This window comes from Phaseolus vulgaris, chromosome 3 (genome assembly GCF_000499845.2).
Source record: "Phaseolus vulgaris cultivar G19833 chromosome 3, P. vulgaris v2.0, whole genome shotgun sequence".
Lineage (NCBI taxonomy): Eukaryota > Viridiplantae > Streptophyta > Magnoliopsida > Fabales > Fabaceae > Phaseolus > Phaseolus vulgaris.
Window position 1 is genome coordinate 45416180 of NC_023757.2, and position 72089 is coordinate 45488268.

The 72089-nt window shown below is 30.3% G+C and overlaps 6 protein-coding genes and 1 non-coding gene across 7 annotated transcripts in view; 5 read left to right on the forward strand and 2 right to left on the reverse strand.

Annotated features, from left to right (window-relative positions):
- Positions 1-193, forward strand: part of LOC137805668 (protein MAINTENANCE OF MERISTEMS-like) — a 1917-nt gene extending 1724 nt beyond the window's left edge. The window contains exon 4 of the mRNA XM_068605608.1: positions 20-193. Coding sequence (XP_068461709.1) covers positions 20-193 — 174 coding nt within the window. The remainder of the gene's footprint in view (positions 1-19) is intronic.
- Positions 194-28939: 28746 nt separating this feature from the next.
- LOC137808116 (phospholipase A1-Ibeta2, chloroplastic-like) lies at positions 28940-30715 on the forward strand. The gene has a single exon (XM_068609071.1). The coding sequence runs from the start codon at positions 29034-29036 to the stop codon at positions 30681-30683; it is 1650 nt and encodes a 549-aa protein (XP_068465172.1). The 5' UTR covers positions 28940-29033; the 3' UTR covers positions 30684-30715.
- Positions 30716-38044: 7329 nt separating this feature from the next.
- On the forward strand, positions 38045-38117 carry TRNAE-CUC (transfer RNA glutamic acid (anticodon CUC)). The gene has a single exon. It is a non-coding gene; the product is annotated as a tRNA-Glu (tRNA).
- A 59-nt stretch (positions 38118-38176) lies between these two features.
- Positions 38177-41040, forward strand: LOC137808117 (pentatricopeptide repeat-containing protein At4g16835, mitochondrial). Its single transcript, XM_068609072.1, has one exon. The coding sequence runs from the start codon at positions 38227-38229 to the stop codon at positions 40156-40158; it is 1932 nt and encodes a 643-aa protein (XP_068465173.1). The 5' UTR covers positions 38177-38226; the 3' UTR covers positions 40159-41040.
- Positions 41041-43461: 2421 nt separating this feature from the next.
- On the reverse strand, positions 43462-46827 carry LOC137808118 (ras-related protein RABD2c). The gene is made up of 8 exons (XM_068609073.1): positions 46533-46827; positions 45417-45489; positions 45055-45102; positions 44918-44965; positions 44383-44454; positions 44137-44292; positions 43911-44014; positions 43462-43777 (listed from the first exon to the last, which is right to left on the reverse strand). The coding sequence occupies exons 1-8, from the start codon at positions 46544-46546 to the stop codon at positions 43684-43686; spliced, it is 609 nt and encodes a 202-aa protein (XP_068465174.1). The 5' UTR covers positions 46547-46827; the 3' UTR covers positions 43462-43683.
- Positions 46828-52567: 5740 nt separating this feature from the next.
- On the reverse strand, positions 52568-56315 carry LOC137808119 (putative glycerol-3-phosphate transporter 4). Its single transcript, XM_068609074.1, has 3 exons — positions 55310-56315; positions 53803-54339; positions 52568-53216 (listed from the first exon to the last, which is right to left on the reverse strand). The coding sequence occupies exons 1-3, from the start codon at positions 56211-56213 to the stop codon at positions 53188-53190; spliced, it is 1470 nt and encodes a 489-aa protein (XP_068465175.1). The 5' UTR covers positions 56214-56315; the 3' UTR covers positions 52568-53187.
- A 7893-nt stretch (positions 56316-64208) lies between these two features.
- LOC137808120 (bax inhibitor 1-like) lies at positions 64209-66682 on the forward strand. The gene is made up of 6 exons (XM_068609075.1): positions 64209-64565; positions 64680-64823; positions 64904-64995; positions 65843-66029; positions 66141-66296; positions 66402-66682. The coding sequence occupies exons 1-6, from the start codon at positions 64458-64460 to the stop codon at positions 66450-66452; spliced, it is 738 nt and encodes a 245-aa protein (XP_068465176.1). The 5' UTR covers positions 64209-64457; the 3' UTR covers positions 66453-66682.
- The last annotated feature ends 5407 nt before the right edge of the window (positions 66683-72089 follow it).

Here is a 72089-nt window from a genome sequence, read left to right on the forward strand (position 1 = left end):
TATTTTGAATTTGGTGCAGGGTATATTTAGGCGCATTGTTAGTATTCTCCAACGCATGATAGATTGTCGTCAGGTCACTAAAGGCACTGACGCATATGAGAGTACAGAGGCAGCACTGCATTTAGCCCAAAGCGTGACAGATGATGGGGCGGTGTACACTAGACGATCACGTAATGTTCGTGGACGTCGTTGATATTTTGTTTTATTACATGATTGTAATAATAATAACTTTGTATGTGTACAATATGGTTTAATTAATTTATGTTGTAGTGTTTGCTATTTTATTTTTATCTGACATAAACACCAATTCATTATGAATCAGAAATGAAGTAATAAATTATAAATCAAAAGTTAAGTAATAAATTATGAATAAGAACCTCACATTATAAATTATGTCTACATCAATCGTCTCCAAGGTTCACATATGTCGGACTAATACTAATTAATTGGGTAAAAGATTGCATCCTACCAACGTAATATGATGACCATAACCTTGCCTCTGGGTAACAATGTGTACACCATAAAATGTCAGCGGTAGGTATGGGACAATCATCAACCATTTTTACCTGCACAAAGTGTGAATCATATACATGACCAATACATAGTAATCGGTGTAGACCAACATCGGTAGGGGGTGCAGTACGTAATGGGAAAATAGTAATATTTTGTTTCAAAGACAAACAAACTAAGATAATATTGTATCTGCTTGCTATTAAGTATCCCATATCCGGTATTGTCATCCATTTGTCAACACTAGCCTGCAAAATACCATAATGAAATTAGATAGCATACAAGTTCAATTAATCAATGCACATGACTCCTATGAATATACACTTACCACTGACAACTCATCCACTAGTAGGGATCTCTTGATATGTTCTACCCGTTGATGACCACCTAATAATGTTGCATATTCTTCACGCCACTGAGATATTTCTTTGAATAAATCCATTCTGATAAGTGGCCATGACTCTTCACCCATCCCCAACAAGGAGGCAATAGCACGAAACCCACAATGTCCATCTGCTTTAACATCTATTACATCCAAAATATAAGGGTGATATTTCGGATGAAATTGATTAAGCATGGGAATTGCATTGGTGTTGGCCGTCACCTTAACCTTTCCCTTAGGAGTCTTCAAAGATGATGAGCTATCATTTACAATATGGATGCGATCTACATGCTCAAAATATGAAGGGATGCGTTTTGTAGACCTCTGAAATTTGTTTGTTTGACTCTTTTGGGATCCTTTTGTCTTGACTACATTAAGTGGTGCACATAATGTTGTCATGTCTGGGTAGGCAATTTCACGCAACTTATTTTTAATTGTCACTTTGCCACACAGGTCAACCTGTTTGAACCGGGATAGAATGACATCCCATTCTTGTTGAATTGACAACTCAGATGATGAATCACATTCAGATAAATCTGAAAAGCTTAGTCTCGTCCACATAACATGAACTTCACTAAGAGGAATGACACCCATAGCATATCTGGCTAATTGACAAGCACATGGTAATCCGTGAGTCCATCTAAGTACACATCCACAACATTCACTATCAAACCCCACATCATTGACCCGATCAAACTCTTCAGCAATGAGAATCAAAGCATGTTTAGATACAAAGCCAACCAACATCTTGTACAACTGCACATTGAATGTGTGTCCTATCACATGTAGACTCATTTCAAAGGATGCCTTGATTTCATTATGTTGAAGTATAATAACATGCTTGATAACATCCCAACATGAGCACAAGTCTCCCATGCTATTTTGTAATATTCGTTTCAAAGACCAATGAGCTGATTCAACCCTGTATAAGTATAAAACATAAAACAATTAGACGTTATAATGAATTAAACAAAGTAAAGGCATTGATATACCTGTTTGATGTTGTATTTCCCAAATGCATTAATGAATCTGTCCAACACTTTACAAATTTTTCTTTATGCGGAATAATCCATGTGTTCTTCACATATTCAACAAGTAATGGCCACGGTGAACAAATAGTTTCAAAACTTTTAACAAACTCATCAAATTGAGCAATATCTGTACAATCAATGATAGTCCTCCATGAATCCATCACAACTTCCCAAGCCTCGACAGAATCAACCAACATTTTACACTTTGCTTTAACATTCTTATTGATATGAAACCGACAAAGAAGGTTTCTTGCTTTAGGAAACACAATATTGATGGCATTCATCAAAGCAAGATCTCTATCACAAACAATGACTTCAGGCCCCACATGCGATGTCAAAAGTGACCCTCTAAATTTTTGTAGTGCCCATATGAAGTTCTTTTCCTTCTCGCTAGATAAGAATGCAAAACCAGCAGAAAAGGACAAACCTGTACAAGTCACACCAACAATCTCAAGCAAAGGCAGTCGATACTTGTTTGTTTTGTAAGTCGTATCCATCAAGAATACAATGTTAAATGCATTCAAAAGTTTCACAGCATCAGGATGAGTCCAAAAAAATATCACTAACAATATTGGAAGACTCATGACACGTACTCCAGTGAAGATAGTTGTCACGGTCTAACAACATCATTAATTGTTGTAATTCAGTTCGTGGTCCTCTAACTGATCTCTTGTATGAGTATCTTGCATTGTATACTTGCTTTATTGTTGTCATATTATCCTCATTATTCTCCTTCAAAGTACGTAGTATGCTACTCGGTTTAACCATGCTTTTAGTCATATCAACAAGCATGGAATGTTCATTCGCTTTTAATCTGCCCGCATATGGATGACCAACTAATGTATCATACAAATCATGATTATGAGTACCACATATTACCTTAAGTACCCAACCTTGACCCTTTCCAATAGGTTTACCTCGCAATTTAAAGGGACATTGACATTTTCGAGTACCAGTTACAGTAACCTCCAAACCATCCTTATACTTTCTGTAACTACCCCCCCTTTCACAACCTAACAAGACATATGTTTTTCTCCCTTGCTTCCCATTTGCTATGTCAGACCTAATAATGACAATCACAAAACCAAGTCTATAAGCAACCCTACGGACCCATTCAAGTAAGTCTTCTCGCGAAGGAAAAACCTACACAAAGTTATTCCAACAATATTACAAAAACACTTCTTCAAATTATAAAGCAATAAACATAAATAGAATGAAATTTTATTCACCTCATCTGTTGTAAAATGAGTACCATAATCCTCTTCAACTAATTCATGTTGATGCACAGAATTCATTAATTCTTCCATATATATCATTTCTACTTCATCCGATCTTTTTGTAATCAATCCAACCTCCACGTCCATACTTAAACCTTCATTCATAAAACATAAATTTCTATTTTATTCTAATTTTCATAAATTCAAACAAGTATGCAAAATAAAAACAACATTCAATTACCCTTCCGGATAGTGTAATCCATAAGTAAAATAGTACCTTCCAGATTAGATAATCCGTAATGCATTTCACAACTTCAAAGTGACTTCCGGATTATTTAATCCATAAGTCAAATTAAAACAGCAAATTGCATTCCGGATTACATAATCCGTAAGTCATATTTAAAGTTCTAAAATGACTTCCGGATTACGTAATCCATAGTTCATTTTAATGTACCGGATTATACAATCCAGAAAAGTGAATATCTTTGTTCTGGATCCGGTTTACCCCAGCTTTAACTAATCCGGAACAATTTAATATTGTCTTACGGATTGTGAAAACATTCCGGATTATAGGGGTGGATTCATTGCACGGATTATACAATCCGGTGATCTAGCGGATTAACCCAATCCGGAGAAATGTGTTTAAAGCACGAAAGACTTACCTGAACGGAAGAGCGCAGGGAAGACCACCCACCACAGCAACAGCACCACCTCCACGGTTACCACCACCACCTCCACAGTTACCACCACAAGCACCACCACAAGCACCACGGGCAAGCACCAAGCACCAAGACCAAACACCTTCGTTCTTCGTTTTCACTATGAGTAGAAAGTAAAACAAATTTTCTATTTTTATCTTTTTTTACTGAAGGACAAATTTGGAATTTTAAAAGTATATGGGGGTGGCTGAAGAAGGGATGGAGGTGCAGGAAGAAGCACCCAACCCAAAAAGGAGGTGAAAATTCGATCACCTGGAACCCAATTTCTACTATGAACGGTGATTGATGCTATTTGGGAAATAAAGTTCCGTGGTCCATTTTGGATTTTTTTTTAAATGTATTATTTATGGAAAAATTTCTAAAATAATACCACAATTATATTTGTGATACTTGTTTTTATGAAAATCAGTTTAAAATGTCACCCCAAACTCATGTTATGCAATGCCTTATCCTAAGGTAGTATGTTCTTTTTGATCAAGAAGTTTATGATGAACACGTGGAAAAATCCTTTTCGAGAATGACTTTTAATGATCTTGATCATTAAATATTGACATATTTTTTTTAGCATAATAATTTTTTTGTCTAAGTACAAAAAAAATTATTCCCTTAGTTGTTTTATTTAAACTTCTGTCAAGTCTGTTAATATGTTAATATGCAGTAAAAAAATGTAGATTTAAAATACATGTAAATAGAGTTGGAATAATTATATTGTTAATTATATATTTTTATTTTAATAAAATAAGCATACATGATAATTACTAAAGATAAAACACATGCTTAATTAGTTTAATGACAGAATTCAAATAAAATTAACAAAACTAAAGTTCTTGTATAAAGACTATTTTTAATACATACATTAATTTTAGTATTATTCTATACATTAATTTTAATATTATGATATTAAATCACTATAAAATATTTTTTAATATATATCATATACATAAATTTTATCTCAAAACACCAACAATAAAATATGTTTTTACTTTTAGAATTAATAGTTATAATATATTAAATTTGTATACAATAAAAAAAATTATTACATTTTTCTTTTTATATCCTTACACAATTTAAAACTAATATAAAATTACTAAATTAAATATTTTTTAGGTTACAATTATTATTCAATATTATTTTAGTATTTATAATTTTTTTGTTAATTTTAAATTGTGTAAAAAAATAAAAATAAAAATAAAATATAAAACACATATTTTTCATCTTTAGGTTGTGTTTGGATTGAGGAGTGGAAGTGTGAGGATATGAGGAGTGTAAGTATGAGGATTTGAAAGGAAAATATGAAGAAAGTTAGTGTGTTTGGTTTGGAATATGTTAGAGTGAATTTGTGATGAAAATTTATTAAAGTTTGTGACTAATGTGATAGTTGGGGGGATATTTTTTTTAAATGTATAAAATGTAAGATTACAAATTTATCATTGTCTTTCAAAAAATAGAATAATCAAATATTGGGTATTTTTATGTAAATTTGGATGAATTAAAACTATTAGTAGTATAATCTGATATAGTTCAATAATTAATTTATGAAAAAAAGAGTTACTTGACAAAAAAATAATTTACATGTAAAATTTTGAATGTATGTAAAATTTGTCAATTGTTATATAGAAATAAATAATTTAAATATTCATAAATTTTAAAATTGTAATTAGAAAATCATTTTGTATTAAATATAAATAGTATTATTATATTTATAATAATAATAATTATATAATTTGTTTATTATAAATAAGTATATATTTTTTGTATTAAAATTTTATTTTATTATTAATTATTATTATTTCATTTTATTAAAATATTTGTGTTGGTTAAATTTATTTAATATGGGTAAATTCGAAAATAACCCCATACTCACATGACTTTTTCCTTTGTTTCTCTTTATTTGAAGGGGAGATGATACTTACTATTCACACTTATATCATCTCATTCTCTTCCGGACAAAATCATGTATCCAAACAATTGATATCCTCTCACATCTTTATTTGTGAACAATACATCCACATAAGCAAACAAGTCCTTAGAGATAAAATTCTTATTTAAAATATATTAGAAAATATATTATTTAACAATCATTCAAGATTAGAATATCAAAATTAATATATAAAAAATAAATTATACATGTTTAAGTAAATTGTAATTATTTTTAATAAAATATTATATCAACAAGTAAATCATTAGTTAAAATAAAAAATATTTACATACTTAAAAATTAATTATTTTTATTTAAAATACTCTATTAATTTAATTATATTTTAACTAATATTTTTTATTTTAGCATTAAATTTATAACATTCTAAAATGCCATATCTAACATGTTGTAAACCTTTGTTAACAAAGGGTTTATACCAGGCATATTAGTATTTTAAAATATACTTATCTTACATAGTTAAAACTTATATAAATACAAAACATTTACGAGACTAAACCAAATACAATGTATAATATTTTAGATGTTGTTGTATATTCTCATGTATATAGGACAATCATCATAGGGTACAAAATAACAAAAAGAACAAGGACAAGTTAATAAAATAAAGTTCTAACATACAAAAGTATAAGTAAAATAAACATTAATGTTTGAAATTCATATACAAGCATAGACATACCACAATGATTTAATTTCATTCCAACACCAATATAAAACAATCATATAGATCACACATGGATTTATACTTCAAAGATATTCAACAAACAAAATATCAACTAACGTCTTCCAGAAGACTCGTATTAAGTAGGTTCTACTAGATATTAACATCTAATTTAATATCCAATACTTAGATTTAAGGGCGAGTATAAGATAAATGATCAGGATAAGTTCAAAACATTTAATACCGCGTGTCTACAATGGGTCACGGGGTGTAATGAATTCTTTCATCAACTTCTCACCACCTGATGTCTTAGCCTATGTGACCTAGACTATCAATGAAACTAGAGAATCTCATTTAAAACATAAGTGTCAATACTTAATACACAAATCAAACAACAATCCATATAGTATCTCAAATGTATGACCTCAATTTCATACAAATCCATCATCCTTATGCAATACATATAATTTAAACATTTCACAAATCAATTGAACACATACATTAATATTTACTTTATATTTTGATAAGTGTTAGATTTACTTATTTTAAACACATAAGTTGCATGAATATAATCAAGTATTGGTCTTAGAAAGTTATGATCATTTATAACTTACAAAATTATAAATTATTAGAAGATTTAATTAAATTTCAAGACCTATAGAAAAGAAACAAAAAGGCAACTAAGCGAAAATAACTAATGTTGAAAAAATGGCTTCAGCTTAGGGAGTTGGCGCTAGGCAGAGGGAGTTGGAGCTTGAGTTCAGGAAGATGCACTAAGTGCAAGGTACTAGCGCCGAGTGCAAGATGCAAAAAGCTAGTGTTGAGTGGATTTGAGGCCAATATCACCCCCAAAAACTGCACCTCAATTCGCTTGAGCACATGGGACTGACGTTGAGTGCACAAAGTTGGTGTTGAGCGCAATTTGGGGTAGAGAGCACTCCAAAAGTGAAAATTTGTCAAAAATCTATAATGTCTTAATTTATATATACTACTCTATCTCATTTAAATCATAATTTGACAATTAAATCCAAGACTTAAGTTTTAAAAATACCCTTTACACTAAACTAAATAGTCAACCTATTTTCAAATTGTTTAAAACTTCAAACCATTTTTATCAAGATTACACTATTTCACTTAACAAAACAAACTCTGCAAGAGAAATTTGGAATAACTTATGACCACATCATCACATATAGATCCTCTAACCTAGGGTACTATTGAAAAGTTAAATTTAGCTTTCCTTACCTAGAATGCTTGAATTTAAAATAATCTCCCAAGTTTAATCAATAATGTTACATAAAACCTGGAGACCTAGAGCAAATTATCCAAATATAGCAGAATTTCAGTATATGATAAAACAAGTTGAGATGATCACTTTTCTCTAACCCCATCAAGATTGATGATAAAAACATACATAGAAAAAGACAGAGAACAAGAAATCTTTAGAGTAAATAGGATCTTACTCGGTTTGAAATTACAATTAGATATATGATTGATCTATGGTTCCTTAGGTATCGTACAAGCAAATTCTGGAATAAATGAGATTTGGAGGAAGAAAAGTTAAAGATGGAAGGAAGAAAGGGTTATTTGAGTGTTTTATTTTATGAGAATTTACAAAATACCATAATTAAAGATAAAATTATAAGAAAGTATAAAAATTAAAATTAACAAATATTCTTATAGGGACTAAAAATAGTCATATTAAAAACATATTTAAAATAATAATAATTTTATAATAATTATAAAGCACATATACTATTTTAGTTTTTATAAAAAACTACAGGAATATTTCAAAACCTAAAAAACCCATTGATGGAAAAAGAGAGTCATCACATGCTTGGTACTCTAAATACCAATTCTGACTTGTTCAGTTGATAATACTCTGAGTCATATGATCTTATTGCACTATTAACCAGAAACTACATATCAAGCCATTTGGCAACGAATCACTTGTATTATTCCTTTTGAAATATATAATAATTAAAATCCATATTATCAATTCCACAGTCTTTAAAGATGAATAAATTGATCAAGTAATGGAAATTACTAGATGTCTTCCTCATACATAGAAATAGTGTAATCTTTAATTTGACCAAAGTATTAAAAAAATATTAATAATCATACTTCATTATCTCTGCACAAGAATATTTTTTTAGACAATGATACTCTTCATTAAAGAAAACGCTATTTGAGTTGAATGGAACTATTATACTTAAACTCACTTAACTCTACACATTCATTAATATTTTATTATGTTTTCAAAGCATATCTAAAGAGTGTGAAAAATTATAAAATGTATAAATGTATGTTCATACTTATCCCTCCTCAATCCAAGGTAGTCTCAGACTTTGTTTAAAATAATGTGCACTCGGTTTCAGAGACTAGGAATCAGTAAAAGATATTATGAGGAATTTTACTTTAGTGGAGATAATTATTTTTAAAACTCAGGATTAAAAATTCCTTTGACATATAAATCAAATTTACGTATAATATAAATCAAGTTCTTATCGTATTTATTTAATTCAGATTAAAAGACATACAGGATTTCTTTAATAGTTATGGGATCATTAAATAATTTTTAATTTTGACTATTTATCATATTTAATTAATATTAAAATAAATGTACATTATTTTACATTAAAAAATATTAAATAAAGATTAACTTTAAAGATAAAAAATAATACTTTCTTTGAAATAGAGATACTTATACAAATCATCTTACATTTTTACCTTTTGAAAGTCAGTAATTAGTGCTGCCGTAATCTTATACTGAAAGGACTTCTTCTAATTTGGCATACGTATTATACACGAGACAGAATTTATACACATACACTTAAAATCATTCTTTTTATTCCTTTCAAACCTACAGTATGTAAAAAAATGTTACTACAAAGTCTCATCCACGGAAAAGTTTTCTATTAATTAATAGTTTAATACATTCTTTGTTTTCTTGATTAAATGTAGTATTAATTTTCTCTTCATATATCTTGTTAATTTGTATTTGTTAAGCTTAAGTTTGAATTGACTTCTTGTTGTAGAGTCAAACCAAAGCTGAGTTTTGCTTGTTTAGAGTTGACTTTTCAGATAATTTTGACAAACACGAATTAGACACGGACGAATCAAATATAGACAATTAATGGTAATTGGAATATGAACTAAAATGAAAAGGAGTTATGTAACATTATATCTTTCATTCATATCTACACTTATGTGACTTTAACTTGACCTTTCAATAACTCACCCCAATAAGAAGGAAAAAAAACTTATAATTAGGTTTATAACAATGATGAAGTTTTGAAATTATAATTAAAATAATACGTCAAATTCACTATATTAACTAAATTAGATATTATTTTAAAAATTAAAAAATTATTAATATAAAAAATGGTTTTTATTATTAATAAAAAATTATAAAATAATTTTTAAATTGATATTTAAATTAACTATAAAAATTTTAATTACTAATATTTTATATTTTAAATTGATTTAAATTAATTTTTTAGAGACTAATTTATGATATAAGATATTAGTGATAAAATTTTAATAACTAATAGTTAAATATTAATTTAAAAATTATTTTATAAATTTTTATTAATAATAAAAACTAATTTAAATATCAATAATTTTTTTAATTTTTAATTTAATTTAATAATAATTAATTATTTTAATTTATAAAATTAGTTGTAATTGAATGATTTTGAGCACAAAATGAAACATTGTGTGACACATGTAGAAACGTGAAAGTGCGATACTCAGCAACGGTGGAAGAAGCTACTTAGAAACTAGAATCGCGTTGTAGGACGCAAAAAGGTGGAATTATTATGCTTTATTCTTCCCTTTTTCGTGTTCTATTATAATTCGGATTCTTCCTCTTTCGGTGCTAACATCAAGTCTTTCACTCAATTTCTGTTATAGTTTCAACTAAGTACCTGAGAATTTTATATTCAATTCATTATTCTTTAGACAAGTCTCCTAATATATAAAAGGTCATGGTCATTCGCGGTCCTTGGCAGCACCTACCATATCCAAAATATATAATAATTTTTTTAAAAAAAATCAACATTGTACCAAAGCTTTCAATTTAAAAATATAAAACAATAATTATTCACTAATTCATTTACTTTACTGATTCGTATAAATGTAAAAATATAAAAATATTGTTATTACTATATCCATGTTTATCACTTTAGTCATTTTATTCCATATTTGATTTCATTTCACGCTTCTGTTATTGCTTGGTTAGTGCCTTGGACCATTGACTTAAAATATATATTGAATAACTTCACTTACACACATATTTGATTGAATTTTTCGTGGATATATATATATATATATATATATATATATATATATAAATAAAGAACTCTCGTTGTTTCTAACATAAAAAATTACAAACTTACACTATTAAATTATACTTAAATAATAAAATAAAGCCTAAATGTGCATAAGTTTTTAAATAATAATATAATTACTAACTAGTATTTAATCTAAACCATCAATCTATAATTTTACAACCCAGATTTACAATTTTCATTTTGGGTGACTATTTTGCCCCTTTTTGATATTTTTTAGGGTTAAGAATTTTATTTTAAATAAAAAAATTTATGTTATGCATTACTATGCAACTTAAGATCTCAATTACGATTACACCTCAAGTAACAACAATCATTTGTCATTACATAAAAAAAATATTATTAAAAAAAAACACGGGAGTATTAAACCAAAATTCATATATTAACAAAAACGATACATAGGTAGACTATATCTATTCAAAAATAATCCTAAGAACGGACAAGAAGAAAGTCTATTATACCTAAAATGTCTATTCTAATGAAAAGATTCTTTATGAATAAATCTTAAATTAACCAACTTTAAAATGTATCATATTCATTATTTTAGTAAACACATAATAATAGATGAATTTTTAGAATATTAACGATTATGTATTTTTTTTAAAAATACTATTTTATTTGTATTTAATTCTTAATCCATTTATTATGAAATAAACTTTAAGCCTAATTCAACCCTGGAAAACCAACTCATGGGGTAAGGTTTACACCCACTTATATACAATGAAGTGGATCTCTAGTCGATGTGGGATCTCCAACACATCCAGAGTAACAATCACTCGCTAGGATAGACTCGAAATGACTCTGATACCATATTACGAAGTGAACTTTAAGTCTAACACAATTCCATAAAACCAGCTCATGGGATGATGTTTGCACCCACTTATATACTATGAAAGACTCTAATTTTTAGTCGATGTGTGATCTCCAACACCATTTTTATTTTACTATTGAAAAAGTAAAATAACGTGATGTTGATCATTAACAAAATACAGTAAAATAAGGAAAGAAGAAATAGATAAAAAAAACTGCATATATATATATATATATATATAAGTATATAACAGTTAAATATATAATTAAATGAATATCTCTATCATGGAGTTCAGTATTGCACATTTTTATTCAAAATTGATAAGCGTGTTCGGAGCCCCTGCGTGTTTTGGGTCACTTTCGTTTTCCACGTTAATGGCTGGTCGGTGGTCTCTCATACTAAATGGAAAATTATATTTCAAAATCAAATCAAATATACTGAAATAAACTTCGAAAAGTATGCAGGTCACACTTTATTCGACTTTCACTAATATAATGTGATTCATATGGTATACTCTTTACTAGATCTTACAATATATTTTGACTTTAATCAAAATAATAATAATTTATAGTAGTACTGATTAAACAATGAAGAGTGTTGATATACGAGTGCATTTCACATGAGAAATGAGAAATGAGAAATGGATGCAAAAGAAAGAAAAGAAAGGAGTGAAGTAAAGTGATAATGGTCTAGATATAAATATATTTTATAATATATAATTTAGTGTAAATTTTACTTATAGGTAATAGGTAATGTTAAGTTAATTTAAAATTTATTTCTTAATATTACATGTGGACTAAAGATAAGAAAATATTATATATTATTTAAATAATGATAAATCTTGAACTAATTTTATAAAGTTAAATTAAATTTAAAGTTCACTTCCTAAAGTTAGGAGTTGAACAAAAGCACATTAGAAACTTTAGATGTCAACATTTATCCATTCAAAAGGATTAATTGATGCATCACATTTTAGATGGATTGAAGGAGAAGTAAAAAAATATAGATTTTAAAAACAATTTATAGATATGATATATAATGTGATGTAATCCAAAACATAAGAAAAGATACCAAAAAAAATGAGATGGAAGTGCATATTATTACTCATTAAAAATTAACTTATAGTGAATTTTAAACATTTAATAAACATTTTAATAAATTTATTTTAATATATAAAAATTATAAATCTAAATAACATTATACAATTTCAATATCAAGAATAACCAACAATAATTTAGGGGAGACATTCATGCATTGTTGTAATTGAACTCCCAAAAACAATCAATCAATTTAAAAAACAAATGAGAGATTTATACCATTAATCACCTTGAAGCACGAAAACTCAATCCAATCGGATAGAAACAATCAATACACAAAATCAATCACAAGGAACCAATGAAGCAAGTGAGCTAATCAATATGGAAGCCTTCACAGCCTCATCACAACTATCACTGGAGTAAAAACGAGATAGAAGAAGTGAAAGTATTATTTTACTATAGAAGAAGTGAAGAAGAAGAGGTTTGCATCAAGAATATAAACAATTTTACATCAAATCCTACGTGATCCAAAATAAAAAATTTCGATCTATTTTTAAAATTTTCATTGTGCTTATTTTACTTCGTGACTAGAAAAGTCTGTCGTAAAAATAAATAACCTTTTTTTTCACTAGTATTTGTAGTGATTAAATGTATTATCTTTGTTTTGTTAATATTATAGCGATAATCAACATATAATGTGAGCTTTTACATGTGGATGGGGTATACTCATAAGTGACACTAAAGAATTGAACTACATTGTTTCTAAAATTAGGATATAATTGTATTTTTACATCACTACAATTACATTAGTTTAATAAGTGACATTATTTTGCTAAAATAACTAAAGTAAAAAATATTATTTTACACTATTGTCTGACATTATTTTGCCATTACTAAACCTTGAAAATACTATCTTACACTAGCTAGTGTTCTCAATGTTTCAATCGTTGTGACAACACTCTCTTGTCACCATCCCTCCCTTGCGACCACCCTAATATTAAGCCCTTTTCTTCTTATTTTGTAAATATGAGGCTTTTTCAAATTAGTGTTTTGGCTACTTGTTTATTTGAAAGTTGGTTTGACCATTTCTTAAGGGGTGGTAGTATATCTCATTAATGTTTTAAGTTGAGGAAGGTGAAACTCTAGACCTATTTGTATGTAATAAAATGGGTAAGTTCATTAAGAAATGAACTTTTAAGTTTAACTCAACTTTAAAATCGACTTGTAAAGTGAAATTTGCACCTACTTATATACTTTCAAATGTTCTTATTTATGTAGGAACTAATTGAAGGAAATAAGAGAAGATAAAAGATTATAGCAACTGATTGAACGTAATTGCACAGAATTATCTTATTCATTTTGATTCACTCAATCATATATATAATAATTACAATTAGTGGAAGCTATAAACTAGAATACTAACAGGCCTGTAAATTGACCATTAATGCAATATAACGGTAAAATAGTTTAAGGTAATAAAATCTGAATTAATAATAATAAAATCTGAATTAATAACCAACATCCTCCCTTAATTCTAATTTGGAACAATCTTCCCAATTTGAGTCATGATATTGTTTTTCTCAATTGCCATCAATTCTTCATTCATAGCCTTTTGCCATTTGGGGTGTTGAATGGCATCGGCAAGTCTCACAGGTTCTGATTCTGCAAGAAAAGCAAAGTGAACAAAATCTCCATTGTCATCAACTTCATCATCAAGATTTACTTCTCAATCTTGAAGATATACATGTTGTCGTTGTTTCCTTCTTGGTCGCTCCATCATAGTTGCAATTGGAGTTGCAACTTCAGGTTGAATTACAACTTCAGGTTGAACTACAGGTGCTTCAAGAGTGACTCTATCTTCCACATCATCGTTCAAAACGTAAATATATCATTTTTTTGAATCCATTTCAGTTGTTGCATTCCATTGCCATTCCTCATCTTCGGCAAATGTAACATCACGACTAACAATCACCTTCTTTGTCATTGGATTGTACAATTTGTATCCCATATGGTTATATCCAATGAAAATGGTCTTCACTGCCTTATCATCCAACTTTGATCTTGTTGCATTGGGAACATGAGCATAAGTAATTGACCAAATACCTTCAAGTGTTGCACATTGGGTTTGAATCCACTCCATGCCTCAATCGGAGTTGTGTTAGGAACACTCCGAGTGAGTGATCTGTTTATCAAATATACCGCACACGTTACGACCTCAACCCAAAAATAATTTGGCATACCTTTCGCTTTAAGTATGCTCCTCGCCATGTCCATGATTGTTCTATTCTTTCTCTCAGCAACTCCGTTGTGTTGAGGTGTGTAGGGGCAAGTTATGTTATGTTGCAACCCAAGTTCTTCACAGTGCCTCTTGAATTCATTAGACTTGTACTCACTTCCTCCATCACTACGCACCATCTTAATATGTCTGTCACTCTCTCTTTCAACAAATGCTTTAAATATTTATAAGCAGTGGAATACCTCATCCTTGCTTTTCAATACATAAATCTAGGTTTTCCTTGAAAAATCATCAATAAAGGTTAAAAAATACTTATTACCTCCAACTGATGATATGTTCATCGGGCCACAAACATCTGTATGAACAAGCTCCAAAGGAAATTTTGCACGCCAAGGATCCTTAACAAATTGTGTCCTGTTATTCTTTCCAAAAATGCAAGCCTCACACAATTGATCAGAGTGATGAATATGGGGTAAACCATTCACTAAATTTCTTTTGGAAAGATTTTCCAAACTCTGAAAATTTAAGTGCCCAAAGCGTAAATGCCATAACCACAATTCATTATTCACTATTGCATTCAAGCACTTGAAATCACCCATTTGAATATCTACTGGAAACATGCGGTTTTTTGATAAAAAGGTTTTAATAATCAAATTACCTTTTTTTATCAAAAATTGATAATTTATTTTCAACTATGTGCATCTCATAACCCTTCTCAGCCAGTTGTCCCACACTCAACAAATTACTTTTCATATCAGGTACATAGAAAACATCATAGATGTACTTGTGATCACCATTCGTCAATTTGATAAGAATTCGCCCTTTTCCAGTCACAGGAACGAACCTGCCATCACCGAATTTCACTTTTGTGCGAAATGAGTCATCCAAATCTGCAAACAACTCCTTCTGACCACACATATGATTTGTGCAACCTGTATCCAAATACAAGTCTCATTGTTTGGGGTTTCATTTGATGTGGCTGTCATTAGTACTGTATGATCCTCCTCATCTTGTACGTGATTACTGTCTTCTTGAGCACAATTGGCAGCATGATTATCACCTTTAGATCTGCACTCATTTGCATAATGGCCACGTTTATCACAATTATAACACTCAACATTTGATTTATTATAAATGCCTCATCGTCCTCTGCGACCACGTTCCCCGTGCCAAGTGCCTCCATGATTCTGGCCACCACGACCTTTGCTGAAATAGCTACCATGTTTATGATAGGAGCTACCAATTGAGGTTTGTGCTTGTAAAGCCTGTTCAATTGTTTTTTCAATCTTATTGTCATTCCTCCGTTGCTCATGCGCGCTCGTAGAGAACCAGACAATAACCTTACTGTCATTTTTGAAATGTCATTGGCCTCTTCAATTGCGGCAACAACATGTTCAAATCTGGGAGTTAAAGACCTCAAAATCTTTTCCACCTTTGCCTGCTCCAAATGTGTTTCACCATTGGTCTTCATTTGATTTGTCAAGGCAATAACTTTATTTATATAGACATCAATAGTCTCTGTGGTTTCCATCTGCAGCAGTTCATATTGGCGTCTTAGGGTTTGAAGACGCACCCTCTTGATCTTATCATCACCTTTATAATTGGTTGACAAAATTGTCCAAGCCTCACTGACAGTTGTTGCTCATTCTATCTGCTCAAACGTCTCGTCATTCATCCCTTGATGAATGAGATACAAAGCCTTATTGTCCTTCTTCTTCTGGTCACGATGCGCTACTCGTTGCGCCTCAGTTGCATTAGCAGCTAATGCAGACACTCCACTTTCAACGACATCCCATAACTCATGATAATCAAACAAAAGTCTCATTTGCACACACCACCGATTGTAATTTTTTCCATTAAGGATAGAGACTGATAATTGGGTAGAGTTCATGATCACAGACTAGCTCTGATACCAGTTGTAGGAACTAATTGAAGGAAATAAGAGAAGACAAAAGATTGTAGCAACTGATTGAACGTAATTGCACAGAATTGAAAAACTGATCTTATTCATTTTTATTCACTCAATCATATATATAATAATTACAATTATTGGAAGCTATAAACTAGAATACTAACAGGCCTGTAAATTGACCATTAATGCAATATAACGGTAAAATAGTTTAAGGGTAATAAAATCTAAATTAATAATAATAAAATCTGAATTAATAACCAACAATTTCTAGTTGATGTAAAATTTCCAACACACTCCCTCACACCAAGACCCTTTAACTCCTCGTATGTGACATTATATATTATGGGTGGTCCGATAAGAGTTCGATAGTGAGTAGTCTGATAAGTCTAACAAACACTCGCTATAATAGACTCTAAATGACTCTGATAGTATATTAACTTAATTTTATAAAATCAGTTTATAATTTTAAAATATTTTTATCTATGTTGAATTTCCAACAAAGTTGGGTAGACATTACTGACGTGCATTTCGAATTGGATTGTAACACTTTCATAAATATATAGTACAAAACCTGTTTTAACTTAGTTGGAATCAATTGTTATGCAATATTGACAGATCTTGCACATTATTCTGCATTTTAAAATTGAATTTATTGGGAGACTAACTGTTAAGGTAGAGCATGTTCTTGCAAAGGTAACCACTTTCATTACTATTACTAACATCTTTTTGTATTTCCCATTTAATTATCAATGAAATGATTTTATCTTTTGTCCTTACAAAACATTAATGTTCATGTACGAAGAAATCAGAATTCATACTGTATATATGTCTATAAGCTGCAACCCTTGCTGATGCAGTTGTTGACCCAAATCCAACATACGTACATTCCGCGTTTATGTTATTGTAATAATGATACCACATGTCTATTTTTTTGTGTTTTGCTTCATCTTCTAAATTTCTTTTCATTGTCGGGTTCATACCATGGTAGATTATAGAAAATATTCCTATTATATATTCATAAAAACACATGCAGCATTTATTATATAAAACAGAACAATAAGACTGTGTTACCTACTATCGTACTATACTGTGATCAAGAATTGTACAGCTCGTGACTCAAAGGATTTGAATTCTGGTGGAAAACTGAAGATTTTTCGTGTTCAGCCGATTTAGTGTCTCTGAGTAATTTTTTAAGTAAAATATAAATATTTAAGGTAGTAAATTTAAAATTATACATATGCGAAATTAATTTAAATAAAACACAAAGGTCAAAATAAAGATAAAATGCATGCATAACTACATATCTATGTTTTGTATGGGTCAATTACGCACTTAAAAAATATACTATAAATCTGTGTCTTATTGTCTATGCTACCATGTGTTGTCTTATAGCACACATGAATAAAGGAAAAAATAACAAAAAGAAGATATGAATGGTGATGTGTTTCCTTATGAAATTTATCTTTAGAATTATATATGAGGAGAAATCCGGAGACATTTGTGGAAAAATTATATCTATCCTAATTTATATTTTAAAGGATGTAAAATGTTTTGCTAGAGATCACATGGATTTGAAAACTCACGTGAACTAAAGATTAAAAATATATAAATAAATACAAATTTTATGTTGGATATTAATTTTATAAAATTAACTTAAATTTAAAGTTTATTTTTTTAATATAATATTAAATCATCTAGAATCTATTAATATTAAAGTTTGTTAAGTCTATTAAGTTATTATTGAATTATCTATAGAAAAAATGTAAATTTTATCTTATAAATCAATTATGTAAGATTAAGTTAATTTTATTTATAGTAAATAAAAAAGATTTTTAAACTTATAAGATAAAAGAAAGAGAGAAATTTGATTATTGGAGAGGAATAAAGTTGAGCATGTGTCCATTAGAGGAGTATTTCGGCTGAGAATAAAGTTGGAGGCATAGATTGTGATATAGTGGGAGTTATGATCAGCTTTAAGCACGTTATTAGTGGAAAGCGCCCAATAATTAACGTTTCTTTTGTTTGCATTTGGAGACAAGCAATCCATATAAAATCATGTCCAAAGTTGATTCTTAAAAGTTTTTGGAAAAGTAAAATAATTAAAGAATTACAAATCAAGTTTCTGTTGAAATTTGTGATGACCAATATGTGCAGCACATTTTAACTGTAATTTTAACTATTTTTGTTTATTGATATTTTTAGTCTTGTTCTTAGTTAAGCTGCTTTATTTTTCTTCAATGAATAGAAATTAAATGGTCGAAGATTTATTCTGCTTAATAATTATCACGTGCTGTGCTATAATAAGACAAATACGCACAATAGGTTTTATTCATTTATTTTTTTATTCCTTAGAAATAAAAATTATTTTTTATTTGTGTACTAGTATGGACCGAACGGTCAATATCATAACTCGATCTTTATGATCGAGTTGACCGAGTCCAGCACGTCCGTGCGGGTCGACCGACACATCCAGTTCATTAACGCTCAAATCAAGATCAACAAAGTTAAACCACATTTAAGAACTAGGTAATACGTCCTTAAGCACGATCCACTCCACTAATCCGGCCCAATAAAGTAAGTCCATTAAAATAATATAAATAATGCATATTCCAAGAACAAGGTACATCATTACTAAATATATTCTGACAAACAAGCACTGAATACCCTTTGTTGATTTGAGTGTTGGAGTGCCTTATGCAGGTATCCCCATTCGACATTCACCTAAGATTGAGCGACCGAGACCTGAAGGAGTAGTGCTAAGGCGAGAAGGAGCAAGCTAAAGTCCTAACTATCCGATAGAAAGAAAGGAAACGAAGTCAGTCAACAGTTCTCTATGTCTCATCTCCCTAACAGGAAAATTTGTAAAATATCAATTATTTTTAATAAGTATTAGAACAGTTAAGAAGATTAATTTAGTATTAAAATTATACTCAGTATATTTTTCTCTAGATTGTTTATATTGAAACAATTATAAAAGTAAATAAAAATGATAAAGTGTTGAAATCTCACATCGATTAAAGATGATGTTAATATATTTAATTTTCTATTTTAAATTATTGGGCTTTGTTTGTTTGACCAAACTTTCCTTCTCTGTTTCAGCTAGGTCTTAATCTTTTTCTTATATATACACTATGTATTTTACTCTCTAATATACAAGTGAATAAAAGTTTCTTTTATATTTATTTTTCTCTACAATTAGGGTTCATCAAAACCTCTCTTTCTTCATTACGATTACGTGTGATTATGTACGCTATATTAAAGCATCACATCAGACAAGGAATATTCATCTTCATTTACTGTAATATGGTATCAGAGTCATTTTGAGCATATCCTAGCGAGTATTTGTTGGGCCTATCGTGTCACCCGCTATCGGACTACCCATAATATATAGTCTCACGCACGAGTTGGCAGTCTCGGCGTGAGGGGGTGTGTTAGAGATCCCACATCGACTAGAGATTAGAGCCTTTCATTGTATATAAGTGGGTGCAAACCTCAACCCTATGAGCCCGGTTTTATGGGGTTGAGTTAGGCTTAAAGTTCACTTTCTAATATGGTATCAGAGTCATTTAAAATCTCTAGTCGATGTGTCATCTCCAACAGATGAGAATATTTCATATTGTATATAAGTAGATGCAAACCTCACCCCATGAGCCGGTTTTACGAGCTTGAGTTAAGCTTAAAGTCCATTTTGTAATCTGGAATCAAAGTCATTTAAAGCTTATCTTATAAGATGATAATATTTCACTGTATATAAGTGGATGAAAACCTTACCCCATAAACCAATTTTATGAGGTTAAGTTAGACTTAAAGTTCCCTTAATAATATAAAAATAAAATAAAATTAAAAGCACAAATGGATATAGACTAGTGCATTAATTAAATTCAACTAAATGTGAATCACGAGTCTTCAATTCTTTCTTTGCATTAGAAATTTTCATTTTGTGTCTGAGAACTGTCAGACACACTAACCACATTTATTTAGAAATTTTTAAGACACAACATGATTGTGAAGATTGTGAAAATAATAAAAGTATCTTAATTAATGTTAAATATTTAATAAAAAATTACTATTTAACCTTTAACTACATAAGACGCTATCAATATAATTATTGAAAAAACATAATATTTATTTTAACTTTTTAATAAAAAGTTCTGTAACTAGGCTCTAGTATATATATTAAATTTTATGAAATTATTTTTATTATTAAATATAATTTTAGGGGTTAACTAAAAGTAAATAAAAAAATTGTCCTTAAGTTATAATTTAATAAATGGATTTTGAATTATTTACATATTAAATAATTAAATAATTTTATTCTTTTAAAAAAAATTAATCTTATTTTTCTCAAATAAATGAAGGATAATTAAGATATTTATAATAAAGAAATATTATATATATATATTAAATTTTATGAAATTATTTTTATTATTAAATACAATTTATAGGGGTTAACTAAAAGTAAATAAAAAAATTGTCCTTAAGTTATAATTTAATAAATGGATTTTGAATATTAAATAATTAAATAATTTTATTCTTTTAAAAAAAATTAATCTTATTTTTCTCAAATAAATGAAGGATAATTAAGATATTTATAATAAAGAAATATTTTAAGATAAAAATTTATTGGCAATAAGTAGCATACATTTGTATTAAGAAAATTGGAGATTAAATCTGAGGAAATTTATTATTCATTATGATAAATGATTTAAAAAGTATAATAGAAATATACAGTATTGAATTTTAGAATTACGGTATTTCAATTATTTTTGTAAGAGTAAATAACTAATAAGGAGTTTTAATTATTTCCTGGCACAGTGTGCGCTTTGAAACAGAAATGATATCATGAAAGAAAAAAGATAATTTGACACCTGAAAAGAAAAAACATCCAATATCTCACTACAATTCTCAGAACAAAAAGTATTTCTGACTAGAAAATTCCACTGCAAACTCCTAGCACTATTCATCATGTACACACTACAGTGCCCCACATTGGACAAAACATCTTGTTACAAACTATAACGTTTGTCCCATTTCCTAGAAATGAACAAAGATGACGTGCGTATATGGATTTAGAAAACGGCTTCATTTTGAAACTGAGAAAGACTCGTTAAAACTTTTGAATTGCTATTAGCAAGGTTTTGAATTTTGATTACAAACAAACAACTAAACTATACGTACGTCAGAAATGTGTAATATTCGGGGCGTGGTTGACCTACACAAGATTAAGGATGCATAAACGTCTAAAACTTGGAATTGCCTTTGGTACAAATCCATGACTTTGGTACAAATTCATGTCTAAGACTGTGGCTTTGGTATGTTCAAACATATTTTAAAATAAAAAGTATTTTCGAACTCTTGAAACTGGAAATGATCAACAAACAAATTAAACACACGTATTACTGCAGTCCGGAACTGCTATGAATAAAAAGATGCACGACATATTAATTTGGAGAGAATAACGAAGTAATATTTGTGGAAAACCCCACCTAGTTTCATAACAAAGTTTATTGAGACGGTGTGATTTTTAGAAGACAAGTAACATGTTTTGACTTTAAAAAGTTTCAAATTTTCACACATGCAGAGAAATATTTATAACAACTGTGAATTGTAAAATATTATATTTGGTAAGTTTAACAACCATAGAGTGTATGAAAATTGAAGATTTAACGCGCATACATTCCTATAGAAAAATATGACCTCAACAACTATCTATATCGTGTCATTGTTTAATCTTAGTGTTTCCGAAAGGAAATAAATAATAAGATCCGTACGCGAAGTTGACAACAAACAAAATTTCATAACAGTAGAAGTAGTTGGTGTGATACCAAAAGTCAAACTCAAACCACGTATTTCCAAGAAAGTGCTTTTGACATGGGATTTCCCAAAGAGGCACGAATCAGCCGATTTAGCCTAAAACCGAGTTACACCGTTATGCATAGGTTGCAGAACTTTAATGCTCTTAATTTACCTCTATTAAGTTCATAAAATATCAACATATATGGTAATTTTAAGATTTGTTTTTATCAACAATAAAAAATAATAAATATGAATCATTTTATGGATAAGTCAATCCCTATATAAAAATTCTTTCTTAACAATTTCTCTAGAGATACACCAACATATATTTATAAAAACCAGTTCCAATAGAATCCAGAATACAAACAACTAAGATACTATCTTTGAACACGAAATAGAGTACAACCTTATATCATTCTCATACAAATCAAACACCAATTTGAAAAAGAGAAATATACAGAATGTGACTTAGACGTAACTCAAAATCAAACTTTTAAGTGAACCAAGGCAAACACTTCCACAACATCAACTACACCCTCCTTAAAGATTACACTGTTTATATGTTTCCAAACCTCATTTACTACTCCAATCCATATCACTCTTCAAACCTCATTTACTGAAGCAGGCGTATTACTCATCCTAAAGGGGAAAAAATTTAACAATGGAACATTATGGAACATCATTTGCACACCCAACCATTCATAGCAATAACTTCACAAAAGCCAATAAGCTTATGAATTTTTATCAATCTGATTGCATTTGACTTTGATGCATTTAAATTATTTAATTACATATATTAACTATAATTATAAGTTTTTCGTCAGCATGTAACTATTATAAATATATAAATTATATTAGTTACATGACAATTTTAAAGGATTGTCCATACATTTAGATTTTGTGTTTCGAATAAAAGTGCTTTAAAGTATAAATTGAATTTCTATGTATGGATTTTCTTCCGTGTTTAAATCAGATATTTTTAAATTTTTTCAAATTTTTGTTAAGATTTTATTTACGGTCTTGAATTTAAGGAATCGTGAAAATGCGAAATATTTAACAATGTGAAATCAGATTTGCGTGAACTTTTTGTTTTGTTTTAAACCAATTGAGATAATCATGAAAATGAAAAAAAAAAATGAAAGCAATAAGCAATCTCTGAAAATCGAAGGAGGAAGCAAAAATTAGGTGTGGGGGCACATGTTACGTGACTTGAGAAAGCAATATACAGTAGAGTGAAGTTGACAAAGTTGTGTAGTGTGGTTGAGAAGTTTAGAGTGTTCTCTGGAGTGCGGTGGTTCAAACATACATGCATGGGTGTCTGCAAAGTGGAGTGTTCACAGAGTTGACGATTTTGTTCTATGGATCTTCAATTCCATCTGGAATTCCTGGAGGTTGGGTTGGCACTTGCCAGGTTTCACGTTTACCAATGCCTTATTATTCTCTAATATGGATCCTCTCGCTTTTCCATCAATTTTTTCTTTACAGCTAAATTTATGACTATTTTCATTCTTTTTTTTTTCCTTTTTCGTTGCTGTACAGTATGACCAATGAAAAGACTGAGATTCTTCACCTCAGGATTCTATTATTGAGTGGGTGGTTTGCTATGTGAAACCACCATGAATTGCAATTAACACATTTCCATCTAGTTGCTGGAAAAATAATGTCCAAGAGTAAGTGGGCACCTTCATCACTAGATTTCTCCAAATTTCTCAAAACAATATTTTTTCATCATTGGATGAGCTATTTATTTCAAAATTCATACCTACTATGAATTTTTGTAAATCAACAATATTAGTTTTCTATATCTCATATAGAAAGAAGAGAAAAGGGAGAAAAGAAAATAATATATTTTCTTAATAAAAATTTGTTACAAACTTACATTATTGAATGTTATATTTATATAGCACGTAAAAAAGATAAAAGATAAAAAAATAAAGTTCTATGTGTTCGCTTTGTGAAAAGCAAGAGGAATCTATTCAACATCTATTTTTTGAATGTTTTAACGTATTGCATATTTGGAGTTGGGTACGACAAATTTTTCTTACTTCTCATTTCTCTAATAAGGATGATCTACTTTCTTTTATTAAGAGTGATGGTAGTCCTTTGGTTAAATTGATTAAGCTTGCGCTGATAACCTTTTCTATATGGATGATATGGCGTATGAGAAATTATGCTAGATTTCAGGATAAGATTGGGGTTTCTAAGGCTATTTCGATAATTAAAGATTTAACTTGTCTAGTGGGAAATTCGTCTAAAGCTTCAATGAAGAATGATATGTTGGACTTCAACGTGATTAAGTTTTTCGGTATTAAGACTCGTAGTGGTAAAGTTCTTCGTCCTCTTCCTATTAGATGGGAATTTCCTTCACCAGACTGGGTCAAAATTAATACTGATGGGGCTGCTAGGGGGTATCCTGATCTTGCTACTTGTGGAGGTATTTTTCGTGGGAGTATGGGAGAATTTATTGGTGCTTTTTCAGCGTTTCTTGAAGTTCAAACTGCTTTGGTTGCTGAGTTTTATGGAGTTATACATGCTATGGAGGAAGCTCAAAAAATTGGACTTACTAATGTCTGGCTTGAATGTGATTCTGCCTTGGTTTGTGCTGCGTTTACTGCTAGGACTAATGTTCCGTGGATGCTTCAGAATCGATAGAATACTTGTCTTAATTTTTGTGGAACAATCAGGTTTAGGGTAACTCATATTTTTCGTGAAGGGAATGCGTGTGCTGATTGTCTAATTTAGGATTTATTCATAGAAAATCTTTTCATTGGTATAATAGACTCCCATCTAGTCTGTTCTTAGAATTCTTTATGAATAGGTATAATCTACCTATGTATCGTTTGTGTTAACATATGGGTTTTGGTCTAGTCCCCCCATATTTTTGTATTTTCTTTCTTTTTTCTTTTTTTTAATAATATTTTTTTTCATGTGATGGCAGATGATTGTTGTTTCTTGAGGTGTCAGCTTAGCTGAGATGTCAAGTTGCATAGTGATGCCTAACACGAAAACTTTATAAAATAAAAAATAAAATAAAATAAAATAAAAAATAAAGAAATACTATTGAATGCTATATTTATATAGCACGTAAAAAAGATAAAAGATAAAAAAAATAAAGAAATAAAGAAATAACTTATACTCATAAAGCAGTTACAACTTATACAACAATTATAACTTATAAGATAGTTATAACTTACTAGCTAGCGGAACACAGGTACTCACGTGTTGTATCCGCATTTTTCATTTTTACTATTTATATATTCATATAATTTTAATAAATATTAAATTATATGAGAAGATATGTAAATTATCTAAATGCACCATTGATAATAGTTTTATTAAGATTTTATGTTAATTTTTTTATATTTTCATTTTATTGTTTTTGAATATTAAATTTTGATTTAACTTGGGTGTAATCTTGAACTTTGTAAGGTTATCACGATTAAAATTAAGGTTTAAAAAAAATGGACCAGCAAACAATGTCAAAACATAATGCAAATGGTTGTATGTTGGAAGTTGTAGAATCTATCACCATATCAATTGAATCCACATCTTCCATAGCAAAGAAGTTGAAAAAAATAAAATAATAAACTAAATACAAATTACCAAACTTTCAACTTATGTAATATCTAATAGATCAAAGCACCAGTAGACATAAAAACTTTGCCCGCAAAGCTGGGCTTAGGATTCATACAAAAATATAAAAAAAAAATTAAGAAAGCAATAGAAACAAAAATGTTCAAATCCTATAACAATGAGACATGTCTCCCTTCGAATGCTTTGGGAAGTGCGAGAAGAAGGAAGCAATGGTGGTTGTTGTTGTACAGTGGTGATTGAAGAGGGACTAAGATGGGTGAGAGTAAGAGAAGAACATGGAGCGTGAAGGAAGAGGGTTCAAAATGTGTCAAAATTTATGAACATTTTTTTTTCTTTGGATGCCACAGGTGAAAACTACTCCTTATAAGGAAGTGGAAGAAAGTGGTAACCGCTCAACTACTCCTCATAAGGGAGTGGACGTAACTGGTGAAAACTACTCCTTCGTAAGAAAGTGGATGTAAATGGTGACGGTGAAAACTACTGAAGAAAGTGGTAACCGCTCAGTAATAATCAAATTGTTCGCCACTACTCATATTTCCTAATATTTATTTCTCTCTCATAAAAGAGACACTCCCTCTCATTATGCAATTAATTTTCAAAATAATTTATCTCTTTCAATTCAAACGGTTGCTCCATTTATTTCAAATATTTTATTAAATTTATTTATCTCTCATACAACAGACCCTCTCCAATTAATTTTCAAAATAAATATTGTTCCTCCACCTCTCTTTCAATTCAAAACCGTTTTTACACCTCTCTTTCAATTCAAAATCGCCCCACGTATACAGAATATTGTAGAAAAAATAAGAAAGGGCATAATGACCATAATACAATAATAAAATTAAATATTAAAATAAGGATAAAATGAGAAAAAAATTAAGAGTAGTTAAGAGGGGAATAAGAAATGACATAATGATCATAATACAATAATAAAATTAAATATTAATATAAGGATAAAATAGGAAAAAAATTAAGAGCAGTTAAAAGGGAAATCCCCTTTATATATAGGTATAGATTATAAGGTAGTTATAACTGATAATATAAATTAGAAATATTATATGAGATCATTTTTAGCATCTAATAAACAAACGAGGTATTAAATCTCGAATCATGATACATTCACACTATTATTCTTTTTCTACCTTTATTCTACAACTATATATATATATATATATATATTATTATGATTTTATTATTATTGTATAATATTGTTTCAGGACACTCAATAATATGATGTTGTATAGAAGTTGAGATCAATAGTTTTTTAAATACATTTTCATCTTCTTTTATATAATTTTTAAAGACAAAATCATAATTAAGTGCAAAGTTTCAAATCAATTAATTGATTTTAGTAATGTTACCTCAACAAACTTAAGATCAAAACATTAATGTCGTCTATAAGAATATAAAATTGATTCCAAAAACAAATCTGGTTCCCTTAGTCCTCTTAAAACTTATTTGATTACGTTCAATAGTCTCAGTCTCATATTATTTAAAAATCAAAGTTAAAGATACTTTAAATACATATCTTTTTGTAAGAGACTACAAATTTCTTTTAAGAACGTGATGAAGTTCCGAGTTCATAATGGATTATAGTGTATACTCTCAAATTTAAAATTATATAAAATTCAAATTATATTAAAGAAATTGATTAATTTAGGTATTAATTTTCTAATTGTTTTCTCAGTACAATCTCTCTTCTATTTAACGATATTGTAATCTAAAAAAATTAACGCACAGTTTTATAAATTGATTATCATAAATTAATTCGGGTTTTATAAACAAAAACAAATGAAATATGCATTATGTATTATTTATTATTATTTTAAGTATATTATTAATATAAAATATTTCTTTATGAAAAAAAATCTTACAATCTATCATTAATAATAAAATAACGTGTTTAACAAATTAAATTTTGTTAAGTAATTATATTTGTGTTATAACCTATGTAGCACAGACACGGATACTGATACAATACAGAACGGATACGAAAATATGTAAAATCTCTAAAATGTAGAATATGGGTACACAGATCTATATATTATATAATTATGAATTATATAAATTGACAAAAAGATTTATGTGCACAAGTATGTTTCAAATTATTTTTTGAAACAAAAAAAGATTTTTCATGACTGGTTCACAATGATTTTTTTTTTTATAATTATAAAAACAATTTATACAATAAAGTTTGAATTTTTAAAAAATTAATATATTTTTTCTTTTTAAAATTGTGTTAAAACCGTACTAAAATTGTCAGAAATCTATTTTTTTTTTTTAATTTAACACTTCACGGATACGTGTCCTACAGGTGTCATACGAGTTTCGATGTATGATACAAATATCGGATACCGACACGTCATTTAAATGAGTATCCGAGCTAAATGTATGTAAACTATTTGAAACTTGCGTACCTTCTAAGTTTATCCAAACTTGCATATTTAGTTGGAAAAATATAAAATAAAATAAAATTTTATTATTGAATTGAAAATATTTGAAAATTATATATTTGCTCTGTTTTTATTTGATCTGAAACAAAATAATGATACAAGTGAAGAGAGATAAAAAAAAAAGTGTGGATCTCTATTTAGAAAGCATTGCAGAGCGGTACTCTTTATATGGAGCTTTAATTTTCCACATACCCTGTGGTTCCTAGGTTCTTTCCGTAATATTTGACCAAAAGCGATGGCAAAACCCAAACATCATTCTTTAAATAGCTTTCTTGTTCCCTCTTGTGATAGTTGGTTTCGTGTTCCAAACATTCAGTTGAGTTGAGTTGACGCTGTCTCCTCCTTCCTACCCCTTCTTCCAACAACCTCAAAAACCCTTATCAACCATGATGCAGATCAGCTCCACGATACCCGCACACAACCTTCACATGTTCCAGACAAGACGCGCCAGTTTCCGCTGCCGTGCCTCTCCCCTCAACCCCTCTTCCACCACCCCACTCCCAACAACCTCCTCTTCTCCTCAGCACGTCAAACCACTCACCTCCACCGATTCCACGCGCTTGCACCTCTCCAACCTCGACAAGTTCCTCCACAAGCAATCGCCGACTCAACTCAACAACCCACAACCACAGCAACAAGAACAAGTCGCAATTCAAAGCACCAACCACAGAACAGCGACAACAGTGGAGAAGAAGGGAAAGAACATTCTGGAAGGCCTCAACCTCGCCCGTCTCTGGCCGGACACGAAAGCAACGGAGGAAATGTCGCCGCGTCACCTCAACCGCCTCCAGCGGCTCCTCTCCAAGACAGCGGAGTACTCCCCGCGCAACGTCCTCGGCAGCCGGTGGAGAGAGTACCACGGCAGCCACGACTGGAAAGGCATGCTAGACCCTCTGGACGAGAATCTCCGGCGAGAAGTAGTGCGCTACGGAGAGTTCGTGCAATCCGCATACCATTCCTTCCACTCCAACCCTGCGATGTCAGCGGAGGAGCCACCCCTCCCGCGCCACATGGTCGTACCCGACCGATCCTACAGGGTAACCAAATCCCTATACGCCACGTCATCAATCGGGTTACCAAAATGGGTGGACGACGTGGCCCCGGATCTCGGGTGGATGACCCAGCGGTCGAGCTGGGTCGGGTTCGTGGCGGTTTGCGACGATAGGAGAGAGATTGCACGTTTAGGGAGGCGCGATATCGTGATCTCCCTGCGCGGCACCGCGACGTGTCTGGAGTGGGCCGAGAACATGCGGGCCCAGTTGATAAACATATCGGAAGACACGGCCCATGGGGAGCCAAAGGCAAAGGCAAAAGTGGAGTGCGGGTTTTTGAGCCTGTACAGAACAAGAGGCACCCACGTGGGTAGCTTGGCGGAATCGGTGATCGAAGAGGTGAAGCGGTTGATGGAAGTGTACAAAGATGAAACACTGAGCATTACAATCACGGGACATAGTTTAGGTGCCGCACTGGCTCTGTTAGTGGCTGATGACGTGAGCGCCTGCAGCGGTGACGTGGCACCCGTGGCTGTTTTTTCGTTTGGTGGGCCAAGGGTCGGGAACAGGGCCTTTGGAGAGAAACTGACCGCACAAAATGTGAAAGTGCTGAGAATTGTGAATTCGCAAGATGTGATAACGAGGGTTCCTGGGATGTTGGTGAGTGAGGAGGTGGAGAAGAAACTGAGAAGGTCGAAGGTGGGTGGTGTACTGAATATGGTGGATGAGTACTCGCACATGGGAACAGAGCTCCGCGTAGAGACAAAGATGTCGCCGTATTTGAAGCCGGATGCTGACATGGCATGCTGTCATGACTTGGAGGCTTACCTGCACCTTGTGGATGGGTTTTTGGGTTCCAATTGTCCTTTTAGAGCGAATGCGAAGAGAAGCTTGGCTAGCTTAATGCAGCACCAGGGTGGCAATGTAAAAAAACTTTATACCACCAAGGTTAAGGCCTTGACTCTCAACCTTGAATTTGAAAGACAGGGATCATTCTCTATCCCTCCTTGTTTGCCCAGTCCCTCCTCCATTCAGTTCGATTAAATGTGAATACAATTATACCAATCTAATTTCCATATTTACCTATTTCACTTCTAAATATCACTACCACTTACATGCAAAATGGATCTAGGAGAAGAAGCAACTTCTCAATACTACCAAAACAAACTTTTCATATTTTACTAATTTCGTTGACGCTGGATTCTGCCACCGTCATCCTCACCCTCACTACTAACATTTCTCCAATAAATCCTATATTTACACATTTTCAAATATTCCTTCCTTTCAGTTACCTGTTCAACTCTACATTCTAAATTAATCTATTCTGCTGCTACTCTGAAAAACAAATCTATTTATTCAAACTTAACAAAATTAAAAAAAAAACGTATTATTTAACTGTTAAAAAAGTGCTACGACTCTGACTTTCTTATTTATCACATTTCCTATCATTACAATGAAATAATGTAAGAGTTTCTTAATATAATTTTTTTACAGCATCATATATTCTTTTTATTTAATGCTAAAGAAGTTATCCACTTTTATTCTTTCTTCTTATTATCGTGATATTTTTTTACCTGATTTAAAAACTATCCATTATTTTCTTTATTCAAAAAACAGAAAAGGTTAATGTTTTATTTTCATTCAATTTATTAAAAGGTTACTCTTTTTTTTTTCTCGTTTTGGAGCTAGCAGCTGAGCTTGCTGTAAAGATGTATGTGGGAGTGTGCATTGTGATGGAGTGAAGCTGTCGACCATGGAGGTAGATGGTTGTCAAGAGGGGTGGTTGTGTATTTGACTATGAGCATGTTTTGACTTGTGACTGTAATATATAATTTTTGGGTATGGTTGGGAAACAAATTTTTAAAAGTGAGACTTTTTTTGTTTAATAAATATTATCTCTTTATTTTTTAAAATGAATAAAATAAAATGATAGGTTACCATAAATTTAATATTCTAATTTTGTTTATAGTATAAATAATACAGAACTTTCTTAATTTAAAAATAAATTATTATTATTATTAATCTAATCATTTTATTCTCTTTAGAATCTCATTTTATAATATGAAGAAACATGACAGGAGATAAAATTAATAATGATAACTACTTAAGTAAAAGAGTACTAAGATCGCCAAAATTAATCTAGAGTAACTCCTGACAATAAAAAAAGAAAAAAGTAAGTATAAAAGATAATAAAGTATTGACGTGACGATAAATAATAAAAGGAAGAATACAAAATAATAATATAATTATTACATAAAGGTTTATAGTGTACGTGACACTTAAGATTGAAAAAAAATCTAAATTGTAAAATATAATTCATAATTACCTAAAATTATATTATTTTATTTATTTAAATGAATTTATGTTAAAAAGTTCAATTAGATGATTTTTTAGATTTTAATTTTTTTAAATTAAAGTGTGTATAGTTTGAGTTATGAAATGTTAGGTTTGGTCACACTTACTAAAGGTAGTATTGAATCAGGTTAATGTAAAACCATCCTCAATCAATATGGTACTAAAGTCAAATCAAATTTATTTGCATCCAAGTCAAGTTAACTGAGTCTCAGCCTAAGTCAAGTCGACACGACTCAAGTTAGGTTGACCTATGTTTAGTCAAAGTTGAGTTTAATCCAGGTCGGTCTTAGTTTGATCAAGATCAGATCGAGTCTAGCCTAATCAAGACAAGGTAAACTCGGGCCTAAGTCAAGTCGAGTCACCCATGACCCAAAACGATCTGAGTAGATAGGGCCCATGCTAAATCAAATAAACTAAAGTCCAGGTTGAGCCAAGTCAGCTTGAACGTCAAACAACACTTAGGTTGAGTTGAGTAAGCGTAAACCCAGGTCAAATAGTATTAGCTCAGGCCTAGGTCAAGCTGAATAAGTCGAACTATGGTTAAGTTAGCTCAAGACATGGTTGAGCCAAGTGGGCCTCACCTTAGTCAAGCAAGGTTACAACTATGTTTTGTTAAGGAGGGATGAAGATGAGGAGGAGTTTTCTGTGTACAGAAAGTTGTGGAGGTGTAAAACTTTACCTTCTGCACAATTCATTGTTTGAAGGGTGTTGGAGAATAAGATTGCTACTAGGGACAATTTGGAGAGGCGTGGAGTAGTGGTTGAAAATCCTTTGTGCAGTTTGTGTGGGAAGGAGGAAGAGTCTTACCGTCATTTGATTTTTGTTTGTAGTTTTGTGTGGCTTGTTTGGAGTCAATGTTTTGAGTGGTTTGGTGTGAAGTTTGTGATTCACAACGATCCTGTGTCAAATTTTCTTCAATTTAGGATGTGCAATGCGTCAGGTTCGGTAAATGATGCTTGAGGTGCAATTTGAGTGGGAATAGTGAGTGAAATATGAAAACATAGGAACAATGTCATATTTAAAAGGAGCGTGACTGACCTATCAGAAGTGTTCACAATGGTTCGAGTAAAGGTTTTGTCTTGAATTTTCTCAAAATCATGTTTTGTTTTGTTTTCTTACACTAATTGATGTTTGGTCCCTTTGGCTTCTATGAGGTTGGTCTCTTGATGCCTTTATCACATTTTTTTAAATTTTTGTTAAGATCTTTGGATTTGTTAGTATGGTAAACATTTCTTGATAGAAGGAAGATAAAGTAAAATTTTGTATAAGAATGATCATCCTGAACTAGTTTATATTTATTTATTTTTAATTGTTGATAAAAAAAAATATTATTCCATAGTTTCATTTCTATATAACAAATAAAACAAAAAAATATCATAATTGAAATACAAAGTCACAAATGCAAATATATTTTCGCTGTTCTTTAAAATAAGATATACATAGTTTCAAGAATAATATATGGAATTAAAATTACTATTTAAGAGATATTTTTATAAAAAATAGTAAGAATCGTCCAAAATGATGAATCCAAATTGATCAAGTTATTCAATTTCTTTTGGAAAAATGGTTGAACTTTAATGGAAAAGTGGAGTAAAAGTTCATATCCAAAATACTATCTCATGCTCACATAAAAATATTGTGATATGAGAATAATGAGTAAATGAAATGATTAAGTAAGAAAAAAAAATACTTCTATATAATATTTATAGATTTATGGATCGATGATTTATTATATTCAGATATCAATGACAAATATATTAATTGCATTAAGGACTATATAGAACTTTAGTACCATATTCAATGCAAGCTATACATAATTCGGTGACCTGACATCTGATTATGAAAGGTATCTCCATTTCGATTCTATAGTAAACAGGTTTGATAAGAAATTTAATAACATCGTACTTACACAAATCAGGGTATTAGCTCAGACACTTCTCTTAAATGACATGTCCGTGTTAGACACAAATATTAGACATCGATACTTGTATGACACTCGTAATACACATATTGAAAGTGTTCAATTCAAAAAATATTTATTAGATTTCTGATAATTATAACACGGTAACATAATTTTTAAAAATAAAAAATAACTTAATTTTTTAAAACTCAAAATTTTTTTTATAAAATTTTATTATGATTATAAAAATTAAATCAAATCTTTTTAAAAGCACATAAATATTTATATAAATTCATGTCCTTATATCTACATTTTATAGATTATATATATATATATATATATATTTCGTATTCGTCTGTATCGTGTTTTATTGTCTTTACTACATTAATATTAACTAAGATTATCCACTAAACTGTCACAGTAAAATAATGGGTGGATCACAGAAGATTTGGACTTATACAACCAGTTTCAAGAATTTCAGCATGAACTCCACAATGCTCAAATATCTGAAATAATTTATTACATACACAAGCAGAATAAAAAAAAATCTAAAAACCATCATTACTCAAATTACTTCTTCTATTATCTTATTCAACCATCAGGACATTATGTTAATAAAACAAAAGTCATTTTAAACTATTACAATTGGCAACCTCAAATTCCACTATGGTCATTTGGTCAGAAACTGCTACTAATGTTAACAAGTAAAAATGATATAGAAATAACTCACTAGTTTGGTTTAATGATTGAAGATTTAGACAAATTACATAGGATCTTAAGTTTAAATCTCATTATCGTCAGTGTAAAATAAAATATAGAACACCAATAAACAAAAAGTTAATGTGGTTTCACTATTTTCCTACTTCCCAAAAATTTGAAATAATTAAATTGTAATTGCTAAAAACACTACAAGAAAATCATGAAATAGAAATCAATTTTTATAGACCAAAATAATTAGTTGCAATAGTAATTAAATTAAAGATCATTTTCCCAAAAATTTGAAATAATTAAATTGTAATTGCTAAAAACACTACAAGAAAATCATGAAATAGAAATCAATTTTTATAGACCAAAATAATTAGTTGCAATAGTAATTAAATTAAAGATCATTTTAGAAACTAAAAAAAATTGGTTTCTAAATTAGTTTCTATTATTGTTAAATAGTTTCTAAATTGGTATCTAATTAGCAACAAAGTTTTAATTACCAATGATTTAGTTTTTAAATTTGGTAACAAAAATCTTGGTTGTTAAGAAACTATTTAACAATAATAAAAATTATTTTAGAAACTATTTAACAATAATAAAAATTAATTTAGAAACCAATTTTTTTTTAATTTATAAAATGATCTCTAATTTAGTTACTACTGTAACTAATTATTTTGGTCTCTAAAAATTGATTTTTATTTCATGATTTTCTTGTAGTGGAATCAGAATTCCAAATTACTCAGATTGTTTGTTTATCTCAACTTAAATTGAAATAATTGAATTGCAATCCTTCTCATGTCAAGCAGCATATCAAATTAATCACAATTTTAACTCAATAGTTATCATCAATTGTAATCCCTCGATCAAAGACATCATTTTTTTTTTATAATTTTTTGTTATTCAAGTCAATAATGTCTGTCTAGAACTATTTGAGAATTATGAAATACGACATAAACAAACAATGTGTAGCAGAAGAGCAACCACACGATTTTCATGTTTAATTTTAAATACTAATAGAATAGTTAATTCAACTGAAGCCACGCCTAATGAAAAAAACTTGGAAGTCTTAGCTTAAATAAATAGAGTTGAGTTTAACATGTGCTAATCAGTTCAATTTGAAAAGAAATGGCTAAATTCGAATCACATCAGCCCCCACCAGTTTCAACTTTAGAGTCAGCAAAGGGTTAAAAAAAAGAAACTACTATATCCAATAGTCTAATAATAGGAACAAAACAAAAAAACAAAACAAAGTGCTGTTGTATCCACTAAAAGGAAAAAACACCACCACCAAAACACTCTGTAACAAAAGCACTTTTGAGCTGACAGAAGTTGAACAGGATTCACACTTTTCTTACCTGGTGTTAATATAAGCAACCAATAAAGTTGAATATGTAATGATAAGATTCAATAAATAGTAGAGTTATTTACATATTAATTCAACTTTTAACTTTTGATTGCAGATGTACAAAAAAATAAGGTTAACCTATAATTTATATTTTTAATTTTTTATGTGTTTTGATTTTCCATTTACAGTTTAGTTTTCCCATATTAACCCATATTAAAAAAAAACAGTTCAATTTTTTTTAAGAAATATTTTACATTTTAATTTGTAAAATTATTTCTTAACATATCTTAAAGAATTTATTTTACAGGAATCTTAAAATATATTAGATATAGATTCAATTAGATAAAAACGAAAGATAGAATAAACATAAATTTTAATATTAAATATGTAATATCCTAAATATTGTTATCTAATAATATAAATAATAGATAGACTGATAGATAGATATGATAAGACAAAGTTTTTTACACAACATAATAATAAATAAATAGGGTTGGTGCATCCCTAAATATATCTATTAATTATTTTTTTTATCCGATAAAAAAATATAAATAAATATATTATTCGTCACAAATGTTACTGAACATATAAATCAATACCGTATTGGGTATCCACCGCATACCATAAAGATATCATCATACACATACATACTTCATAATGATTTAACACTATCATTGCCATATCATGCATTAAACATATATCTAAAAATATACAATTAATTTATCTATACAAACACACACATAACCATCAATTCACACTACAACACATGTCAACATACATATAGTAACATGTCGCTTAAGCGAACTCATCTGACTTGAGCGAAATCTTTTTGCACAATTGGGTGCAAGCTAACTCCCCTTTCTTCAAATCCCAACATATAGAACTTAAAGCATATATTTATATTTGAGCCATACACACATGTTGGAATTATTCAGCAACTTCTAGATCTTTTACCACTTTGTCATTAACACTTGACCGACCTGACACCACTAGAGTGCCCTCAACGTGGTAGCATAAGTTTTCAAGATTTTGGAACTTCATGGACATCGTCATTCACCTTGCTCAAGGGTTCAACACAACTCTTGAGTGTCTTGCATATCACATGAGCATTTAACACAATATTTAAGTGATATGCTTTCAAAGGAGAAAGTTGTCTCAATGTTTTTCTTGCTTAGGCTACACATGTCATCAATTGAGTGTATAAGATTTTGTTTAAGCAATGATGAATGATGAATGTAATCATTACACATTTTGAGGGTCGCTTGAACGGGTGGGATGTCACTTTAACACGTACTTAATCCAAGAGCACCAATGTTTTGAGAATTAAGAAGAAAATCACGGAAGATCACAAAAACCCTTAATACATGTACATTTCCATAAATAACAAATCATTATTACATTGTTTTTAGCTTCCAATCAGTTTTGTAAAATATACATTTCATATTATATCCAAAATCATACTCAATGATATACATATAACCTTTCCATATACATATATCTAACATTACAAATCATCAAACAACCACACTTATAAACAACAAAATGATTTATTGAAAATAAATATTAGCAACCCTTGCTTGGATTGAAGTGTGCCTACTTTGTCCTAAACAATTCCAAAAATCTAAAACAACCTAGATAAACCCTCAAAGTCAAATCTTACACCAACATCATCTTCTCTTAACAATCCAGAGATTAAGAAAATGAATTAAAACATTAGTAAAGAATAAGTTATACTCACCAAACTTGAAAATCAATATGTCCATTAATATCTCTAACCTTCTAACTCCTAGATAATATGACAGCCAAAAAACACTTTGAATCTTCTATAGACTATAAGAGAATTTAGAGAGAAGAGTTTTAGCGAGATAAAAGTTTGAAATGAAAATATTTACTTATAATTTTTTTTTTTAAAAATTCATTTTAAAATAAATCTAGGCTTTAAAAAATAAAAATTACATATTTTTAAAAATTAAATAAAAAAAATCCCAAAAATAGAACTATTAAAATAATTGATAAAAGAATATATTAACTAAAAATTACAATTAAATCTAAACAATATTAATATATTTGTACGTTTACGCAAGTACCATTTACATGAAATCCGTTGTAGTCTAGTTGGTCAGGATATTCGGCTCTCACCCGAAAGACCCGGGTTCAAGTCCCGGCAACGGAAGTTAAATTTTTTTGCTTTTTTTATGGCTCTTTCCTTATAAATACGAGGGTAACAACAGAACCATGTTTGATTAGTGAAACTGAAACAACAGAAGAACATAGTGAGATACATGTTTTATTTACGTTTATTAAGGACGAGGAAGCGAAATTCTTCGTTTGCAACACTAATCAAACACCAAAGCCTCACTTTTTCCACCCCAAATCACCAACATGTGTCCTCACACTCCCATCAACGCGAGCTTAATGATAACAACATCATTGCAACAAACAAGCTCATCACAAGCTACGTTCGATGCGGTGACTTAGATTCCGCTGTTCGTGTGTTTGAAAACATGAAAGTAAAGTCTACTGTTACGTGGAACTCTATCCTGGCTGCCTACGCCAAGAAACTTGGCCACTTCGAACAGGCTCGCCATCTGTTTGAGAAAATTCCCCAACCCAACGTTGTGTCTTATAACATCATGTTGGCGGGTCATTGGCTTCATTTTGGTGTCCATGATGCGCGTAGCTTCTTTGACAGCATGCCTGTGAAGGATGTTGCTTCGTGGAACACTATGGTTTCGGGTTATGCGCAGGTTGGACTCATGGGTGAGGCTCAGAGGTTGTTCTCGGTGATGCCGGAGAGAAACTGCGTGTCTTGGAGTGCCATGGTGTCTGGATATGTGGCTTGTGGGGATTTGGATTCTGCTGTGGAGTGTTTTTATGCTGCGGATGTGAGGAGTGTGATCACGTGGACTGCCATGATCACTGGGTACATGAAATTTGGGAGGGTTGAACAGGCAGAAAGATTGTTTGAGGAAATGACAATGAGGACATTAGTAACATGGAATTCTATGATTGCTGGGTATGTTGAGAATGGGAGGGCGGAGGATGGGTTAAGGCTATTCAGGACAATGTTGGAAACTGGAGTTAAGCCTAATGCTTTGAGCTTGACTAGCGTCTTGTTGGGTTGTAGTAATTTATCAGCATTGCAGCTGGGTAAGCAAGTTCATCAATTAGTTTGTAAGTCTCCATTGAGTAGTGATACGACTGCCGGGACTTCATTGGTTAGCATGTATTCCAAGTGTGGGGATCTAAAGGACGCCTGGGACTTATTTGTTCAGATTACCCGGAAAGATGTTGTGTGCTGGAATGCAATGATTTCTGGCTATGCCCAGCATGGGGCTGGTGAAAAAGCTCTTCATTTGTTTGATAAGATGAAAAAAGAAGGCATGAAGCCCGATTGGATTACTTTTGTTGCAGTATTGTTAGCATGTAACCACACAGGACTGGTGGATCTCGGGGTCCAATATTTTAACACAATGGCAAAAGATTTCGGAATTGAAACTAAACCAGAACACTATGCATGCATGGTTGACCTTCTTGGTCGAGCTGGAAAGCTAGCTGAGGCTGTAGATTTGATAAAAAGTATGCCTTTTAGGCCCCATCCTGCCATTTATGGAACACTTCTGGGTGCTTGTAGGATCCATAAAAACTTGCACTTGGCTGAGTTTGCTGCCAAAAATTTGCTTGAGCTTGATCCAACTATTGCAACTGGATATGTTCAATTGGCTAATGTTTATGCATCACAAAATAGATGGGACCATGTTGCTAGGATCCGAAGATCAATGAAAGAAAATAATGTAGTGAAGACACCTGGGTATAGTTGGATTGAAATAAACAGTATGGTGCATGAGTTTAGGTCGAGCGACAGATTGCACCCTGAATTGGCTTCTATACATGTAAAGCTAAATGACTTGGAGAAGAAAATTAAATTGGCTGGTTATGTGCCAGATCTTGAATTTGCATTGCATGATGTGGGAGAGGAGCTGAAAGAACAGATTCTTTTATGGCATAGTGAGAAACTTGCAATTGCATTTGGACTTCTTAAGGTACCATCAGGGGTTCCAATCCGGGTATTCAAAAACTTGAGAGTCTGTGGAGATTGCCATTCTGCAACCAAGTACATCTCAGCTATAGAAGGAAGAGAAATTATAGTTCGAGATACCTCGAGGTTTCATCATTTTAAGGATGGATTCTGCTCCTGCAGGGATTACTGGTAACCTTGATGTGAAGCTAAACCGGCATGCTCCTTACCTTGGATCGATTTGATTTCTCGAACACAGAAAGGAATACTATTGTAGGGATTCAGAAAAGTGCTCTTAATTTCAGTAGCATCGCATTTTTCCAGTTGAACTAATAGGCAGTGGGCAGTCCTTTTTACCCACAGTTGTTGTTAGCTGCCTTGTACAGTCTCTCGACAGACAGACATTGACTAAAGAGAAAGCAATTGATTGATGTTTGTTGGAACTCCAAAAAAGAATGCTTTCCCAAATGTATCCCCAACAACGGAAGAACAACTTGTATTAACCTCCAAATTCAAAGGATACATGGGTTGTGGCGGAGTTAAACAATAGTCGTATGGAAACTGACCCTGGGAGGAAAGTTGCTCACTCCAGCAAAGATTTCTCTCCAGCTCTCTCCTGCAAGATTGAGTACAGATTAGTAAAAAAAAATAGGGTACAGTAGGATTAATCTAATGGTTGAGATTAAAACTTAAAAGAGACACACCCCGTGTGCTGCAGAACCAAATGGAAGCGGCTTCAGACGAGGACAACCTGGACTCATGTTTTGAACCAGAAACAACCAAAAAACCCAGATAATGCCACCATTCCTGACCCCGATCTTCATTACTTACACCACAAGTCACCATACCCGTGCCAAAATCAATGGCAAACACCATCTTCCATCAACTCCCTTGGTATGTCACGAAACCAGATGGGCAGTAATGAAAATCACAATGCATTTAATGAAAGAATAATGGAGGAAAAAACATTACAAACCCACTTGTAATCCAGCACAAATGCTAATGCTGCAAGTTCTGAGATTGTTTTGCCTTATTTGGGTAAACATGGCTAGCAATCAACTAAGGAGCATTCTTATGATATACATTTTTTAAAAATATTTTTGATAGTATTCTAATCTCTGTTAATTTTATTTTTTATACATTATAATTACAGCAGTTGCTATTTAACTATTCTAGTGTACAAATTATGGATTGAATAGATTTTTTGGTTTTTAAGTAGAACTTTTGTCACTTTAGTACAAGATATGATGTCATAACATATTCATATAGAGTAAATTTCTCCAGGGTCTTCAATTCCTTATCATGTTGTTTCAATGAAATGAATTGTACAATGCTGTTTCTAATATATTTAACTATGTATAGCATTATGCATGTTTCTTCTTTGTATTCATCTATATCTTCTACATGTTAAATCAGTGGTAGTTGTAACCATCCGGCAGATGGTCAACCGTGAATCCTTTTTTCTCCAATCTCTCCCACCTTTCCGCTCTACAATGTTTAAAAGTGGGAGGTTGTGCCAGTTAATAGCCATTCTCATTTTTCCTCCATTTTGTTGAATCTCATATACTTGATAAATCTTTACAAGTTTGTTATAGGAGAAAAAATGATTAAATAAAGGATAGACATAGTTTGTTATTGTTAGTTAGAATTTTTTAGTTTCTAAGTTGTTAAGGAAATGTGTTGGAGATCCCATATCGACAAGAGATTAGAGCCTTTCATTGTATATAAGTGGGTGCAAACCTCAACCCTATGAGAGCCGGTTTTATGGGATTGAGTTAAGCTTAAAGTCCACTTCGTAATATGGTATCAGAGTCATTTTCGAGCCTATCCTAATGAGTGTTTATGTTGGGCCTATTGTACCACCCGCTATCATGCGCTTATTTTCCAGCTATAGTTTGCAATTCAAGAGTTGCACATGTACACTTGAATGCTCTTGTTAAATCTCTCTAAATTCTAGATAAACATCTACTTACCAAAATATTAGTCTTGTGCCAATAGGTTCTGTTGACAGCCACAATAGATGGGAAAATTTTGAGCAATTTCAAGTCATATTATAGCATACAGCAAGCAAACTACTCTTCATAGTAAAGCACGATAGCATCCAAAAGAGCATTTATTCTTGTTTATTAAATCCTAATTATTTATTACATTTATTATCGTTAAAAAAAAACTAAAGCCATGAAAGGAATATGGAAAGAAAAACTATAGTTTGACACAACTACACCCACTTAAATAACTATTTTAATAATATAATAATATACATTGGTATTTTAAGCTAAAAAATATAAAACAAATCTAACTTAATAATTTGAAATATTAATATTTTGGGCTGTGTAGTAGATATATTTTACTTTATGAGTGTCAAATAGGACTCCATGGAACTATCTAGTGGATTAGTTAGTTTTTATTTCAACAACACATGAAGTATTAAATACAATAAATGAATGAATGGTTAGATATATTAAACAAGACTCTTTTTGTCAACCACAGACGGAAAAATATCCAAATCCGTTACATCAACCACTTTGAAACCAAAATTATGTCATGCATCAATTATAAAAAGTGCAAAATTCACAAAGCAATACAATCTAATGGTGAGAATGCAGTTTGCTTGGGTATGGTATGCGGTGGTTTCACACAGCCATGGTAGCTTGTCGGTTAGTAATGTAGATTGGGGTCAGGTGTGGGAGCCTGGTTCAAAACATGATTCCAAGTTGTCCTGGATCCTGGTTCAAAGGGGTGTGTCTCTCTTCGAGTTTTAATCTCAGTCATAAACTATCTTTTTGAGTTTTAATGAGCCATTAAACCAATCCTACGATACTCATTCTTGTTGTAGAGAAGAAATCTTTGCTAGAGAGGATCTGGACTCAAAGCATATTCGAATTGATTTTTAATTAAAACTGTCTAATTTGTTGATAGATTTGTTTTAACTTTAAAAACTGATAATTATTAAGATGGGAAATACATTGGGCCTAGTGCTTCCGCAATGATTAGGCCAGATTGTTTATTCGAAGGAAATGACAGTGTTACTAATTTAGAAACTCAAAGGAAGCATGTATGCCGACATCCAGAGAGAAAGACCTGGAAAGTCGTTATGTTTTACTGTCGCGACAGGAGAAGACAGCATCGTAGTTTTTTAATAATTGTATTCTCTTGGTTCAATCATTTTTCCAATACTACATTTTATTTCTAAACTTATAATATATCCTTAAAAAATAACTGCTTGTGTTTTGAACCTTTAATCCCTAGCGCTGACGCTTGGCGTTCTTTCTAGAGCAAAAAAATATAGAACATTGACAAGATAGTAAAAAAAAACAAAATGAAAAGATAAACGCCAATAACTGGCAAAATTTTTTATTAAAAAAAAATCCAGTTTTCCATTATTTTATGACTAGACTTACAAGAGTGAATGCAATTGAACAAGAGATTCTACTCCTTCAGAGAGAGACAAGTGAGAGCAATCTATGTAGAAGCCGATGAAATGAGGTGAATGAGCATGGAACAAAGAACAAGACAAATACTGCTATTTACTAATATTCCTAATTTTGTACAAATGTTTTTTTAAATCAAATACATTGAAAAGAATGGAAGTTTTAACAACGACTTAACGATAAGGAACAAATGATGACGAACAATCTTCATATAAAAGCAATATGTGAAAAGCTAGTTTTACATGCCACTGAGACACATATAAACGTCTAAGATCACAAATACTTCGTCTCTAATTCGAGCAGCAACCTCCCTTCTGGTTCACTGGCTGTCCTCGAATTTGGACTGTAGGAGGCCTCGCATTGTTCACTGGTTGGCTTGCCATTCTGTGGAAACGAACCAAAGATATCATATCAAGTTCATTAAAGGAACTTACTAAATAAATTTCATTTAAATCCACAATTTCAAACAAAATGAATAACAATAACTAATAGAAGGGAAACAAGGTCCTTTATTGACCTGTTTTTAATTTCAGCAGCCATGGCCATGAAAGCCTGCTCCACATTAGTGGCATTTTTAGCACTAGTTTCCATGAACGGAATTCCAATTTCGTCCGCAAATGCCTGCAAAGATAAAAGTAGAAAGCACAAACTTCAGAACATTAGACAAAATGACAAAATGAACAATTTCAACAGATGTCGGTGGGAAAAATACACAACAAAAACAAAATAAAATTTAGAATCACCTTTGCTGTCTCATAGGACACAACTTTATTTGCTGTAAGATCACACTTGTTTCCAACTAGAAGCTTGTTAACATTTTCACTTGCATAACGGTCAATTTCATTCAGCCACTGCTTAACATTATTGAAGCTATCTTGGTCAGTGACATCATAAACAACCTGCAAAAATAAGCAACATGGTTACACCGATGCTTTCCAAAGAACCAAAGGAAACTAACTCAAGAAGGAGAACCAGATTCAAAGACTCACAATAATGCCATGAGCCCCACGATAGTAGCTGCTAGTGATTGTCCGGAAACGTTCCTGACCCGCAGTGTCCCACTATATGGTAAAAAAATGTAGAAAAATCTGTCAACAATTACAAAAGAGAGTAAAGCAACAATCCCAAAAAAATGGGACAGGTGTAACAAATAATTTCCTACTTTTTTCATGGATAACCTTAAGCTCTCAAATATTACAGTTTGGCCCGACCTACTACAAAATTGGTGACAGAAAACAACTTGGATTGAGCGTCTTGGTAAATGAACTACATTATTATTACATTAAGCATAAACAAAGAGATTCTTGAATACGTGAGTGATAAACTCGGATTGAGCATTTTTTCTAAGCACACCGAAATTGATTATATAGGTATTCTAGTAAGAGACAATTTCACAAGATGTAATTTAGAAGTAGAAACCAAAATCGACACATAATCATGAAAACATTTACGTTAGAAGCAAATCAATTTGTGTCAAAGCACAACACAAATAACATTTATTAAAGTCAAAGATCAGGTGCTTACAATTTGAAGTTTAATAGTCTTCCCATCCTGCTCCACAGTGCGGATTTTCTATAAAAGAGGGCGTGGTAAATAATTAGTCACATATTTGTGCTAAAAATAAAATCGAGATTAGGTTAATGCTGAATACAAATGCTTACAAAGTCCACTCCAATGGTACTGATATAGCTATCAAGGTATGAATCATCCTGTTTCACAACAAAATAAAATATAAGGGTAGACTCCACTTCTTAAAAACAAATTCAATGTAAACTTTTGGTAGAACTGTAACCTCCACCAATACACACACTACGGTATATTAATTTCTAACCTGAGGGTCCAAAGTTCTAATACCACTCACACCATATGTAGAGCATAAATCTCTAATATTTCATAAAATTTGGACCTTCATAAATATAGGGAAATGGAATAGTTGGAATCTTCAAATTCCTTTTTCATTAATTGCAAAACAAGAAAGGAAATATAAAAACAATAATAAAAAGGACAGATGCTCAGAACTTACAGCAAACCTGAGGAGAAGACATGACTTGCCTACACCAGAATCTCCAATCAGCAAAAGCTTGAACAAATAATCGCTGCAAAAAACATGGTGAAGCTCCAATCAAAGACCGGAAAGTATTACTATTAAGGAACTGCTTATCAATACCCAATGATACGGAAATATAGCACATAAGACGACCACAGGTTCCATAGCACGCCACAGCAAAACAAGAACGTCTAAAAGGTAGCATGCAAGCTGCCACGTATAGGACATCATCACTTATAATAATAGTAGATATAGTCATGTTTACTATTAATTTTGTCTCGTGATTTGTACAATACTTGTCCACTCAAACACAGATAAACTCCACTAACTTTGCACAAAAGTCACGAGTTTTTCCAATAAACTTTTAGTCCTCTTAGCAGTACCCAAGCAGATTGCACGACATATTTATGGCCTCAGCAAGAATCAACACTAACAACTGAAAATGCCTTTAAATTTATAAATCAATTTATTTTAGGAAGGACCACCCGTTGCTTAATCATCACGTTCATAGATCTACCCATAGGACTTTTTTTCATAACAGAAGAATCAAATAATAACTGTTATTTAGTTAGAATACAACATCATTAATCACCGCGAGAAAAATAAAAGAGAGATAGGGAGGGAGGGAGAGACTAAGGTATCAATTATAATAAATTTACAAATCACAACAAGCAACCTAAGTCCTTAGAATTCACATATCTTAACTAATGAAGAAGCTGGCATCTTGTTCTGATAGCATATAATACTGACCCAGTTTCCGCAGTTATTTCATCATTACAGAAAGACTATTATTATGATAAAACGTTTAAAAGTCCTAAACCAGATCAGAGAAGCAAACATTTCACAAATAGCTCTAATATAATTGAACACGCGAACAAATCTACGGTCTAAAGAAACAGATCTAATCAGTGAGAAAGTTTCAAGAAGCACGATCCAGTAAAACAAATTTCAAATAACCGAGACAACACTATGCAAATACAAAATTCAACACTACGCTCGACAACGACTGCAGATCTAAACGAGCTTAGAACACAAGAAACGATTCGGAGCGGGATTTTCGCAATTGAAGCAGCGAGGAGAATATGCACTTACTATTCGGGATTCATGGTGGTGAGAGGTTAACTACTAGAATCGGAGAGGAATGGACGGAAGAAGAAGGAGTAAAGGGTCGCCGGCGAGAGGAGTGAGCGGAATCTGATCGTCGCCGGAGAAAGAGGGGTGAGGGGGTTGAAGAGAGAAACAGAAAAAACGTGTAGAAGTGGCGTTTTAAAATGACCAGCGGGAGGTCTTAAGGGTGAAGGGGTGCGAGTGGGGTGACGTATCATCAGGATCAGCCGCAGCCACGTGTCCTGCATCCTACTTCCATTTACCAAGTTGGATGCTTCCTTCTTCTCACCTTGTCACAAACTTAATTTTATATTTTACTCTTTAATTATCATTTTTTAAAATTTTATCAATTAAGTTTTTTATGCGTTTTGTTGGTCTATAATTTAACAGTGTTTAAAAATTCATAAAAAAAGTTAGAAAAATTATAAAATAACATTGTTTTTATGTTGTTTTAATTTTTGAAGTTTTTAAAATTTTAGGTAGTTTATATCAGTACATAATAATTTGTTATTAGAAGTTTTTAGAAAAAAATATTGATATTTGGATAATAATATTTTTAGAAATTAATTTTGTAAATAGAAGTTAATATTTTGAAGTTTAAAGCATAACTGACATCGCACAGTTTTACTATACTTGAAACGAATACATTAAAATTGGATGGATTTAGGAGTATGAATAGACCAATATAGCATTTCAATCTATTCATGGACTATGTGCATCAAAATTTAATTAAAAAGTTATATCATAAAGAATATTTAAAATAATTGGAAGATAAGGTAGCATCTAAAAATAGGGTAAAAAATGATTTGGAGTGTAAAGTTGTGATAATAAACAATAATTGTCTTCTATGAGTGACGTTAAGAATAAAGCGTATCAACTATAGAAGCGTGACATGGTTGTTTCTCTGGTTAGTTAAGATAGTGCTGTCTCCGTAGACAATTTCTATCAGCAATAGTCTACATCTATACTTCTACTGTTTATATTCATACTTGTTTCGTATAACTTCATCCATTCAAACATTTTTATAATGCTAATTATTAAAAAGCATCTTAATTATTATTTTTAAAACAGTTGATTTAAAGAAGGTTCATATTGGATATCTGATATAAACTTTAAACAAAAACAATTGTATATGACGTAAGTTATATAACTTATTTTCAAAAAATTGAGTATTATACTATAAATAATTTTATAAGATTAAGTTATATTTAAAGTATATGATTCATAATAGTTTATATTTTCTATGAGGTTACAAGTTTAATTAAGATATTATTAAAAAAAAAGGGGTGATTGGGATAGGTTATATCTCAGTGATAAAATTTAAGTGAGTTAAATTGCAATTGAAAAGTTTAAGTATTAGAGAGAGCGATTCTGGAGAAAGATTATTTTATGGCTGTAAGTAAAATATGAGTAGATAAAAGTTTCAATTAATGTGTGATGTTTAGGTCATTGTTTATAAAATAAGTGTAGTTTATAGTGGATTTTTTGTTGTTATTAAATTTGCATATTAAATTATAAACAATATAATCAAATTATTTTATGTAAAAACTTTTATGTGATTTTTTTGAAGTAAACACATTTTAATATTTTACCCTCATATATTTTAGCTTACAAAATGTTTTCAATAACATATAACAATATTATTTCTAGTGAGAAGAATATTATTTACGAAGACGAATAATAAAATCATAAGACATATTTTTGGTCTTAATATTTTATTTTCTTTTTCCTTAGGTTAATTTTTCGATTTGATCTCACTATTTTAAATACTTTTAATTTAATTACGCAATTTAAAAAGAAATTGTTTAATATGAATTAAAAGTTATAAAAGACTAATTTACTCCTTTAGAATTTAACCTACTTTTCTTTATAATTAAAATTGATTATAATTCATCTTTACTTTTAGTTGAAGCGACTATATGTATAATATATAGATGTTTTTAAATTTAAAATAAGATTTATAAATATAGATTAAAAGTTGTATTATAAAGATACATAGCTGTTTTAAAAATTAATATAAAACATTAAAATAACAAAGTTAAGAATATTAACAAATGTTACAAGGGAAAAAAATTAAGCTATTTTGTGATAAAAGAATCCTAATTTAATATAAAAATAAATGACTAAATAAGTTTTTTTTTTTTCTTTAAACTTTCTTCTCACAGTGTTTTTTTTTTGTGTGTGCTCTCCTACTAGATAAGAAAAAACAATAGTTTATAGTAAAGAAGAAAATGTATAAGTTGATATCTACAAAGAGCACTGAAGAAAAGATAATAACGTAAAGTATCAATAAATAAAAAGAAAAAGAAGGGGATTTGATTTGAAGATTAAGAAAAGAGAATGGTCACACGCGTTTTCGAGTGCAATATTCCGCGTGTCAGTCCCGCGTAAAATTAAATAATCATTAAATAGGGTTATAGGAAACCCCTACCAAACCAACAGTGCAATTCGTTTTCGACAAATATTTTTTTAAAATAATCTTATTTAAAACACAATGATGCTAATATCGGAAAATCATAGGGTGTTTTCCATTTTTTTTTTTTAAATTCCGTATATCAAAAATTAATTTAAGAAATTTTTTTATTTTTCATAATGTATCTCATTTAATTTTAAAAAAAAATTAAAATATAAAATTAAATATAACAGAAATAAAATAAAAAAATTAATATATAAGAGAAGAGAATTAATATAGTTTTTTTTTATATTTTCTTTTCTTACCCCTTTAGTTCCTTTATTGTTTTTTTTTTCCTTTTTTATTTGTTTTGTTTTATTCATAAAGAAATAAAGATAGTTTTCTCTTATTTGAAATATCAATTTTTATAGTGTAATATTTTTAATGTATGAAGTTTTACCGATTCTTATGTAAAAAGATTTTTTTTAATCTCAAAAAAATATTCGCAATATTGAAATTTAAATAATTTTATTTTGTCTTCTTTTTAAACTAATATAAATATTCTTAATTTTTTAAAATATTTTTATACGTCAATTCTTTTTAGATATATAAAATAAAATTTGAATTGTTATATTTTTTAATTGTGACTTAATAATTATATATTTTTATTATATTAAAAAAAGTTAAACTTTTTAGTTATGATTTAATTATTCATAAGTTCAAATTTTTTAAAAATAATGTATATTTTCTAATGTTTATATTTATATTAAATTATATATTTTATTAATATATATATATATAATTTGAGTATGTTATTTTAACTTTTCCAAAAAAATATTGGTGAAGATCCTAATTAATATACTCTTAAGAATTCAAATCTTATTTTATCACGTACCCTTTGTTTCTTTTCTTCTTTTTTCATTATTCTATTTTTTTTACTCCATCCAAATAATCATGTTAACCTATTTCACCATTGGATGCCTGTAAAATTGCTGAGACTGAACTAGAAAATAATGCAAATAGATCACCTCTAAGATACTGTAAATTGATGTATAAATTCAATGAATCCCAAAAAAAATCATAAATTTTAATGAAATTAGTCGGTATATGACTTATTGGTAAAGTTTTAAAGAGTAAAATAACACAACAAAACTATTTCTTGCTTCATCCTTACACGTTTCTTACTTCTTTAAGAAAGAATTAACCTTTTCAGTTGTTATAAGTACACGTTTCTACTTTTCTTCTCCAAATTTATATGGGATTCCTTATATATATATATATATATATATATATATATATATATATATATATAATTATAATTATAATTGAAAGGAGGACAAATATAAACATTTTTCTCCTCTTTCTCATTCATCAAGACTAAAAGTTTTTCAACAATTTTTAATTTTGTCTTAGCATACTTAAATACCCTTGTCTCAACTCGTAAGTTGTTTTAAGTTATAAAAATCGTGTAAAATTGAGATTTAAAGTTGTTCTATGTCACATAATACCTACATCACTTTTCTCTTTCTGATACAGTGCTTCAGAGACTATTGTTGGAGACTCTATTGTTGTAGTAGAGACGGTTGTTTTTAGATTCCAAGATAACAAGTTTTTAAGATAAAGAGTTGTACTAAGATAATGAGATAATGAGATAGTGAGAACAAGGTCTCTGACGCAATAGTGTGAAAGAGAGACATCATTGAGTAATTACCCAAACCCACAAAAATTCTACATTTCTTCCCAAATAGACTCTTAAATGAGTAGATATAACAGATGTTGTAGAATTATATGAGTTTGGAATTGAATGAGTTAATGAATATATTTGAATAGTTTGTTGAATCAAGTTAAATGAAATGTTTGATGAGAATTTGTTGTTTGATTTTAGATGATTTTGATTTAAAAATCATATATGTGTATAGATTTACATAATAGCTCAATGACTTAATGAGAGTGCTTGTATAATTTTGAGTAGAAACTTTCAATGAAATGTATAAATTTTATAAATTTATGAATTGAATGAAATGTTAGGTCAAAATTTAAAGAGGTTTATGCAGAATTTTTTTTGCATATCTCGCTTAAGGGAGATAATTCTCACTCGAGCAAGATAAAATGAAAAGATAGGGTGCTCTCGAGTCCCTTCTTGCTCAAGCGAGTAAATTCTCGCTCAAACGAGACCTAGGATGAAATTCTGGATGCTCTCGGATTAAATCTCCCTCAAGCGAGAGAATTTTCGCTTGAGAAAGAATGGACCTCGATCAAGCTAGACTTAAAAAAACTGAAAGTTTTATATTTGCTTTTAAAATGTTGGTTTATTTATTTATGTATAGTTTTACTGTAAATTTTTATTTCATGTATATTTAATTGAAAGTCTCTTTAATTAGGCATTTATATGATTAGTAAATGAATTGTATATTTTGAAAATTCTAAACTTTGGTATGATTTGATTAATTGATGTTGGATATTGCGAGATTTAAAATATAAATTTTAATAAAGACATAGTATTTTCATGAAAGAAAATATCGTGTTAAGATTGTTTAGGAAGTGTATTAACTAGAAATTCGTCTAGAAGGAGATATTCTGACTATTTTTCAGGTGGTGAGAGTCGAAGGAGGTTCATATGAATGGATAGGTTGTTTGAAATATAACTAACTTGACATGTTATATGAGATTACTAGGAGAGAGATGATATTGAGATTACTTATACGCATAGCTGTGTGAATTTCACAGTGATATAGTACGACAGGTGCAGATCTCTGAGTCTAAGTCAACGCACGAGTCTTCCAGAAGTAAATTTAAGTGTTTATGTATTGTGAGTCCGTATAAGTATAACATGTGAATGATAAATTATGAATTTTAATAGATACTTGATAGTTTATGAAAGATAAATTATAGATTTTTTTGTGAAATTGTATGAAACTTGATGAATTATGTTTATTAATTTAAAATTAAAATTATATATAAAAAAAATTGTAGTTAGATTATCCTATTATTTGTTTCTTTATTCGTGATAACACAAAAACATATGAGATTGTAAGAAATAAAATTTCTTGTTAGTTTTAAAACTTTTGATTTATATATGAAGAGGTTAAAATGTCTAAAAAGGGATAATTTTTTTTTAGATACTTGTTTTACGGGTAAAAGGGTAAAAGTTAGGGTTGTTACAATTCTTAACAGATTTTAGTGATAATATAAGTGATTTCAATTTTAGAATTGTCACTTCAGAAAAGACTTTAAACTAGCTTAAGCATTGATTTTGATCCCCTGCATTGAACACCGCCAAAAGAATTAGGAGAGAATAATTTAATGCATACTCTACTTGGCTTATCAAAAGTGGGCAATAAACCATATTGTTAGCTTAAGCAAAAACCTTAGTCCTGTTTCAGTCTCCAGCAACAACCCAATTGCAAAGCCACTTCTTTTTCCTTTGGTCTGAATCTATACTTTTTGCTTACAGAGTCGTCATATATCATATATGGCTATTTCTTCAGAAACAGGAAAATGCATAATGTTTGAGTTAAAATGTACACCATGACTTTAGGAATAAAGAAAACACACACATTGATACAATTCACATGTCACCTAAGAACAAACGGACCCATACACGCCACAGCTGAGGAGGGGGAAAAATCATAATAAAGGTGAGACAAATAATGGATCACCTGCTACTCGTACACAAAGCAGAGTTCACAACCAAAAGTAACATACGAATCATACTGTGTACCGAGATTTATCCATTTATTGATTTTCATATACAAGTCGAATTGACTAACATCATTTGGTAACAAAATTTGAGATGGTGGAGGGGGATTTGGGTTGTGAACAAGATAGAAGAAACTTGGGTGTCTATCCTAATCTGCTGCAGACAAAATTGAAAATGGAGGCTCCTTGAATGAGTGTGACGCAAGGATTAAGGGAATAAATGACACCTCGGAATATCTAGTGTCAAGATGATTCGGTACAAGCAGTCAATCTCCACAATTATCCCTTCATACATCCAATTCACGATGAAAAGAAATCAAGTTCCTCTGGAACCTTCCACAGTATACACAACAGATTGACTGGAGGGCTGAATGAATGGATTTTAAGTGTACTAGATGATTTACTCGTCACTACATTGACAATGAAGTGGGTGCTGCATGCTAGAGGCAGAGTCATTAACAAAACTGTACAATTTTCTCATATTACAACCCATGTATTGAGCATTATATTTAATGATTCATGAAGACCTTATCATCAGTGTCACCTTTCCTACTCCAGAAGCGATTGAGATGCAGAAGCTGCCAAATATCAAACAGTGTGTCAAAAACATTACAAGGAATGATAACACAGACACATTCAAAATTATGAGTTTGATGTAATTCAAACATGAGAATGCTATTTTTTCATACTTCAATCAAAGAACATGAACAAACACACGAGGATACAGCATCTTCCATGCGACATCCAATGTGAATGGGTGGATACAATATGCATAGAAGATTGGTGCAATTAATACCTACAACCAACCATCATGAAGAACATAAAAGGCTTCCACCAATAAGTCATGATGGGGTTGTTTAACCTCCGTTTTACTTGGGATAAGATAAGTTAGACAACCTACTTGACAGGGATTGTCAAACTTAACCCAAATAAAACGAAAAACAGCTTATGACAGTTGATTGGTGCCATCATTACCTATAATCAACTATCTTAAAGTAGATAAGGGAATTGCACATCTCACTCAATATTGGGTTGTTTAACCCCATTTTTGCTTCGGGTATGTTGGACGATCCTCTTATCTAATAGATACTTCCATGCACAAGGAACAAGATTGATAAAAGAAAGGCATGGACTGAAATTGATTACATGACTTGGAAACACTACCTTCAGGATTTTGAGCTCCACTTGAAGGTTTGCCAATTTTCTCTGCAATTTCTGCTATGATCAATCGTGACAAAAGAAGCCCCGCAATAAAAGCACCAAGAACTAGCATCATGAAAACTTCAGTCCATCCCCTTGTTGAAATGAACCCAGTGAGAAGAGGACCAAGAGCTGCACCAACAGATCCAGTACCATCTATAATTGCAGTCACTGTTGCTAGAGCACGAGAATCACCTTTGAGAGAACTGTGTGTGCCCAAGTCAGCAGAGACAGCAGTGGTGATCAGTGCATAGGGCCCATTTACTAATAATCCAGTCACCATCATAAGACCAATGTTGGCATTCAAAGAAACACTTCCATAATGCTGGTATAAAAGCATAGAAGGAATAGCTGCATACATGAAGCTGGCCGCAGTTATAGCGCGGGCATTGAGTTTATCAGATATGTAGCCAGCAAGGATACCCCCCACAATGCCCCCTACATCGAACAAGGTTGAAAGGTTTCCAGCAGACTTAACAGAGATATACTTCCCACCAATTTCTGCAATATGAAGATATAAACATTTATGATCCATGCAATTAAAGTTCCAATGGAATAGGCCACCCCATATCATCAAATGCAAAAGTTCTGCAGTTTTCTTTAATGATTATTTTCTATCAGTTCAAAAGATTAAAATCATTAACCAAAAATCATTGTTGGTGTGGCTTTTAAAATCGATATTGTAAAATTTCCGTACATAACTTGGCATACATGATTGGATGTGGTGCGTAATTGAATGATAATGAAACATTTGTTACGTGGTCAGTAAATAACTTACTTTATCTACACGAAAATAACCAGATGATAGATTTTTTATTGGCTTTTAACCAAAGAACTAAACAGAACATGAAACTGGGGTCACACTAGTCCAACAACCAATTAGTATTCAAAGACGAATACTACATCTACTACAAGGCTGAAGTTCTTGTTAACAACAATTACAGAAAAATAATAGCTCCCAAGTTTGGTCAAATATTTTCATTTCAGTCAAATTGAAGTCATATAATAGTGAAAACCAGACCAATTTATGTTCATATAGAAGACAGTGATTGGATTTTCCATCACATAAAACATATCAATATCCATAAATTTGTAAGAGACAACATTTACGCGAGCAACGTGCTTCCACTGTTTATAAATTTTGAAAATGGCTCAACAAACAAACAACCAAACATGTTTCATCTAGTCTGATATTAGAATTATAGATTAAAATTATAGATGTTGTTCTAATCTCCATTTTTCTTTTTTTCTTTTTTTTAATAATATTTTTTAATGATGCTTAATATAAAAGGTTTTATAAAGAAACAAACAAGCATAACACCGATCAAAACCTTAGGTCCTCCTTACACAGGAAAAGACTTGCATGAACAAATAACTAGTACTTTCAACTTTCATCAACTCACACAACAGAGAAAATGCTTTGTATCTTAATTGGGGAGCTAGACTATAAAATGTGATGATCGATCATTACCTGTCTGAGTCAAGTAAAACGGCAACCAATACAAGAACGTGTAGGCAACAAGCTTGGCGAAGAAAAGGCACAACGCAAAAGGTATCACTCCTGGAATCATGCACGCCTCAACAAGCCCAATGCCTCTTCTATTCACAGACGCTTCTCTGTGAACGCAATCACCACTTTTCTGCACCTGAGCTTCTTCATCACCACCATGAACAGAAGAATAGAAGCCCACATCCTCAGGATAAGGAGCCAAGAACAAAAAAACAATGACCCCACCAGACACGATCAAAGCACCGGGCACAACAAAAGACCAACCCCACCCATAATCCAAAACACTCGCAGCAAGAAGAGAGCCAGTAATGTTACCAACAGAAGTGTGCGCGTTCCAAACTCCCATGATAAGCCCCCTCTTCCTCTTCCCGAACCAGTTACCGATAACCGCCACAACCGAAGGCCAACCCGTGGCTTGAAACATGCCCGCGATCATTTGCATGGAGAGATAGAACCAAAAATTATGGACGTTCCAGAAGTACCCCATTCCGAAAAGCCCGACGAATATGCCGCTACCGACCATTCCAGAAGCTAGGAACAATCGAAGGTCTAGGGTATCTCCCAAGTGGCCCGCCGTGTACATCCCAATGGAGTAACACGCGAGAAACGCCACGTCGATCTCGCCCAACTTTGATGTTCCATCGTGGCCGTTGAAGGGGATCCAACCCTCGCTTTCAACCTTGTGCTCCGGGCACAACACGCTCTTCACTATCCCAGTGGGTTTTCTGGAGGCGTGATAGCAGGCGTATGCCAGGAAGGTGATGAACAGAACCATGTAGCGGTGCGTGTGGAAGCTCCATTCTTTGGCTCGTATTAGCAGAATCCCAGGTGGGGTTCCAGCACAAAGGTCGCAATGGCGAGACATGGTTGATGTTGTTGTGAGATGGGAACGGTTGGTTGGTGTCGGACTGAGAAAGAGAAAAGCTTTTGGGGGAGGGATAAGAGGGGCAGCGACAATGGCGTGTGAGAGTGAGAAAACCGTGGCAATGACTGACTGATGAATTCAGAGACTGCCACGTGGAGTTAGAGATCGGTGGTGTAGAATGACTGGCGTCACCACCGTTCAATTTGGCGGCTACACCTGGCTTGTGTTACTCTTTTGTAGTAGTAAGTTTTTTTTGTGTTATTTGTATGGGTCTATTTTTTGTTATTACGTGTTGTAATGATACGGACAGATAAGGCTTGCCACGTGTCCCAATTACGTTTAATGACACGTGGAATTTTCTGGTCTCCTAATGGGGAACACACATATTATATGGACTTTGGATCAGTTTTCTCACATCTGGGATACAAGTTCTGTAATTTATGTTAATAAAGATAAAATGATTTCCTGGTAAATGAACATCAACATATAAAATTAAGTATATTAACATTTAATGAATTATATGCACTTTCAAAGAGTCATTTTTGTGGAAGTCCATCACCTTAAATATAATTTCATTTAATTTATTTATTTTCTATAGCTAATAATCACTAAAAAACAAACTATTCTCATTATCTATCTGTAAACATGGTATTTATGTTGTAACTGCTTTGTAACTTAATTAACTTACTTAAAATCTAATTAATGAGATTATATACAATTTTATTATAATAAGTTTAATTCATATTCTTTCCTATATTCTTATATTGATTTTATATTATCTTCTTTGACATCAGAATATTTTTTAGCTAATTTTTTCTTGCGTTTGATATAATTGATATAATCATATGGTGGAACAATTGATATAATTTTTTAGATAAATATGTCTCTTATACTTATGTATAGTCTTTGGTTGAATTTTTAATGTAACTTTTATATGAGAGCATTTTATATGGGCATAGTGACAAGTTTATGGTTGAACTTTTAGTACAATTTTCTATACCCGTGTCTTTCGTACCTCATGTGAATGAATCAATTTTCTATTTATCTATATCTTTCACATTTACATGGACACATATACTCATGTGGTCAAACCTCTAGAGCAAATGTTTACCTAAGCACATCTCTTACATAATATGAATTCAACCACATATTTGAAATCAAACCTATGGATCAATTTTCAATATAAGTGCATCTCCTACACTCATGGATGCAACCAAAATCATGTGGTCAAACTTCTTTTGCAATTTTCTTGGAAAATGTCTCTCACACCCATTTGAATGTAGTCACACTTCTATGGTAATAATTTTCTTTATGAACATATCTACCACATCCATGTGAACTTAATCACAACCTCATGATCAAACCTCTGGTGCATTTATTTACATGAATACGCCTTTTACAACCATGTGTACATGACCACAACCTTGTTATCAAACTTTTAATACAATGTGGACGCAAACACATTATGACATTTTATGCAAAAAAAAATGTATGAGTATGTCTCCTATAATCAAGTAGTTGTAACCATACTTGTGGTCGAATTTCTAGTGCAAATTTCTAGAAGAGTGCATCACTAAGACTAATGTAGTCACACATTTATCATCGAACCTCTAGTGCAATTTCACACACCTTTGGTGTCAATTTTTCCATATGACTGATGGTTGTCATTTAACAGTCAAAAAAATAATTTTAATATAGACCGTCTAACCAGTACTAGATTGTCTAACACCAAATAGATGATAATATAGATAAGGTCAGATGACCTCAAGTCATCTCCTAACGAATCCAATAGTAAATTCAGTCAATTGATGTTTAAAAATTATTTATAAGCAAAAGGTTAGAAATAACAATAAAGCTAAAGATAAAGGGAGATTAAGATTGTTATGCAGAAAATTAAGATAGACAATTATAAAATAGTAAAAAAAGCAAGTCAACTCTCAAGTTCATTCAATAGTGAATTCTTCACTGATTATCTTAAGATTTTCACTCTTTCAATTCTCACACGGATGCCAAAATTAATCAAAATAAGTGTTAATCAAATTCAACATAATTTTATCAACATAACAAGCGTCTAATGACGTATTCAATATCTCACTCATCTCCAAGCGTATATTCGTGGGATGCTTATCTTTTATCCCTTGAACTAAGCAAACAAGTGATTGATTAAAACTAAGTGAACTAACTAAGAATTATAATAAAATAAGATAATTGAATTCTTAACAAACGTTCAAAAACAATTTCTTAACAAAAACTATAGAATTGAAAAAGATCATACATTCTAACTTTCAGGTGATTTGACTCACTCATAGTGGTAGACACTTATATTAGATAGTTTATTCTAAGAAATATTACACGTCTACTGCGACTAAAACAAAATATTAGTAGAAATAACAGGTAAGGCTAAAATAAACTCAATTATATGAATCTCAATTAAAAAAATAGATTTATTTATTATTACAACCCAATAATCTATTATTAAGCTTTAAAATATAAATAAAATTATGCTCATCAATAACCATGTCTCTCACACCTTTATGGACACATCCACGACCATGTGGTCCAACTTCTTAAAACTTTTAGTATGAACACATCCTTTATAGTTATGGATGTAATCATGGTCATGTGGTCAAACCACTAGTGCAATTTTTTTTATACAAGTGCATCTATCATACTCGTGAATGCAACCACAACTTTAGTTAATCCTTGGATGAAAATTTATATATGATAATATAAGTGAGTCTTCAACACCCATGTCAACTCTCACACTTGTTTGGATGGAGCGTACAATTTGTTAATTAGTGTGTCTCTCGAACCTATTTGGACATATCCACAACCTTATGATTGAATTCTTAGTATAGTTTTTTATCATGTCTCCCGCTTCTTTAAGGGCACAACCATACTTGTATGTCGAATTTATAATGCATTTTCTTTTCAAGTGCACCTCTTATGCCTATATGGTGCAACCACATTCAAGTAATTTTAAAAATAAGATTAAATATATTAAAGTTGGTAAAAAATTAATTACACAAGTAATGAATTCCCTCCTTATTAAACTTGATATGTGCAATATATTTATATTGTTTCACATGTTTATGTTATGTTTATCTATATATGTCACATAAAATACCCATAAATAGTTAAATACAAAAATTTATACTCGTACAAATGATAAAACGCAGCTAACTTATTTCACATTCATAAGTTAATTTAAAAAATAGTTAAATTAATTCACTTTATTTTATTACAAATATATTTTCCCTTGTTATTGTATTTTTTTTATTTTAAAAAAATGCAATATTTTTACTCCATTTTGTCAACATCAACTTGTGTTTAATAACTTATTAATTTGCCTATTATTAATTGTTTGACCCTTGTTTGTTGACCATTGAGCATTTTTAGTTTGACTTTGCACCTTAAACATTTCTAGCTTGGTATTGCGTTGTGAGAATTCCTAGCTTGACTTTGCACCTTGAACGCTTCTAGTTCGACTTCAAGCCTTAAACACTTCTAACTTAACTTCACACCTTGAGCACTTCTAGTTTGGCTTCACACCTTGAAAATTTCTTGTTTGACTAAGTATTTCTAACTTGGCTTCACCTCTTATTTGTTTCTAGCTTGACTTCATATTTTAAACGTTTATACATTTTGAGCCTTTTTTATCTCGGATGTGTGCGTTGAGCTTCACATAAAATCTTTAGATTAGTTTCACTTAAACATAAAAAAAAAAACACCAAATGACATAATCATGCTTAAAAAAAAGCATCAAACAACACAACCAAACTAAAAAAAACATTCAATACCACAATTTAACCATGTTGAAAATAAAAAAGTAGCAACACATCCATGCTTAATAAAATATTAAAACATATAAGTATTACAAGTATACCTTTTGATTAACTCTCATAATACATGAAGATTATTTGAATATAAGGTTTGATTAATAATAAACATTACACTTACTTTTATAAAAGTGCTTAAAGCTCTTAACAAAGACTATAAAGTTGTACTCTAATCGTACTACCATAAATAGTAATACTAAATATTATTCTGAATTTTTATATAAAAAAAAACTTAATAAATCTTAGATTAAACATTAACCATTGTCCTTCAATATTTATAAATAAATATTAAACATTATTATTCATTATTTATAAATGAGCATTAAAGAGTACACTTCAATCTCTATAAATTAACATTAAACATTATGTTTCATTCTTTAAAGTTTGATGTTGGTGGTAAATGTCCTTATGTATTCTTAATGCAATCACACTAATCAAAATGCTTTGATTGAATACAAATGATAATGATACTTTGTAGCAGGGTTTAGGTACATAATGTACTTTCATGGGTGGTTTAAAACATGCCACAATCTTCACAAAAGTGTTTTTCAACACGTAACAGCTGAAAATTGGTATAGAAGTTATGGTAGATGCAATGAGTCCTTGGGAGAAGAATCTTGTAATGGTTTCACATGTGCATTGCCTCGTGTTTTCGAAGGGGGAAGGTGAGAATCTTCATTGTTTCAGCTCAGGTATAAGTTTATTTTCATTCACTGTTTAGGTTTTTTTGCAGGTTTCACAACATTCACATTATACATATTTGAAGTCTTATATGAATGCTCACGTGTAAGTAGATAAGGACAAGTTAACCTTCTTGTTTTCATGAAAAAAATTACATATATATAGTTATTAATTTTTATATATTTGTTTTTCATACTTTATCATATCATATGTTAAAAATTAATAATACAATGTTAAAAGAAATATCAAAATTTAAAATTGTTAATGACATAAAAATGAAATGTTATTAATATATATTTTTTATTTTGATAATAAAAAATTTAAAAAATGAAAAAATCCCTTACATTTCTATACATTTACACTAGTATAAAATATCAAAACAACGACCCCATATAAAGACGATTAGTAGAAAATGATCGTAAAAAATGTAATTAAATTATGTTTTTAACAACGATTCTAGCAGGAATTGTTGTTAAAAATGGTTATGAGAGACATATAAAGATGGTTCTAGAAAGAACTGTCGTTAAAAAAGTTCACCTTCAGCCCTATTCGCACTACATAAAAAACGTTCCAGCTCTGTGCTACACCACCCCGACCGTGACCTCCATGCCTAGTCGCCTCTATCGGAGTTCCTTCCTCCATTTCCACACCAATTTTTTATTTATTATTTGTAAAATTAATAACGGTTCTAGAACCATCATTATAAATTTTTTATTTATAACTACATCCAAATTAACAACGATTTTAGAACCATATTTAAATATTCTTTTTAACCATCATTTTCTGCGATAGTGACATTAAGATGATTAAGATGATTTGTTCTTTTCATAAAATTAACATATCAATAAATAACAACAAAATGAAATGATTGATCAGAACAATAAATTTATTATTTATAATTTATTTAAATTGTTACTTTTAACTTGTTAATAATTTAATTTTAACTTATAAAGATTTGTTTTAAAAACATTATTTTCTTTCTAATGTAAATTGCTTCTCTGATTCTGAATTAAAACACACATACATATATAATGTAAATTTATTTTCCTATTCAATGGGAATTTTCTTCTTTTTGCACATTTTCTTAGCTATTACGAAGAACAATCAAGGCACCGAACCTAGTTAGTACTATTCTATAAAACCACATAGTTGAATATTTTGTATGCGTGTGTAAAAACACCTTCTCTTATTAATCTCTTCTGACTAGTTCCAATTTGGGGGTGGAGCTGACTTGTCAACTTCCTATTGGCTAACTTACGTGGAAGAATGCTGCCTCAATCATAATTCCACCACAACCAACCAATTTCTAGACATTTTTTATTTATATAAAAAATAAACGTTCAGTTTATATTAATTTGGTATTTAATTTTATAATTAAATGTAATAATGTTTATTAAAAATGAAAAAAAAATCACAATTTCTTGCATCCACAAGGGTTACCAAGATATCACACAAATATATTGCACAGCTATTAAAATATAATATTTTTTCATATTGCATCATTTGATGTAACAATTAATCAAAATGTATGTTCAAAATATAACGTTTCTTTTTAATTTTCTTAAAATCAATATAACTATGTTAGAAAGATGGATTAGAAATAATATATTTAATAAGCTGGAATAATGAGTTTATGAGATAAAACTTAAAATTAAGTTTATATATATTTGAGAATGATTGAATTTTGTATTTAACTCAATAATCAAATTAAGATATTTGGTTACTTCATCCCCAAGTCATATGCAAAAAGAAAATAAGGAATGACTTAATGCAATAAGTTATGGATGTATGTTAATAAAATAAGTTGAGATTCCTTTTATACTGATAGTATTTATCTACAGTTACTATTATTAAAAAAATTTAATAAAATTCAATCAGGTTTAGGTATAGAATAAAATAATAAAACAATCATATATTTTTTAACACCTTTTATGAATTATTATTATTATTAACTCTTTATATAATTTTTATCAAAGCTTAAGAGCCATAGTATCCACACTATGAACTAAGCAATATGCAAACCTGACCATAGATGAATCCAAGAGCCGTTCTTCCTTTAATAAAAATTACCCACATATCTTATTCTACATAATAATGGCAGAACTTATTTTATCCATTAAATTACTTTATCTACGAAAAATAAATTATTAAATTACTTGTCGACAACTGACTTTCTATCTAATATAAATATTTATAATATTAAATTATTTTATAGTATTATAAATAACTACTTGTGTACTTCATTATATCAATTTCATTTACACAGAAAACTATCAAATAAAAATTGAAATAAAAAATTATTAGTTGTTACATTATTTAAATTAGAAATTATTTTAAAAACTAAAAAAATTTATTTTTAAATTGATATTTAATTAGTTATTAATGTTTTAATTATCAATTATTTAAATTTTAATTTTGATAGAAAAAATCTTAATCTTTAATTAGATACCAATTTAAAAATTATTTAACAAACTCATTTTAAAAAAATAGTTTCTAAAATAAACTTTATATACTTTTAATTTTGGAATTTTGAATTAAAAATAAATTATTAATAATTTAATTTTCTATTGTTGTATGTATGATATAATAATTTTTTTTGAATGTTTAAAAAAAATAAAAGAGTTTTTAAGCACGTTTAATAATATATTTGAAAGATAAATTTGTTTGAAATAGTGATTAAAAAGTTTATTTTATGTTATAAATTACTGATAAAAATTGAAAATGTTTAATAATAATTTTAGGTTTAGAATTAAAATTTTAAAATGTGAAATTAAAATAATTTTGCAATAGAAAATATTTATAAATGTCTAAATTTGTTTTTTAATATAATTTTAATTATTTTACTTTATATTTTATATATTTTACTGTACTTTTTGAATTACTTTACAAAAATTATATGATCAATAATAATGTTATGATTATTTTTTCTATCTTTTATTCAATTTATTTATAAACCATTATAATGATAGCAATTTTTTTAATTATATTACAAAATAAAAATTCATTTTTATTTTGTTTTTTCTTTGAAGTCCATTACAATTTAATCTCATAATTTTAAATTATTTATTTTAAATTATTTTTCTCTATTTTTTTCTTCTTCTAAAAAGGACAACAAAAAAAACTAAAAAACTTCTCCAGATTCGATCCCCAAATAACTAAATTTTGAAGGAGTATCTGGCATCGAGATGAAAAAAATCAATTGAAAATTAAGTTCTCAATGCTCAACTGTTACACTAAAGAAATCCATTTAAGAAAATAACGTTCTAACTGGGTTTTTTAAGAATTTTATTTTAAAAAAGTATTATTCTGGAAAAATAAAATAAAAAGAGAGGCTCAATTTATTTTTTTTATATAAATTCACCTACTTCTCTTTTTATTCCTGAGTTTTGTGTACAGAACATATTTTATTGCCAATAAAGTTATAATAGAAAATGCAACATAATATTATAAATATTACTTTAATGGAAGTCAATAAATCTTTATTTTGTGACGTTTTTTGCAAAGACAATCTGGTAATAAAAAAATATTAAATGCAACGCGTGTGATTCTTTCTGGATAAGCAACGACGCGCGCATTGATGAATGGTGTGGTTCTTTCTGGATAGATCTAGAATTTTTTGGTGAAAACAGCGCACCCTTTATATAACTGCGAGGTTTTCTTTTTCTGAATCTATTGTGCTTGTCTGTGTTTGTATTACGAAAACGATACGATTCCTTGTTTATCAATGGAGGCTTTCTTCAATTCTCAATCGTCTTCGAGAAGCCGCTGGAGTTACGATACTCTCAAGAATTTCCACGAGATCTCTCCGCTTGTTCAGAATCACATCAAACGGGTAATTACTAATTAAGTCTCTCCTCGGATTGGAATTTGATTTTGGGTATTCGAACGGTTACTTTCATCTTGTATGTGTATTCAGAATCGTGATTGATTGATTGATTGATTTCAGGTTTATTTTACGATATGTGGCGCTGTGATAGCTGCTGCTGTTGGAGCATATCTTCATGTATTGTGGAACATTGGGGGTCTTCTCACTACTGTGGGGGCTATAGGAAGCATGGGTTGGTTGCTATCGTTGCCCCCTTTTGAAGAGGTTTGAATATGATTCTACACGATTTCTGCTCCGTCAGTCTTATGCGACGTTGTTCTCACTCTTTGTTCTGTCTTTTGCAGCAAAAGAGGTTGTCTCTGTTGATGGCATCGGCCCTGTTTCAGGGCGCTTCCATTGGACCTCTGATTCATTTGGCGGTAGCCATTGATCCTAGGTATGACGCTGTTGTTGCCTTTTTGGATTCTTCTAATTAATTATTATTGTTGAGAGTCATTGATGCTAGGAATGACTCTCTTGAACATGTTGGCTGTGTTCTTCGCTTATTAGTATTTGGACACAGTGACTGCATATGATTTTAATTTGTAGTATATATTTTAAGAAGTTGCGTTATTCTTAATCATGATAGTCATGCCAAACTCCTTATAGTCCTTTCACCTTCCTTGTTTAAAGAGAGAGAGAGGCTAAGCGTGCCCTCTTCTCTCTCCTTTTTTCAATTAGATTGATGTTTGTAGGAGCAAACAGATCTCGTTACGATGGGTAAAATGCCCTTCTTTGTTATCTGCCTGGATTGATTATTGGATTAATAGAATATCATCAATATGCAAATATTGTTCCCTCATACACACAACCCTGAAATATTTTTTTTTACCAATAGTTTGTTTGAGGATTTTAAGCAATACAATAACAATACACTGTTCTTAGTTAAAATTTGTGATGTTCTTAGTTAAAATTTGTGAGGACCACTAGTTTAGGAGTGAGACATACCAATTGGGATACTTGTTCAGTTCTGCATCCAACCACACAGGATCCATGTTGCATTCTTTGCTCAATCTGACGTAAATTGCTAGCTTTACGTTGGTTGATAATGTGTAAGAAAACACTCTAGGAAAAATGGGCTAGGAAGAGTGTGTGCGCAAGCTTTTTGTTTTGTGATACCATTCTCTTCCTAACCCTCTTACCTTAACCTTTTTCTAAGTTAATGTTTTGTGATAGAGGGCAGTTGCTTCTATGTCTAGTTTAGAGTTTTGGATTCTGGTTTGACATTTTCTTCCATTCTCCAGCCTCATCTTTAGCGCTTTCGTGGCAACTTCCTTGGCTTTTGGTTGTTTCTCTGCGGCAGCTTTAGTTGCAAGGCGTAGGGAGTATCTCTACCTTGGTGGTTTGCTTTCTTCTGGGCTGTCCATTTTTATGTGGTTGCACTTTGCTTCCTCTCTCTTCGGGGGCTCAGTAGCGCTCTTTAACTTTGAGGTAACTAACAATTTTTACTAGTACGACAGTTACCTAGAAAAGTCCTTCTATATTTTCTCGTGTTTTGTATTATTAGATGACTTCTGGGGTACTCATTTGCAATTTCTGCAGGTATACTTTGGGCTTTTGGTGTTTGTGGGCTATGTCATAGTAGATACACAAGAAATTATTGAGATGGCTCACTTTGGTGACCTGGATTATGTGAAGCATGCATTGACACTGTTCACTGATTTGGCCGCAATCTTTGTGCGGATTCTTATTATAATGGTGAGTTGGACTTGTGAATGGTTTTCTAAGATTCTTATTGGTTTTCTTTTTCTATTCCCTGCCTATGAATTGGTATTGAAACAAGTTTCCGTTATTCTTTCACAGTTGAAGAATTCATCCGAGAGAAATGAGAGGAAGAAGAAAAGGAGAGATTAAATGACTGGACCGGCTTGGACAACTCTGGACTGCGTTAGATCGTGGAGAAAGAAAGAGAAATAGTTGTTTGTATAGCTTTTGTTGTTGCCCATGTGTAGTTTGTTAGCCATGTGTTTATTTTAATATATTTCATTTTATTGATTAAGGGTTTTAAACTCAAATACATTTGAGCATCTAATGAAGAGTGAAAGGAGGTGAAATGGAATAAACTAACTGTATCCTTTCTTCAATTTTTAAAGTCTTATTTGAAGTCAAACAAACAAAACCTTAATTGTTTGAAAATACCTCAAGTCAGTAATATTTCACTATGTAAATTTGATGCAAAATTGACCATATGGAAAGTCATTTATTATTGCATCAGTTAAGATGATATTTGATGAAAAAAACAATAAACAAATTTATTGAGGAACCAAGTCAAACTATTGAGAAGACAAAGAGAGTATGACTAGTCAAACAAATAATAAGAGACTAAAACTGAATTTTCTGAAAAGATGATAAACTAAAATATAATTTATTCGAAAATCATATGCAGATAAATTATTGGCATGACAGCTAATATGGTGGTGCCATCACCACTTAACAGTTACATTTAAAACAGGGACTAATTGTTAACTGAAAAAAAGTTTATGAACTAAATTAATTAATTCTTTGTTTAAAGAATAAAAAGTAGAATTTGGAAAAAAATAGAAACTAAAAACCCATTATTATATATTTTTTTAATTCTGATTCTTAATAAAAAATAATTGGTTACTTTTAATTAATTTTTAAGGTATTTCCTTAACAATATCCTTTAAAATAAATGGTGGTTAGAAGCTAATTAAAATATTTATTTTGAACTTAAACATTTAAATTATTCTAAAAGATATAGAAACAAAGTTACATTTTATAGATTGTTTTAATGACAATGTATGAGAATCTTGTTAAAGGCTAATTATACAAAATTTGATCGTGAACTTGACTTTTATAATTTGTTTGGTATAGATGAGAGAACAAAAAATGAAAATAAAGAAGATTATTAAAAATAGATAAGAAATAAGAGAATACATATAACTGGGACATTACTAAAAACTCCAATTTTAACTTGACTTCCCTGAGTACATATCTTCAATTTATGTAACCCTCATTGAGCTCCAACTTCTCTTTACTCCATTCTCCAACACTTTTGAGACATTGCTATTGCTATGGATTATGAAGATAGTTCACATAATTTATCAGGATTCTGATATTAATTTCCTCCTCATTAATTTGCTTAAAGTCACAACTCATTCTGTTTATGTGATTGTTTAAGCTCTTGTATTGTCCCCTTTGCCTTCTTTAGCCTTCCACTTACATTGCTTACTTCTTTCTTAACCACTCAGGAATATCTCTCTATTGGCAGTCCTCAAAACAAAATGCATCTGAAATGATTTTTTCTTCTTACGAATCCATAACCACACCACATAACTTACCTCCCACGATTGACAATAATAAAGGAGAAGAAAATTTTGTGTTTTGTGATTTAAGGAATTATTACATCTTTCAAGATCAAACTATTGCATAAATGAGGATAAGCGTTGTCATCACTAAATAGATAAAGTTTATAGGTACAAAATCTTGAAATTATAAAATGTTATGCTTTCAACTATTTTTGTGTCAAATAATAATGTTGGTTTCATATTGTGTTTAGAATTGTAATTTGGGGTTTAATATTTCTACTGCCTTTATCATGCAAACATTATGATGATGAATAATTTTGGATTGCATTCTTAAAATGTTAAGTAAGGAAGAAAGTTTTAAATGCATTAAAAATAATTTTAATAAATAAAATGTTTTGCAAATTACTCAAAAAGCAAGAATAATTTTTTAACAAATTCAAATCATATTTTAAGTTATTAAATTAACTTAAAAACACTTAAGCTTTAATAATTCTCAGATTATTTTAATAAATTAAAATAGCTTAAAAAATACTCTTTTTTTCTATTCTTTTAATTATATGGTATGAGGAGCAGTTCAGTGAATTACATTGAATTTTAACGAAATAATTCTACCAAGCTATTTTTTATAGAATAAAATTAAGAAAGTTTCGTAATAGAAGAAAGTTGTATAGTTGTAGATTTATACTTGTTGGTTCTTTACAATATATAAAGCTCGAAGATTACTTGTTAAATATCCTATTATCAAATATTTCATCAAAATTTCTCAATTTCTACATTTAGATAATTGAGTGAAGGAGTAGACAATTTCTACTATGATTAGAAACATGAGTAGTAATAAGAGTTCCCTTGAGGAAATTACACATTTGTGTCTCTTTTTCATTTTAATGTGAAACCATTATCACTTATTCCTCAAGCTCTTTGGAAAATCCCAAACTTGAATTTTGTTTGAAACGCATTGTTTTTTGTCTCTGATCTGACGCATCATTTAACACGTCTTGGAAATTAAATTCCGACAACAAGGAACTTTGTCCCTTTTAGCAACAGCTTTGTAGGGAAAGCATCTAATTCAAATTTGATAAACCTTGTTTGTGGAAGTTTCCAGAAATGAGTTATCTTCTTGATTGTCTTTTACTTTGATATGGGTTCACATGGTTTTTTTATGTGAGAAAAATAAAATATAGTAGGATATGGGATGTCACATGGAGAGCCTTTGAATGGTTCTAATCTTGTAGATAACCTATGTGGATAGCTCTGATTCAGCAACTTCTGTTAAACCTAGAAGAAAACAACTATGGTCACAAATTTAAAGAGTAATTATATAAGATAATAAATTTATAATACAAAACAATAGCACATATTTCAGTGATTGTTCTTTAAAATCGATTAAATATCTCTACGCTAGCACATATTAATGTGTAATTTTATAATTAAAATGGTTTTTAATAATATATATAATTCTTTTTCTCAGTAACTGTTATAATAGATATTTGTTTAGTGATTTATAAATTATTCGAGGTAATAAATTTTATATGCCAAAACAAATAATTTATTATATATGTTTAGATAAACTTCTTATAAATACTTTTTTAAATAGTAAATATATTCATGTGTAAATTAAAAATAAATTTTTAAAAAACGGTATGACGAAGTTTTTACAAATTATAGATAATAGATATAAGTTAATTTTAATTTATGAATGAAATAATTTTAATTTTGTTTTTGACTTTGGGTTGACTGGATGGACAAGCTTCGCTTCTAGTCTATTTTCTCCTAACTCATTGGAATAGTTCGTTTCATTGATATAAAGGAGACTCTAGCAGTTGATCACACTTTAATGATCAAGTCAGTGACAACATATAAAATAATAATCAGTTTCAGTCTCTAGTATTCAAAAAGAGTCTTTCCTTACGGGTCTCAAACTTCTTTTATAGTTATTTCTCTTTCACTCACAAGAATATAATCTCTACTGAAAACATAAAATAATTACAGAAAATCACTTGTTCACGAATATCACTTATCATTTTCAAGTGCTAACAGTATGAAAACATTTGGTTTAATATGTGCACCGTTATTTTCGGGTGTTCCTCTTTTCACAATAGTATGATAACAAATCTGAACAATAACAATTATATCTTTCATTTTCAGAATAATATCACAATAGATAAAATATTTTTTTATCTTCACAATAGTATGATAACATATTTAAACAATAACAATTATATCTTTTATCTTTAGAATAATATCACAACAGATAAAATATCTCTTTATCTTTCATCTTAATTACCTTTCCTAGGCCGATCTCTACTAGACCGAACTCCCGACCACCTCTAGAGTCCAAACGCCAATCGAACCTCCCCCAAATACCTATACTGAAGTCCCAATACAATTTTTATTTTTAAAATTACTTATTCTGTTGGTGTTTGAAATATTTAATTAGTCTTGATAATGGATTTAAAATTTTGTATCGAGTTTTAGATTTAAATTTCATTAACGTAGTTGTACATAAATACAAATGATAGTAATTTTTTAATTTTTAATTTTGAAACCATTATAATTAAACTATAATTTAATATAAGACTTCTTGACTGAATAATTACCTTTTAGAATTTTTTTTAAAATAAAAGATGCTTCAACAAACTATAATTTATCTAATTTCTACATTTATTCTAAAGTGAGATGATTAGCTTTAACGATGAAAAATTAATTGTATTGAATTTCTATGATTTTATATTTGTATAACCATTTAGTATTTAATAAGGATATTGTTTAAAAATGTTCAGATTCGTTGAAAGTTCTGATTGCGTTTTAAACATCACCTATAATTGTCATGAGCGAGATTTCAGATTTTTTTAATTATGTTATTAAATAAATATCTGTTATTGAGTTTGTTAATGATTAATATTTATTCGAAACCTTGAATAATATTTCTGATGAAATCACCTCTCCAACTCACTTTTAATTGTATATAAGATTTCAATTTATTGTTTGTAAAAAAAATAAGAACATGTTGATATTATAATAAATAAATAAATAAATAAATTGTACTAAATTATTATTATGTGTCATTAATATTAGATTAATTGTATCTCATTATCATTAGACTCTGAAATTAAGTTAGTAGAATCTATATTTGACCAATGTCTTCTTCTCCAAATATATCTATAGAAGATTGTGAGAAGAACATACAAAACACTGAGGAAACCTTAGAAAAAAGGGGGTGTAATTAATAAAAGTGGTAAGTATAAAGAAACCGGCCCGTATAACAGATTTATTTCAAATGCAACTTGATCTTATTATCTTGTAAGGCACGTGTCCTTAATTATTAATATCATGAAAATTCCGACAATTAATTTATAACTTTCATTTAAAACGAAAACAACAATGAAAAAAATCAAATAATAATAGCTTTAGTTGTTTTCAAGCGCGACAATATTATGTACCATAATGCACTACTCGACTTCATTATTTGTTTGGAATAAAAAAAAAGACTTTCATTATTTGTTCCAAAATTTTCACACGCAGATGCCATGAATTTATAAAAAAAATCAAATTAAAATATACGTACAAATTAAATATATTTTATATTTCCAATTAACCACTTGTTATATATCATTGATCCCTAATTTAATAAGTTATACTTAAGATATTATCTAACTAATTGATGATTAAAAAAGTGTACTACAATATAAATTTATAATAAACTAAAAAAAATATTTACTTTTGTTTTTCTTCTCAAAAAGATAATACACGAGTAATTTTAATTAAAAGTAAAATCATTTTAATTTATAATATATCTTGTTTCTATTATTAGTTATTATTTCCTGTACGATAAATATGTAAAACATCAAGAATTGGGTAAAAATATGATATGAGTATAATTAAAGTGACGGAAATTAATGTAATTTTTGAAAGTTTCAAATGGGCATATATTTGTTTCATAAAAGGATAGATAAATAAAACAAAAAAAGGGTAATATTTATTTGTAGTTGCTAAAAAGTAATATGCGTTTGAATGAGACGCTTTAGGTTTAATATGTTATGGTATGAATAGATGTAGATTATATAATGGGGGAGGTAAAGTAATTAAGTTTCATGCCATGTCTTATGTGGTGAAAATGGATTGCTTCATCTCTAAGCATCCAATGATAGAAAAGCATGGGAAATAAAATGAAATAAAATAATAAAATGTTATAATGGACATACGTCAATTTGTTGTTGATATT

Excerpts from the sequence above, each read along its gene's own strand:
- LOC137808116 (XM_068609071.1), top strand. The coding sequence starts at position 29,034 with ATGATGCAGATCAGCTCCACGATACCCGCACACAACCTTCACATGTTC.
- LOC137808117 (XM_068609072.1), top strand. The coding sequence starts at position 38,227 with ATGTTTTATTTACGTTTATTAAGGACGAGGAAGCGAAATTCTTCGTTT.
- LOC137808118 (XM_068609073.1), bottom strand. Across the intron at positions 44,455-44,917 it reads AGACTATTAAACTTCAAATT|TGGGACACTGCGGGTCAGGA; the intron begins GTAAGCACCTGA and ends TTTACCATATAG. Across the intron at positions 44,015-44,136 it reads TGTCCTATGAGACAGCAAAG|GCATTTGCGGACGAAATTGG; the intron begins GTGATTCTAAAT and ends TTATCTTTGCAG.
- LOC137808119 (XM_068609074.1), bottom strand. The coding sequence starts at position 56,213 with ATGTCTCGCCATTGCGACCTTTGTGCTGGAACCCCACCTGGGATTCTG. Across the intron at positions 54,340-55,309 it reads GTTTTACTTGACTCAGACAG|AAATTGGTGGGAAGTATATC; the intron begins GTAATGATCGAT and ends TTCATATTGCAG. Across the intron at positions 53,217-53,802 it reads TGGAGCTCAAAATCCTGAAG|CTTCTGCATCTCAATCGCTT; the intron begins GTAGTGTTTCCA and ends GATATTTGGCAG.
- LOC137808120 (XM_068609075.1), top strand. The coding sequence starts at position 64,458 with ATGGAGGCTTTCTTCAATTCTCAATCGTCTTCGAGAAGCCGCTGGAGT. Across the intron at positions 64,566-64,679 it reads TTCAGAATCACATCAAACGG|GTTTATTTTACGATATGTGG; the intron begins GTAATTACTAAT and ends GATTGATTTCAG. Across the intron at positions 66,297-66,401 it reads TGCGGATTCTTATTATAATG|TTGAAGAATTCATCCGAGAG; the intron begins GTGAGTTGGACT and ends ATTCTTTCACAG.